The sequence below is a fragment of the Phyllobates terribilis genome, unplaced genomic scaffold (genome assembly GCF_046119375.1).
Source record: "Phyllobates terribilis strain yellow unplaced genomic scaffold, ASM4611937v1 Scaffold_247__1_contigs__length_2908721, whole genome shotgun sequence".
Classification (NCBI taxonomy): Eukaryota; Metazoa; Chordata; class Amphibia; order Anura; family Dendrobatidae; genus Phyllobates; species Phyllobates terribilis.
In genome coordinates, this window is record NW_027363007.1 from 1027743 (window position 1) to 1099831 (window position 72089).

Consider the following 72089-nt stretch of genomic DNA (forward strand, 5'->3'; position numbering starts at 1 on the left):
CAGCCCACGACACGAGGGGGCGCGGGAGCCTGACAGCCCACAGCACGAGGGGATGCGGGAGCCTGACAGCCCACGACACGAGGGGATGCGGGAGCCTGGCAGCCCACGACACGAGGGGGTGCGGGAGCCTGACAGCCCACGACACGAGGGGGTGCGGGAGCCTGACAGCCCACGACACGAGGGGGTGCGAGACCCTGACAATATTGGGAGTGGGATTCTGCACACCTACAGTTAGCTACTTATTGTCCTGAATGTAGTAATCACCTTGGCACATTCCCATCTTCTTACCTGTAGTACAGACGCCAAACACCACTACTCTGCCTGCAATCACCCAGCTACAGCGTCACCACGCCTCAGCAACAGGGGAGCGTCTAGATTGGAGTTGATTTCTTGAGGGGGAGGAGTGATTTCATGGAATCATGATGTCACCGGAAGGGACGGGGCCTTCTCAGTCCAGTGGACACTATTCCACCTGCTGCTGCAGCAGTGCGCACATTGTGCCGGGACAGGAGGACTGGTGATGAGGAGCTCGTGTTCTGCGTTGTGCTGTGAGGACTGAGGCGGGGAGAACACAATATTAATTATAATAATTTTTTTTAGGCTGTGTGCCCACTATGCGTTTTTTAAGCGTTTCCGCAGTGGCAATTCCGCTGCAGAAACGCTTAAAAACGCTTGATAGAAGGTCGGCCATGTTCCCCAATGATAATCCGCATGTGCTGTGCACATGCTGTGTAAATTTCCGCTGCGAATTATCATTGCGGAAAAATCCGCTGCACTACCAATTATTTTGCGGAAGCACGGCGCTTTCGCCGCCATTGACTTGCATTAGAACACATGGAATCCGCATCACTGCATCTGTACATGCAGAATCCATGCGCTTCAATGTGCGGATGGTACCCGGGTTTGGAGAAGAGGAGACTGTCCTCCGGACCCGGGTACCATAGAACCTGTAAAAAAAGAATAAAATAAAAAATAAATATTATACTTACCTTCTGATGGCCCCCGGTGTCTTTATCCGATGCGTCCTGGCTTGCCAGCAGCTCGCGATGGTCTGAAAAGGACCTGTCGTGACGTCATTTAGTCATGTGACGGGTCACGCGACCGCTGACGTCGGCAGGCCATCAGAAGGTAATTATATATTTATTTTTTACCATTCTTTTATGGTCACACTATATAAATCCATGCCGGTTGCATGTATTTATATAGTGTGACCAAGTTGTCAAGCACTTTCCAAGTGATGCTAAAATCGCTTGGAAAGCGCTTGTCAACCCGCATGCGGAAATGCAAGTGAAGAACGCTTCACATCAGCAAGTCCCAGGCAGGAAAAAAGCATGTACAATCCGCATGTACAATCCACATGCGTTTTTTCTGCCAGGGAGATGCGGAAACGCTCAAAAAAAATCCGGAGCATTTCTGCATCGTGGGCACATAGCCTTACATTAATTGTATGACTCAATATTGAGCACACGTAACCATCTATACACAGCTGGAGGCCGCACGTAGCCATCTATACACAGCAGGAGGCCGCACGTAGCCATCTATACACAGCGGGAGGCCGCACGTAGCCATCTATACACAGCGGGAGGCCGCACGTAGCCATCTATACACAGCGGGAGGCCGCACTAAGCCATCTATACACAGCGAGAGGCCGCACGTAGCCATCTATACACAGCGGGAGGCCGCACGTAGCCATCTATACACAGCGGGAGGCCACACGTAGCCATCTATACACAGCGGGAGGCCGCACGGCGCCATCTATACACAGCGGGAGGCCACACGGCGCCACCTATACACAGCGGGAGGCCCACAGCGCCCCCCCCAGAGAGAGCAGGAGGCCGCACGGCGCAATCTATACACAGCGGTTGGCCGCACAGCGCCCCCCTCACAGAGACAGCAGGAGGCCGCACGGCGCCATCTATACTCAGCAGGAGGCCGCACGGCGCACCCGACCCCAAAGACAGCGGGAGGCCGCACGGCGCCATCTATACTCAGCAGGAGGCCGCACGGCGTCACCTATACACAGCAGGAGGCCGCAAGGCGCCACCTATACACAGCGGGAGGCCGCAGGGTGCCACCTATACACAGCGGGAGGCCGCACGGCGCCACCTATACACAGCAGGAGGCAGCACGGCGCCACCTATACACAGCGGGAGGCCGCACGGCGCCACCTATACACAGCGGGAGGCGCCACCTATACACAGCGGGAGGCCGCACGGCGCCACCTATGCACAGCGGGCGGCGCCACCTATACACAGCGGGAGGCCGCACGGCGCCACCTATACACAGCGGGAGGCCCCACGGCGCCACCTATAAACAGCGGAAGGCCGCACGATGCCATCTATACACAGGGGGCCGCACAATGCCATCTATACACAGCGGGAGGCCGCACGGCGCAATCTATACACAGCGGGAGGCTGCACGGCGCCATATATACACAGCGGGAGGCTACACGGTGCCCCCCCCCAAGAGACAGCAGTAGGCCGCACGGCGCCATCTATACACAGCGGGAGGCCGCACGGCGCCCCCCCCCAGAGACAGCAGGAGGCCACACAGCGCCATCTATACACAGCGGGAGGCCGCACGGCGCCCCCCCAGAGACAGCAGGAGGCCGCACGGCGCCATCTATACTCAGCAGGAGGCCGCACGCAGTCACGCACACACAAACATATACAGACATATACATACACGCATAAACACATTTGAAACATAAAAATACATATAAACAGACATCACACAATGACATCTGCCTGCACACACACACACATACATACATATACATACACACACACACACTCACCATCCCCCGACTCGGCTCCAGCTCTTTTCCGGTGCAGCACTGCAGGCCGGGTGCGCACTGCGTGACGTCACAGCTAGGAGACACGGCCGCGCACAGGGCCGTGTCTCCTAGCAGTGACGCGGCCGGGCCAGCACAGGGAAGTTAACTGCTGCAGTGCTGGCCCGGCCGAAGAAGAAGCAGCGGCTGTGTGCCGCTGCTGGGGGAGCGATCCTGGGCCCCCCCCCCACTGTCTGCCGGTATGTGCCGTGGCGCCGCACATATAATGAGGACAATCTGGCTATAGACACCCCGGAGCCCCCTGGAGGTTCGGGGCCCCGGGCGGTAGCCCAGATCGTCCTCATTATAATCCGCCTATGCTTATATACATGTAACACTCACTACCCCCTATTCCTGTGTATTGCTGTAATATGTAACCTATACTCGTTATCCATCATTATAAATTAAGAAGATTTTCCACTTTATCCGATATATCCACACTCAATCAGTAGATTAGATGTCTGCTGAAGAGGCAATACACATGAACGTCTCCACATCATCCTCCCCGACTGTATCTATATGTGCCCCGTGACCCCCGATCAAGTGTCTCCATCACGTGCTCGCAGCATCACAGGTCACATAGTTTCCTCGTAGCGTTGGTGCGCGTTGTGTATCGCGCCACGCCTCCTCAGCACCCATTGGTTGGTGGAGACATACCTCCATCCTGATTGGCTATAGTTGGCCATTTAACTCTTAGCTCTTTCCGAATGATGCCACCCCCTGACGAAGACAAGAAGCCGAAACATACGTCGGGTGGACGCCATTCAGGAGTGGGATCTGCATCTGCTATAGCATGAGTACAATGCACATGTGGTCTCCTTTTTTAAAAACGCTTAAAGTGGATACAAATACATATCTGTCAACAGCACATATGCCCAAGTCAGTGCACTACTCTCTACAGGATTCACACTGACATCCAAATAATAAGGGACCAGCCCTTGTATATATACATATACAGGTGCATCTCACTAAATTAGAATATCATCAAAAAGTTACTTTATTTCAGTTCTTCAATGCAAAAAAGTGAAACTCGTATAGCCATAATCATCAGCATTAACAGAAATAAACAATAACTGTTTGATTATATTCTAATTTAGTGAGAAACACCTGTATTTTTTCACATATGAGATATATAATTTATGTAGATTTATTCTTTGGAGGCACTTGCACTTTATGTAAAGTTTATGATAATTAAACAATCATATGTACAGATATATCTAACTAATGATATGTATATATATTTTTATATACTGGATTAATTTGTGGCTTGATTCTCTGTATTATCCCTTTGCTGTTCTAATCATGATCCATTCCCACTGGTGTTAATTGTAATTCCTGTCTCGACGTCCCCTTGGCGTATAGTTTTTAATTCCCCCCTTTTTTTGCATTTCCTCCTCTTCCACCTGGTTATCAATATAATAATTATGTGCATCACCCACATGCCTGGACTCTTCTGGTCGATGTCTCCTTTCTGCTATACACTAGAGTGGTATACTATGTGCACAGATACATGGAGTGCCATATACTTCTCAGGAGGTGCGCAGCGTCCACCTCCTCACCGCACAGGCCCACAAGCTCCTCTCCGGCAGGAAGAAGATGCATTCAGGCGGCTCCTACCACTGCAGCAGACGGCAGTGCACAAGTATACAGGGTGCAGTGTGGATGTGTCTGCACCACTGGGATGTGGCCGACCTGCATGTATACATATGCCCCTCTGCAGGGGGGACTGGCCCACCGGAGGATCGGGAAAACCCCCGGGTACCGATGGCCCCGCCCCCTACACCCCTGAACAGAGGGGCCCCCCCCGATTCGCAGCACTGCCGATATGATTAGTGATGGGCCCTCTGCCTCCTCTGCGCAGCACGACACTGCCGGCGCGTGCGCAGGAGGTCAGTCTCAGGGTGATGACGTCATTGCCCTGGGACTGCTTCCTGTGCGCGCTGTGGAGTACGGACCCTGCGTCTCTCCAGGCAGCGGCTGCAGCTCATCTCGACGCGTCAGTATGAAACGGGGAGGGATAGGGGGGAGGGGTGACTGGGAGGACCCCTGGCCGGGGCTGGCAGTAAATACTACTGGGCAATGGGCATGGTTCTCATCAGGAAAATATGGTCGGCGGCTGGAGGCCAGCTGAGCGCTTCTCTGACAACTGTGCTCCAGTGTTATTCTGTGCCTGCTCATCTCTGATATTTGTCTGATGGCAAAGATGTAGCTGAGCTGGAGACAGAAGATCTGTGGATTACGTCAGAGCGAGGATTTTGTTTTTCATTAAAGATGGAGTCCCTACATGTGTTTTGTGTTTTATTTTTATTTAAAAAAAAATTCTGTGTTGTGTTTTTTCTGTTTACTAGAAATTCATGGTGGCCATGTGTAGTTTGGCGTGACTCCATGAATTTCAGGCTTAGTGCCAGCTGATAATACAAAGCTGGTATTAACCCCATTATTACCCAGCGTGCCACCCCCCACCAGGGCCGTTGGAAGAGCCGGATAAAGTGCCTGGAAATGGCGCTACGATGAATGCGCCAATTCCAGGGGTGGCTGCAGGCTGCCATTTTCAGCGTGGGGGGCCCAGAATGCTTGGGCCTTACCATGCTGAGAATCCCAGCCCCCAGCCCCCCCGATCAAAATATGGCGGGAGCCCACGCATTTTTTTTTTTTTTTATTATTTTTTTAAATAATTTAAAAAAAACATTGGGCTTTCCTGACTTTTGATCGCCAGTCAAGGTAAAACCAGGCAGATAAAGCAGACAGCTACGGGCTGCCACCTCTATCTGCGCTGAGAATCAAAATTTCTGCAGAGCGCTATGTCATTTTTGTTTTATTATTTATTTATTTTCACACTTCTATATGTGTGACAGTCCCAACAGCTAATCACAGACGCTGACACAGAGAATGGGCGTCTGTGACTGGCAGCTTGAGTAACCTGAAAGCAGCCCATACATAGTACCATACTAGAATGTATGGGCTGATTGTTCATTACTCAAACAGCCAATCACAGAAGCCCATCCTCTGACAGCATCTGCGATTGACTGTTGGGTCTGTCACATATAGAAGTGTGAAAAGAAATTTTTAAAAATGAATTTTTGATTCTCACCGCAGATAAAGCAGACAGCTACGTACTGCCACCCCCAGCTGCCTGGCTTTACCTTGGCTGGCGATCAAAAGACAGAAAAGTCGAATATTTGTTTTAAACTACTTAACTTTTTTTTTTCCCGCCATATGTTGATCGCCAGCCAGATAAAACCAGGCAGCTGGGGGCTGGGATTCGCAGCATGGTAAGGCCCAAGCGTTCTTGGCCCTCCACGCTGAAAATCGCAGCCCACAGCCACCCTTGAAAATGGCGCATTCATCATAGCACCATTTCCAGGTGCTTTACCCGGCTCTTCCAGCGGCCCTGGTGGTGAGTGGCACCCTGGGTAATAATAGGGTTAGTACCAGGCCAGCTTTGCCTTATCAGCCGGTACTAAGCCCGAAATTCATGGTTTCACGCCAAATTAGACATAGCCACCATCAATTTCTAGTAAACAGAAAAAAAAAAATACAGAATTTTTTTTTTTTTTATTAAAAATAAAACACATTTAGGGACTCCACCTTTAATAAAGAAAAATCCTCACTCCCAACGTAATCCATAAGTCTTCTGTCTTCATCTCTCTTAGATCTTTGCCATCAGACAAATATGTCTGCTGACAGATGAGCAGGCACAGAATGACACTGGAGCACTGTTACTGTGTAGTGCAGTGCTATGTTTCTTTTTTTGTCATTTCATGCAGTGTAGAAATCTTGGGAAAAGTGTGGATTGTGCTCTGGAAGTGATCAGTTATAGCTAACTATGTTATTTTCTGCAGAGATAAGTACTGTATAGAAGATGTGATATATCGGTCTGCAGTTAAAGAACTTCACCTAGAGACATCACTGGTGAGTATGTGTATTACCTATACACACACACACTGACACTATATACAGAGCTCCTGTGCATAATGACACTGGTGATCACTCTATTACCTGTACACTGACACTATATACAGAGCTCCTGTGTATAATGTCACTGGTGATCCCTGTGTTTCCTATACACACACACACACTGACACTATATACAGAGCTGTGCATAATGTCACTGGTGATCCCTGTATTACCTGTACACTGACACCATACACAGAGCTCCTGTGTATAATGTCACTGGTGATCACTATATTACCTGTACACTGACACTATATACAGAGCTCCTATGCATAATGTCACTGGTGATCACTATATTACCTGTACACTGACACTATATACAGAGCTCCTGTGTATAATGTCACTGGTGAACACTGTATTACCTGTACACTGACACCAAACACAGAGCTCCTGTGTATAATGTCACTGATGATCCCTGTATTACCTGTACACTGACACTATATACAGAGCTCCTATGCATAATGTCACTGGTGATCACTATATTACCTGTACACTGACACTATATACAGAGCTTCTGTGTATGTCACTGGTGATCACTGTATTACCTCTACACTGACACTATACACAGAGCTCCTGTGTATAATGTCACTGATAATCTCTACATTATCTGTACACTGACTCTATATACAGAGCTCCTGTGTATAATGTCACTGGTGATCACTATATTACCTGTACACTGACACTATATACAGAGCTCCTGTGTATACTGTCACTGATGATCACTGTATTACCTCTACACTGACACTATACACAGAGCTCCTGTGTATAATGTCACTGATAATCTTTACAGTATCTGTACACTGACTTTATATACAGAGTTTTTTTACATTTTCATTATCATTCACTATCTGGTGCCATTATGTGCCATGGTCATGGCGTGGCGGTATTTGTCCCTTGTATGTGTTATTATTCAGACAGTCACTATTTTGTGGTAATATGTGGTCTTCTCATGGTGTGGCAGTATATATACCTTGTACTTGGTAGTATTTGATCACTATGTGGTGGTATGTGTTCTGGTCATGGTGTGGCGGTATTTCTCTCTTCTATATGGTATTATTAGTCTAGGTATAGTGGATTGTTGTCAGTCATTTGTTTTTTCGGATATTAAGAATGGGAACATTCTTTATTTGCAATACATATTAAATACTTGGATGTTTAACCTCTCCCTGTGTTGTGACTACTACACAGCAGCAGAGATTTATTGGTTAATAAAGTTGATTCATTTTGAAAGAGTTTGTGGACTTATGTTATTCCTATATACGGTAACTGCATGGTGCTGGTGGGCCCCAAGATTGATTTTTTCCTGGTGGGCCCCAGGTACTCCAGTCCGGCGCTGGTCCCAGTTACCTCCTCATCTGTCCTGCTGTCGGCTGGGAGTCCTGTACAGCGCAGCATGTAGTGTGATGTGAATGCCACACTATGGAGATGCTGCTCCTACTACTGCCAAGTGAGGATCTCACCTCCCCAGTATGGTGCCCTCAGGAGCTCCCACAGGGCATCACAGGCCTTAGTATGAAGCAATACCACAAGTCTTCTAGTATTGCTTCATACTAAGGCCTGTGATGCCCTGTGGGAGCTCCCTGAGGGCACCATACTGTGGAGCTGAGAGCCTCACCTCATAGGGCCCCATGATCTCTATGTACACCGCTGACTGGGCCCCATGATCTCTATGTACACCGCTGACTGGGCCCCATGATCTCTATGTACACCGCTGACTGGGCCCCATGATCTCTATGTACGCCGCTGACTGGGCCCCATGATCTCTATGTAAGCCGCTGACTGGGCCCCATGATCTCTATGTACGCCGCTGACTGGGCCCCATGATCTCTATGTATGCCGCTGACTGGGTCCCATGATCTCTATGTACGCCGCTGACTGGGCCTCATGATCTCTATGTACACCCCTAACCTGATTGGCCCCATGATCTCTATGTACGCCGCTGACTGGGCCCCATGATCTCTATGTACGCCGCTGACTGGGCCCCATGATCTCTATGTACACCCCTAACCTGATTGGCCCCATGATTTCTATATACGCCCCTGACTGGGCCACATGATTTCTATGTACGATCCCTGACTGGGACCCATAATCTCTGATCTCTCATGATTTTTTTTTTTATTAAAGATGGAGTCCCTAAATGTATTTTGTGTTTTATTTTTACTGTGTAGTGCGGCACTATGTTGCATTTTGTCATTTCATGCAGTGTAGAAATCTTGGGAAAAGTGTGGCTTGTGCTCTGGAAGTGATCAGTTATAGCTAACTATGTTATTTTCTGCAGAGATAAGTCCTGCATAGAAGATGTGATATATCGGTCTGCAGATAAAGAACTTCACCTAGAGACATCACTGGTGAGTATGTGTATTACCTATACACACACACACTGACACTATATACAGAGCTCCTGTGTATAATGTCACTGGTGATCACTATATTACCTGTACACTGACACTATATACAGAGCTCCTGTGCATAATGTCACTGGTGATCACTGTATTACCTGTACACTGACACTATATACAGAGCTCCTGTGTATAATGTCACTGGTGAACACTGTATTACCTGTACACTATATACAGAGCTCCTGTGTATAATATCAATGGTGATCATTGCATTACCTGTACACTGACACTATATACAGAGCTTCTGTGTATAATGTCACTGGTGATGACTGTATAACCTGTACACTATATACAGAGCTCCTGTGCATAATGTCACTGGTGATCACTGTATAACCTGTACACTGACCCAATATACTGAGCTTTTTTACATTTTTATTATTTTAGCATTATTTGTCACTATGTGGTGGCATTATGTGCTTTGGTCATGACATGACGATATTTGTCCCTTGTATGTGGTATTATTCAGTCACTATGTGGTGGTAATATGTGGTCTCATGGTGTGTCAGTATTTATACCTTGTATCTGGTAGCATTTGATCACTATGTGGTGGTATTATGTGCTTTGGTCATGGTGTGGCAGTATTTGTGCCTTGTATGTGGTATTATTTGGGCACTATGTGGTGGTAATATGTGATCTGGTCACGGTGTGGTGGTATTTCTGCCTTCTATCTGGTAATATTGGTCTTGGTAGAGTGGATTGTGGTTGGTCATTTGTTTTATCTATCGGCAAACCAGGGGAGGAGTCCTGAGGAGATAATTTGCATATTCCCACTGCATTTTGGGGTAAGTGAAGAGTCTCCGCGAGCTCAAAGAACACTGGATTTTGGCTGTTGGAGCTGAAAAGAGGACATCGGCAAACCAGGGGAGGAGTCCTGAGGAGATAATTTGCATATTCCCACTGCATTTTGGGGTAAGTGAAGAGTCTCCGCGAGCTCAAAGAACACTGGATTTTGGCTGTTGGAGCTGAAAAGAGGACATCGGTAAACCGCGCTTTTTTTTTAAGCTTTTTTCACTGTTTTCAGAACATTAACAATAAGAACATGGAAGAGTCCAGGAGCCATTTGGTGAGCTGCATATCCTGCTACATGTTCACAGACTTGCCAGTGGAAAAGCCAAACTTCACATGCCAGAAATGCAAGCTTGTGTCCCTGTTGGAGGAAAAGTTGCGAAATCTAGAAGAGAGGTTAACTACCTTGAAAATCATTAAGGAAGGTGAAGAGTTCTTAGACAGAGCAGAATTATCTCTTCATGATTCAGAAAGAGAAGAAATTCTCTCTGCACCTGACGAAACAGAGGAATGGAAGCATGTGACCCACAGAAGCAGGAGGATCGAGAGGCAGTCAGCACCCATACTGCTCAGGAACCAGTACCAGGCTCTCACGCAGGAGAACCATGAAGAAATACAGCAAAATAAGACTTTGCCAGCAATGAATAACCTTGTAAGCCCTCAGAATCCTCCTGGATGGAGAAAGAAGAATGTTGTGAAGAAAAAACGGAGAGTGGTGGTCATGGGGGATTCCCTGTTAAGAGGAACAGAGGCCGCTATCTGCAGACCAGACATAACCTCAAGAGAAATGTGCTGTCTTCCAGGAGCAAAAATTAAAGATGTGTCTGACAGGATATCAAGATTCTTCAGACCTACAGATCACTACCCATTCCTGCTAATACATGTGGGGACAAATGACACCGCAAGAAAGGACCTGGAAACCATCTGCAGTGACTTTGAAGACTTAGGCAAGAAAGTGAAAGAATTGGGAGCGCAGGTGGTCTTCTCATCCATCCTCCCAGTGGATGGCCATGGAACAATGAGGTGGAATAAGATTCTACAGGTGAACAACTGGCTACGTCGATGGTGCCGTCAACAAGGATTTGGATTTCTGGATCACGGAATGAATTACCTATATGATGGACTACTTGCTAGAGATGGGGTGCACCTTACGAAGACTGGAAAACATGTATTTGGAAGTCGCCTTGCTACACTCATCAGAAGAGCTTTAAACTAGAACAATGTGGGAAGGGAAGCAAAAGGCCAGAAAAAGCCATACAGCTGACAAATACTATTGAGATCTCTGCTACTGGAAGTGGAAAGGAAGAACAAAGACAAAACAATTTAAATAATAAAAATATGGGAGGAAGAGAAACCAATCACAAACTAAAATGTTTTTATACAAATGCACAAAGCATGGGCAACAAACAAGGAGAATTGGAACTACTAATGCAGGAAAAGGAATATGATGTCATTGGAATCACTGAAACTTGGTGGGACGATACACATGATTGGAATAAAAGGCTAAAAGGATACAACTTATTTGCAAGAAACAGACTTGATAAACGAGGAGGAGGTGTTGCATTGTATGTTAGAAAAGCGTATATCTGCACAGAGATTGAAGCTTCAGAGACTGGGAGTTCTGTGGAAACTGTTTGGGTAAGAATACAAGGAGAGAACAACGGAAAGGACACCATTGTAGGCATTTACTACAGGCCACCTGGGCAAGCTGAAGATATGGATGAACTCTTTATGTATCAAATGACCAAGTTCTCCAAAAAATATGACGTAGTGGTCATGGGAGATTTCAACTATCCAGACATTTGTTGGGAATCTCTCTCAAGTAAAACTAACAGGTCAAGCAAATTCTTATCCTCTCTTGCTGACAACTTTATCTTCCAAAAGGTAGGGGAGAAAACAAGGGGATCTGCTACTTTGGATCTAATCCTTATAAACAGGGAGGAAATGGTTGAGGAGGTAAAGGTGGCTGGGACCCTAGGAGGCAGCGATCATGCTATTATAGAATTTTGGATAACTAGAGGAGGAAGACATGTGAAGACTCAAACTTCAAGGTTAGATTTTAGAAAGGCAGATTTTAAGAGACTCAGAAAGAGAATAGGAGGGATCCAATGGCTGGATGTCCTTAAGGACAAAAATGTCCAGGAAGGATGGGAAATTTTTAAAAATGAGATTCTCAAAGCACAATCGTTAACAATCCCGAAAAGTAGGAAGAATGGGAAGCATTTAAGGAAACCAGGATGGATGAACACAGAACTTAAACACATGCTAAAAAGAAAGAAAGAAATGTTTATTAAATGGAAAGAGGGAGGCATATCTAAAGAAGATTATAATGCAGTCTGCAGATCCTGCAGGGCACGTATCAGGTTAGCTAAAGCTGACAATGAATTAAGGCTTGCAAGAGATGTCAAAAGCAATAAAAAAGGATTTTGGGGGTATGTCAAAAGTAAAAGAAAAGTCAAAGATGCTATAGGATTTTTACAGGATGAAAATGGAGAAATGGTAAGAGAGGATGTTGAGAAGGCCGAACTTTTTAATTCCTATTTTGCATCTGTTTTCTCTCAGAAAGAAAATGTAACATCAACTGATCTTCACTGTCCTTTTAAAGGAATAGAGGAATCCAAGTTATCTGTAAACAGAAAGATTGTGAGGGAATATTTAGCTAACATAAATGAGTTCAAGTCTCCAGGTCCAGATGAATTACACCCCAGAGTACTGAAGGAGATCGTAGAAGAAATTTTAGAACCACTCTCCATAATCTTTGAAAATTCTTGGAGAACAGGAGAAGTCCCAGAAGACTGGAGAAGAGCAAATGTTGTTCCTATCTTCAAAAAGGGGAAGAAGGTGGACCCAGGGAACTATAGGCCGGTGAGTCTGACTTCTATACCAGGAAAGATCTTTGAACAAATTATTAAACAACATGTATGTAAGTACATGGATAAGAATGAAGTGATTAACCAGAGTCAGCATGGGTTTGTAACTAACAAGTCATGTCAGACTAACTTAATTTCCTTCTATGACAGAATCACTGACTGGGTGGATCAGGGAAATGCTGTAGATATAGTATATCTTGACTTCAGCAAAGCATTTGACAAAGTATCTCACACCATCCTTATTGAAAAAATGACCAAGTATGCAATGGACCAGGCAACTGTTAGGTGGATTCATAACTGGCTTAGTGATCGGACTCAAAGGGTGGTTGTAAATGGCTTCACATCCAGCTGGATGAATGTCTCAAGTGGGGTACCACAGGGCTCCGTCCTGGGACCTGTATTGTTCAACATCTTTATCAATGATTTAGATGAAGGAATTGAGGGTAAACTGATTAAATTTGCAGATGACACAAAGCTAGGAGGGATAGCTAATACTAGAGAAGAGAGAGAGAGGATTCAAAAAGACCTAAATAAACTGGAGCAGTGGGCAGCAACCAACAGAATGGTTTTTAACAGGGAAAAATGCAAAGTACTACATCTGGGCAATAAAAATGAAAAAAGCATATACAGAATGGGAGGAGTAGAGCTAAGCAACAGTACATGTGAAAAAGACTTAGGTATACTAATAGATCATAGACTGAACATGAGTCAACAGTGTGATGCAGCAGCAAAAAAGGCAAATACAATTCTGGGATGTATTAACAGAAGCATACAGTCTAGATCACGTGAAGTCATTATCGGTCTTTACTCCTCTTTGGTCAGACCTCATCTGGAATACTGTGTACAGTTTTGGGCACCACATTTTAAAAAAGACATAGACAAACTGGAGCAAGTTCAGAGAAGAGCGACCAGAATGGTGACTGGTCTGCAAACCATGTCCTATGAGGAACGGTTGCAGGATTTGGGAATGTTTAGCTTGCAAAAAAGAAGACTGAGAGGAGACTTAATAGCTGTCTACAAATATGTCAAGGGCTGTCACATTGTAGAAGGATCATCTTTATTCTCATTTGCACAAGGAAAGACTAGAAGCAATGGGATGAAACTAAATGGGAGGAGACACAGATTAGATATTAGAAAAAACTTTTTGACAGTTAGGGTGATTAATAAGTGGAACAGGCTGCCACGAGAGGTGGTGAGTTCCCCTTCAATGGACGTCTTCAAACAGAGGCTGGACAGACATCTGTCTGAGATGATCTAGTGAATCCTGCTTTGAGCAGGGGGTTGGACCAGATGACCCAGGAGGTCCCTTCCAACTCTACCATTCTATGATTCTATGATTCTATGAAACCTCTTTATTTCCAATAGATATTAAATACTTGGATGTTTAACCCGTCCCTGCCCTGTGACTATTACACAGCAGCAGAGATGCAGTTACAGAGGTTCACCAGAGAAAGCAAGTTGGCATTTGGTGAGATTTTCACCTCTGTATTTATAAGACAAAACCAGGAGTGGGTGAGAAATGCATAAAACATGACCTCGGATTGCTCCACTCCTGGTTTTGTCTTATAAATACAGAGGTAAAAATCTCACCAAATACTCAAGTGCCACAATCTTCTGACAGTGCGGATTCCATCAATAAATAAGTGATCACCTTCCCAACCTGTGCATCGCTGAGAACTTGTTTTCACCAATAAAAACCCTTTAATGCAAACTACAGTAATTGTACATCGCAGTTCTGGATCAGCGCACAGTGATGGGCAGGAGCCGCCAGTATAATGGGTATAACGGCTAACAGGTATTTGCTAATAGCTGAAGGGTGGGCCCGGGTGGGTGGGCCCCTGGAGTCAATGTCCCTGGTGGGCCCCAGACACCCCAGTCCGGCTCTGCCCCCGCCCCAGCCCGCCCCTGATTTGTCACGCACGGACCCGAAGCGACTGTGCACTGCGATACACACATCCTGTTGAAATTTCTGCTGGCGTTTACAAGCCCCAACCCCCCCTGGGCCCGGTCGCAGTGACTGTCACTGCGACCGCGGACATTACGCCCCTGGCTACATGAATCATATGTCCCATTTTGGTGCTCCTCACCATTTGCATGGCACAGTCATGCATGCTTCTCTATCACCATAGCATGCTGCAAACAATCAGGATGGCTTCTGCTTCATCTCTATATAAAAAGATAGTATATCTGTATTTCTATGATACGTAGAGTGGATGGAAATCATACATCTTGCTAATATTTATTATATTACATTCATCTGATGCTCTGTAGTAACAATGTAAATTAAATTGGCGACTTAGTGCAGTTCTATTACTATTAGTAAATGTGGCACCTTCTGTTCCACAGAATATCTGAATATTACCTGAATATTTAATCTCAGCTAATGTTCATTTATCTCTTAAATATCATTGGTCAGATGCTGATCACATGACCAGTGGTGGTGCATGCATGATGATTCCATATGAAGTGCACTGAGTGACAGTTGTAAGTGACAGTTGGAATTGACCAACAACAGTGGAGGAGATGTCGGCTAAATCTAAGCAAAGCAATAATATGGATATAAAAGAGGAGGAGATTGTGGTGAACAGAGAAAGAGTGAAGACACGAAGACCTTCCCATGACACATCTGATGATGAGAGGAAGTCTTCAGTCAACAGGACAAAACCACCAGTCCAGAAGAAAGAAGTAGAGGAGAACGTGGTGAGGAGAGAAGGAGCGAAAAGACTAAGACCTTCCCATGACACATCTGATGATGAGAGGAAGTCTTCAGTCAACAGGACAAAACAACCAGTCCAGAAGAAAGAAGAAGTGGAAGAAAAGGAGAAGGTAGAAAGTCAGAAGATGGGAGCCAAGAAGAGAGGAGCCATCTTCATCTCATCAGGGGACAAAAAGGAGAAGAAAAGAAGAAGGATTACATTAGGACAGAAACCCATGGATCTAAAGCAGAAGGCTGAAGAAGCTGCAGGAAGCAGCGGTGTTCGGCCAACCGGCTCCAAAAGCACAGTCTCTGATACCATCAAGAGGAGATTATTATTCCATCAAGTGCTTGGCCGGGGATGCTATGGAACGGTCCTGCTGGCGGAAGATTCATCTACCCGCAAACATTTTGCTGTTAAGATCATCGGCAAAAGAGCCCTGCTTGCTGACGGTGATGAGCGTGTGATGGTGGAGCGACGGGTTTTACAGCTGGCATCTGGGAGCCCCTTCCTTGTCCACGCAGACTTTGCATTCCAGACCAAGGTACAGTATTGATTGCTCGATATTAGGAAATGTCACACGTACCACACACTGCTCTGCCTCATGGACCCCACTGATATCATCTTACATTTCAATATAGCATGTCCCAAGGTAACCGCAGACAATAAGATGAATGTGATGACTATACACATGGGATATTGTGGCCCCTACTGTAATCAATAACATTTATGGCGGGGCTTGGTACATTGGGAATCATTTATTAAAACAGCCTTTTTACTTATCCCAGCCAATCACAGAACAGCTTTTACTTTTCCAGGTCCGTTAAAACAACCTTAGCTGAGCTCTAATTGGTTAGTATGGGTAACTAGTTTTCTAGTGAGCAGATTTATTAATGAGGCCCAATGTACCCCGCTCTATAAATGATTGAAAATATTAGATGTCATCATAGAGGTCAATAAACTGTAGAAAATCACTTGCCCGGACCTCATGTGTCTAATTGGGTGACTGGTAATATTTGTATCATTTGCAGCATTAGCTGGGCATTATCTTGTTCGTAGGCATCATCGCCATGTAGTAGTCTCTAGCTCATTTCTTTGACACTGTAGAATTTTACATATTATTATCTTGTATAGACATGGGATTTCAGAATAGATTAAATGTATTTGTTATTTTTTGTTATTTCCTGGATGACATTGTATTTTGTGTATACCATGTGGGGGACCCTGTGTACACTATATGTCAGGGCTATTGACTTTTGTGCACTTTATATACAATTTGAGAATGTGTTAATATTTTTGTATACAAGTATTATCTGTATCTTAAAGGGTTTTTTAATTAATGTTGGGACATTTTTATGCACGTGCATCTACTTGTTTTTCATTGCCATGTTTTCTATGTATAAATATACTGGAATAAAGTACAAAATCCACTGTCTTGGAGTGAAATTTCTTCTAACCTCACCAACTAATGAAAAAGATGGTATCATATTGACCAGGGGCGAGGTGGGCCAGAGGGGCACATGCCCTCCAGGCCGGTGGCCAAGCAGCTGCTTCTTTACAGACTGCAGGGCGGCCCTGTATCTTTCATTGTGTACATGTGCCAGCTGGGCATCTGCAGCCCAGAACAGCCGGCACAGGCCACGTTCTTATGCCTGCCGGAGAGAAGCTTCAGCCGCTGAGCAGTACGAGAGGGCAGACATCTTTGATTCTTGTAAGGCCACGACCCCACTATCAGTATTTGGTCAGTATTCGATCAGTATTTTTTCACAGGAGTGGGAGACAAAACCAGGAGTTGGTGATAAATACAGAATTGGTGACTTGTTTCTATTATACGTTTTCTCTGATTGTTACTGACCTGGTTTTGGCTCCCACTCCTGAGAAAATATACTGACCAAATACTGATAGTGGGGCCGTGGCCTTAGCCTGAGCTCCGGATAGTGGTCAGGACAGGAGATTTATGCTTTTTGTAGAGTGTGGAAGTGGCTGGATGCTGCTCACCTCCTGACAAGTCCAGGGCCAGATCCTGAATGTTATCTATGGTCGCTCTGCTGAGGATCAGAAAGATTTATTGTAGCACATGGACCCTTCAAGCAGGTTGGGGTCGTGCTGTCAGTGTGAGATCATCGGCTCTCGATCTGTATGAATGTTCAAATCACATCGGACCTGAGATCGAGACACTTCAGACCTTACTATACAGACCCCTGCCCCAGACTGATCCTGCACCAGCTACAGGGCCAGAGCCGGCATAACCACCCATTGCACCAGGGCAAGTGCCAGGGCCCTGGGCAAGAGGGGGGCCCCACTCACAGTTGGGGACACTGGAACGCTATTGGGCCTGTGAGTTGGGGGGGCCCGGTGTAACCCCCCCCCCCCCCCGTGCTTTACGGTGTTTGAAATATTCACCTCTCGTCATACCCTGCTGGCCGCAGGTCCAGTCTCCTCTGCGTCTTCTGACTCTGTCACGTCTGGGTGTGTTGAAGAGACAGGACCTGTAGCCAGCAGGGTATGAGGAGAGGTGAGTATTTTATTATTTATTTTTTATGTATGGAGCCCATTCTCTATGGGCTCCATACATAATATGGAGCATTATATGGGGCCCATTCTCTATGGAGCATTATATGGGGCCCATTCTCTATGGAGCATTATATGGGGCCCATTCTCTATGGTGCATTATATGGGGCCCATTCTCTATGGTGCATTATATGGGGCCCATTCTCTATGGAGCATTATATGGGGCCCATTCTCTATGGAGCATTATATGGGGCCCATTATTCTGTATGGCATATTACATGACACCCATTATTCTTCATGGAGTAATATATGGGGTCAATTATGGTGTAATGAGCATTATATGGGGTTCATTATTCTGTATAGAGCATTATATGGGGCCTATTATTCTGTATGGAACATTATATGGGGTCCATTATTCAGTATGGAGCCCATTCTGTATAGAGGACTATGTGGTGCCCATAATACTGTATGGAGTGCTATGTAGTGCCCATAATACTGTATGGAGGACTATGTGGTGTCCACAATACTGTATGGAGGACTATGTGGTGCTCATACTACTGTATGGAGGACTATAATGTACAGTCTAAAATGAAAACTTTTGAATCCCCCCATGACACGCCCCATGCACTGTGAGGATTCGCCGGTTTCTGAGCTATTATAGAATTTACAATAGATATCACTCATGTAATGTAAGAAGTACCGTATTTTTCGGACTATAAGATGCACCGGACCATAAGACGCACCTAGGTTTTAGAGGAGGAAAATAAAAATAAAAAAATTTAAGCCAAAAATGTGTTCCTGATGCACTTTTAAGGGGGAGGGGGTCTTCTGCTGACACTGGTATAGGGGTAATGTCCCCCAATTCTGACAATATCCCCCATCCTGGTATATATGCCCCCCCCCTTCCTTTTATACGTGGTCCCCATCCCCATCCTGGTATGCATGGCACCCCTCATCCCTATCCCGGTATGCATGGCACCCCTCATCCCTATCCCGGTATGCATGGCACCCCTCATCCCTGTCCCAGTATGCATGGCACCCCTCATCCCTGTCCCGGTATGCATGGCACCCCTCATCCCTGTCCCGGTATGCATGGCACCCCTCATCCCTGTCCCGGTATGCATGGCACCCCTCATCCCTGTCCCGGTATGCATGACACCCCTCATCCTTATCCTGGTATAGTGGTATGCATGGCACCCCTCATCCCTGTCCTGGTATAGTGGTATGCATGGCACCCCTCATCCCTGTCCTGGTATGTATGGCACCTCTAATCCCCATCATGCTGCACATGGCCCCCTCAGCGTTACCCTGGTATGTATGGCCTCCTCATCCCCCATCCTGGTATGCATGGCTCTCTCATCCCCAATCCTGGTATGCATGACTCTCTCATCCCCAATCCTGGTACATATGGCCTCCTCATCCCCCAATCCTGGTATGCATGGTTCCCTCATCACCCAATCCTGGTATGCATGGTTCCCTCATCCCCCAATCCTGGTATGCATGGTCCCCTCATCCCCCAATCCAGGTATGCATGGTCCCCTCATCCCCCAATCCAGGTATGCATGGTACCCCTCATCCCTATTCTGGTATGCATAGAACCCCACTTTCCTATCCTTGTATGCATGGTACCCCTCACCCCCCAATCCTGGTATGTATGGCACCACTCACCCCCCAATCCTGGTATGTATGGCACCCCTCACCCCCAATCCTGGTTTTCATGGTTCAGTCACCCCCCAAATCCTGGTATGTATGGCACCCCTCACCCCCCAATCCTGGTATGTATGGCATCCCTCACCCCCCAATCCTGGTTTTCATGGTTCAGTCAGCCCCCAAATCCTGGTATGCATTGTACCCCTCACACCCCTTTCCTGGTATGTATGGTACCCTTCACACCCCATTGCTGGTATGTATGGCACCCCTCATCCCTTTCACGGTGCACAGATACAAAAAAATAAACACATACTCACCTTTCTTCCCTGTGCTCCAGCGCTTCTGTATCCTGTTCTGCCGGGGAGCAGTGCGGCGCCAGAGTACGCGTGTGCCCATACCGTGCTGTTCAACGCCATTTTGCTGAAGACACACTGCAAATATGTCTTTAGTAAAATGGCGCCAGATAGAGTTATGCACATGTCCCGATTCCAACACCTTCACTCCTGCCCTGGTCTCCGGCGAGAAGAGAAGCACCGCTGCAACGCTCCTCCCGGTCAGGTAAGTATGGCGCCGGAGATCGCGGTATGTGTTCAGTGTCTACGCATACCGCAATCTCCGGCGCCATACACACTACTCTTACCTGTAACGTAATGGGTTCTTCTGTCTAGAGCCAGACTGCGCAGGCATGTAGCACTTGCCAAGTCTTTAAAGGCTTCAGACAGAGGGAGGCTTGTAGTGTTATATTATATATACAGTACAGACCAAAAGTTTATTTAAAGATTTTTCTGTATTTTCATGACTCTGAATATTGTACATTCACACTGAAGGCATCAAAACTATGAATTAACACATGTGGAATTATATACTTAACAAAAAAGTGTGAAACAACAGAAAATATGTCTTATATTCTAGGTTCTTCAAAGTAGCCACCTTTTGCTTTGATGACTGCTTTGCACACTCCTGGCATTCTCTTGATGAGCTTCAAGAGGTAGTCACCGGAAATGGTCTTCCAACAATCTTGAAGGAGTTCCCAGAGATGCTTAGCACTTGTTGGCCTTTTTGCCTTCACTCTGCGGTCCAGCTCACCCCAAACCATCTCGATTGGGTTCAGGTCTGGTGACTGTGGAGGCCAGGTCATCTGGCGTAGCACCCCATCACTCTCCTTCTTGGTCAAATAGCCCTTACACAGCCTGGAGGTGTGTTTGGGGTCATTGTCCTGTTGAAAAATAAATGATGGTCCAACTAAACGCAAACCGGATGGAATAGCATGCCGCTGCAAGATGCTGTGGTATCCATGCTGGTTCAGTATGCCTTAAATTTAGAATAAATCCCCAACAGTGTCACCAGCAAAGCACCCCCACACCATCACACCTCCTCCTCCATGCTTCACGGTGGGAACCAGGCATGTAGAGTCCATCCGTTCACCTTTTCTGTGTCGCACAAAGACACAGTGGTTGGAACCAAAGATCTCAAATTTGGACTTATCAGACCAAAGCACAGATTTCCACTGGTCTAATGTCCATTCCTTGTGTTCCTTATCCCAAACAAGTCTCTTCTGCTTGTTGCCTGTCCTTAGCAGTGGTTTCCTAGCAGCTATTTTACCATGAAGGCCTGCTGCACAAAGTCTCCTCTTAACAGTTGTTGTAGAGATGTGTCTGCTGCTAGAACTCTGTGTGGCATTGACCTGGTCTCTAATCTGAGCTGCTGTTAACCTGCGATTTCTGAGGCTGGTGACTCGGATAAACTTATCCTCAGAAGCAGAGGTGACTCTTGGTCTCCCTTTCCTGGGGCGGTCCTCATGTGAGCCAGTTTCTTTGTTTTCTTGATGGGTTTTGCAACTGCACTTGGGGATACATTCAAAGTTTTCCCAATTTTTCGGACTGACAGACCTTCATTTCTTAAAGTAATGATGGCCACTCGTTTTTCTTTACTTAGAATTTGTATTATGGTAAGAAAAAAGCAGCTAACAGTCTATTCAGTAGGACTATCAGCTGTGTATCCAGCTGATTTCTGCACAACACAACTGATGGTCCCAACCCCATTTATAAGGCAAGAAATCCCACTTATTAAACCTGACAGGGCACACCTGTGAAGTGAAAACCATTTCCGGTGACTACCACTTGAAGCTCATCAAGAGAATGCCAAGAGTGTGCAAAGCAGTCATCAAAGCAAAAGGTGGCTACTTTGAAGAACCTAGAATATAAGACATATTTTCAGTTGTTTCACACTTTTTTGTTAAGTATATAATTCCACATGTGTTAATTCATAGTTTTGATGCCTTCAGTGTGAATGTACAATTTTCATAGTTATGAAGATACAGAAAAAGCTTTAAATGAGAAGGTGTGTCCAAACTTTTGGTCTGTACTGTATATATATATGTATATATATATGTGACTACTATGTCTCTATAAATGTGATACTCATGTGTTTGTGATCCTCCATTGCTCTACTCTGTACGATTGTCTTTTAATTTTTGCAATATTTAATAGAGATTTATTTTAGCGGCAATAAGCGCCTATTGTTTCATTTTGGTGGTATCTATAGTTTTGGTGTTGCCTGTAGTGATAAAGTCTTGGATTACTCATGCTCCTTATGTTGGTAGTCATATATATGACAGTGTATCTACTGTAAAACATCTGATGTCTGTATCACAGTATTTGATATACCAGTCACATATTATTGGCTGGCAAATTTTAGCCTGGGGGGCAAGCACAATGCAGCGGCCCATGAGTGTCGCGGCCATCTTTAGGCTTGAGTTTCATGTAGCACCTGATGAGTATAGCATGTGTGCGACCAAGGTACATCTGCTAACAACCCATTTCATAAAGATCACAGCTTTTTTCAGCTGTACTGGTAGAAATTAATTACAAATGGTTCACTTATTGTTAATGGCTGCACAGTTTTTGCAAAAGCATGCGGCCATTACCAAGAAACAAGCAATTTGCACTTAATATCTAATCATATAGTGGAAAAACAGTAGTTAAATGATTGGCAGTGAGCTCCTGTGCTTGGTTTGCACAGTCATGCTGAAAGAGTCCTATTAAAAGCCTAACTGTAGCTTCCAAATTAGTTTTACATGTTGGATAAACCCTTTATTTGTCCTGCTTATTCTTTTCTTTTAAACATCTTTTTATTAAGGTTTTTTTTAAAGAAGGTTAACAATTGAACAAAGAAAAGTCACATTGTTAATGAAACAAATCAAAGATAACGATATCACATAGATTATAAGAGCAGAAATTGACCAGACTGCATAAATTTCAGCCAAACATTGACACGTTTCGGAAGAGAGAAAAAATATAAGAGAGAGGTTCAATTCTTTTGAACATGTCGTAGTACAAAATTGTGGTCACATAACATGTTATCATATTCAAGAAGGTTTATTGTGATATCCTGGAAATAAAAACTTCAGAAGAGAAAAAGAAAAAAAAAAACCTGGAGAAGGGGGGAAGGTTGAAAGGGAAGTGGGATGAACGGGGAGATGAGATGGAGGGGGGGGGACTACAAAGATATAGATGATGGGGGGGGGGGGGAGTTGGGATTAGAATGGGCTAGCAATCTGAGTATTTTAGGTTAGTATTGTGCGGTCTGTAATATATTTGTGCCAGGGACGCCATATCAACGAGAATTGTTTATGCCTTTTTTCATCCCAACTAGTCAATTCTTCTAGCCTGTATACTTGTTCAACCTTCATTTCCCAGAGTGAGATATTTGGGGTCTTCGCAGATTTCCATAAGGATGTCACAAGTAACTTAGCCGAGGCCAGGAGCTGTCTAAGAAGGGTTAATTTTATTTTAGGGAAGTTATCTAGGAACAGAAACAGAAGGCAGATCTCCGGCGAGGTCAAGAGTTGCAAGTTTAAAATTGTATTAATAGTTTGAATTATTTTTGTCCAGAAGGGCTTAATCAATGTACAGTTCCACCACATGTGGAGCATAGTGCCCACATCAGAAGAGCATCTCCAGCAGTTAGGATCAAGTCCTTTGTAACATTTCTGAAGTTTTGATGGAGTCATATACCACCTGGAGAGAACTTTATAGCCATTCTCTTGTACTCTAACACATCTAGAGGAGACTTTAGGTGCTAGTAGTCATCTTTTAATTTCAGATGGGGTGAAAGGCCTATTCAGATCCTGTTCCCACTTCATTACATATGGCAGTTTCTTAGGGGTTCTGGCTAGGCATAATTGTTTTTGTAGAGCTGATAACGTTCTTTTTTGGGGTTTTTTTGCAGCTATAAGTTTTTCAAAATCAGTCATTTCCCTACTATAATTTGGAGTTTTAAAGACTAGTTTTAAGTTAGACATAAATTTCTGGTACATAAAGGGGTGAAAAGAGATAGTATCTAGCATTTGATCGAGTTCTGCCAAGCAGGGCATGACCCCATTATCTGTAATTTTTTGGAGTGGTGTTATCAAGTTGCGAATTGAGTTGTGTATTGTGGCATTATGGGCTGGAGAAAGGAGAGAACTAGGTCTGTAACTTGTAGGAGAGGGGAGGGAAACGGGGAGCATATTTGTCTTATATGGGGATTGGACCAGATTTTAAAAGTAGTGGCGGTGAAAGGGTTTTTAATTGATGTATACCTAGTACTACTTGAGGGCGTGAGGATGAGCTGTCTAAGGGGGAATTTAAGGATTGTTTCTTCTACTTTAATCCATTGCTTCTGTGGTGGGAGCCTGATCCATCCACGACTCTTTGGAGATGAGTGGCTTGTTGAAGTATCTTTAGATCTGGCAGATCTATACCTCCTTCAGAGTGTGGGAGGGATAATATTTGTAAGGGAAGTCTGGGTTTTTGGTTGTGCCACAGAAAACGGCTGAGGAGTTTTCGTATGTCAATGAAAAAAGAATTAGGTAGGTGGATTGGAAGGGCTTGCACTAGATAAGTTATTTTTGGCCATATCATACATTTAAGGAGATTTTTCCTACCCAACCAGGAGATGTATGAGATATTCCAGTTGGGGGTAAGTTTCTGGATTTTCTGCAATAGCGGTGGGAAGTTTAACTTATAAAGTTCTTGTAGGTTTGGAGAAATCTCAACTCCCAAGAAACGTATTGATGGGGGGGACCAGGTAAAGGGGGACCCGATTGCCATTTGTGTTTTTTGTGGTTCTGGGATATTTATATTTAAGACTTGAGATTTGCTAAGATTCACCTTAAAATTTGATAGTGCACCGTATTCCTTGAGTAATGTCAGGATAACTGGGACAGATATTCTCGGGTTAGAGGTCATGATCAGTAGATCGTCTGCGTATGCTGCGATTTTATGTTCAGTACCAGCTGATTTGATGCCAACGATCCTCCCCTCCTCTCTGAGCTTTTGTAGTAAAGGTTCTAGTGTAAGAATAAAAAGGAGAGGGGAAAGCGGGCATCCCTGCCTGGTGCCGTTAGAAATATTAAAAGATGAAGACATAACATGAGAGGGGATTAGATACACTGCTCAGCAGACAGTATCACACAGGAGAGGATTAGATACATGGCTCAGCAGACAGTATCACACAGGAGAGGATTAGATACACAGCTCAGCAGACAGTATCACACCGGATAGGATTAGATACACTGCTCAGCAGACAGTATCACACCGGATAGGATTAGATACACAGCTCAGCAGACAGTATCACACAGGAGAGGATTAGATACACAGCTCAGCAGACATTATAACACAGGAGAGGATTAGATACACAGCTCAGCAGACAGTATCACACCGGAGAACATTAGATACACTGCTCAGCAGACAGTATCACACAGGAGAAGATTAGATACACAGCTCAGCAGACATTATAACACAGGAGAGGATTAGATACACAGCTCAGCAGACAGTATCACACCGGAGAACATTAGATACACTGCTCAGCAGACAGTATCACACCGGATAGGATTAGATACACAGCTCAGCAGACAGTATCACACCGGATAGGATTAGATACACAGCTCAGCAGACAGTATCACACCGGATAGGATTAGATACACAGCTCAGCAGACAGTATCACACAGGAGGGGATTAGATACACAGCTCAGCAGAGAGTATCACACAGGATAGGATTAGATACACAGCTCAGCAGACAGTATCACACCGGATAGGATTAGATACACAGCTCAGCAGACAGTATCACACCGGATAGGATTAGATACACAGCTCAGCAGACAGTATCACACAGGATAGGATTAGATACACAGCTCAGCAGACAGTATCACACAGGAGAGGATTAGATACACAGCTCAGCAGACAGTATCACACCGGATAGGATTAGATACACAGCTCAGCAGACAGTATCACACCGGATAGGATTAGATACACAGCTCAGCAGACAGTATCACACCGGATAGGATTAGATACACAGCTCAGCAGAAAGTATCACACCGGATAGGATTAGATACACAGCTCAGCAGACAGTATCACACCGAATAGGATTAGATACACAGCTCAGCAGACAGTATCACACCGAATAGGATTAGATACACAGCTCAGCAGACAGTATCACACAGGAGAAGATTAGATACACGGCTCAGCAGACAGTATCACACAGGAGAGGATTAGATACACAGCTCAGCAGACAGTATCACACAGGAGAGGATTAGATACACGGCTCAGCAGACAGTATGACACAGGAGAGGATTAGATACACGGCTCAGCAGACAGTATCATACAGGGTAGGATTAGATACACAGCTCAGCAGACAGTATCACACCGGATAGGATTAGATACACAGCTCAGCAGACAGTATCACACCGGATAGGATTAGATACACAGCTCAGCAGACAGTATCACACCGAATAGGATTAGATACACAGCTCAGCAGACAGTATCACACCGGATAGGATTAGATACACAGCTCAGCAGACAGTATCACACCGAATAGGATTAGATACACAGCTCAGCAGACAGTATCACACCGAATAGGATTAGATACACAGCTCAGCAGACAGTATCACACAGGAGAAGATTAGATACACAGCTCAGCAGACAGTATCACACAGGAGAAGATTAGATACACAGCTCAGCAGACAGTATCACACAGGATAGGATTAGATACACAGCTCAGCAGACAGTATCACACAGGAGAGGATTAGATACACGGCTCAGCACACAGTATCACACAGGAGAGGATTAGAAACACAGCTCAGCAGACAGTGTCACACAGGAGAGGATTAGATACACTGCTCAGCAGACAGTATTACACAGGAGAGGATTAGATGCACAGCTCAGCAGACAGTATCACACAGGAGAGGATTAGATACAATGCTCAGTAGACAGTATCACACAGGAGAGGATTAGAAACACAGCTCAGCAGACACTATCACACAGTATAGGATTAGATACACTGCTCAGCAGATAGTATCACACAGGAGAGGATTAGATACATAGCTCAGCAGACAGTATTACACAGGAGAGGATTAGATGCACAGCTCAGCAGACAGTATCACACAGGAGAGGATTAGATACAATGCTCAGTAGACAGTATCACACAGGAGAGGATTAGATACACGGCTCAGCAGACAGTATCACACAGGAGAGGATTAGATACACGGCTCAGCAGACAGTATCACACAGGAGAGGATTAGATACACGGCTCAGCAGACAGTATCACACAGGAGAGGATTAGATACACAGCTCAGCAGACAGTATCACACAGAGCGGGATAGGATTAGATACACAGCTCAGCAGACAGTATCACACAGAGCGGGATAGGATTAGATACACGGCTCAGCAGATGGTATCACACAGGAGAGGATTAGAGATACAGCTCAGCAGACAGTATCACACAGGAGAGGATTAGATACACAGCTCAGCAGACAGTATCACACCGGATAGGATTAGATACACAGCTCAGCAGACAGTATCACACCGGATAGGATTAGATACACAGCTCAGCAGACAGTATCACACCGAATAGGATTAGATACACAGCTCAGCAGACAGTATCACACAGGAGAAGATTAGATACACAGCTCAGCAGACAGTATCACACAGGAGATTAGATACACAGCTCAGCAGACAGTATCACACAGGAGAGGATTAGATACACGGCTCAGCACACAGTATCACACAGGAGAGGATTAGAAACACTGCTCAGCAGACAGTATCACACAGGAGAGGATTAGATACAATGCTCAGTAGACAGTATCACACAGGAGAGGATTATATACACGGCTCAGCAGACAGTATCACACAGGAGAGGATTAGATACACGGCTCAGCAGACAGTATCACACAGGAGAGGATTAGATACACGGCTCAGCAGACAGTATCACACAGGAGAGGATTAGATACACAGCTCAGCAGATGGTATCACACAGGAGAGGATTAGAGATACAGCTCAGCAGACAGTATCACACAGGAGAGGATTAGATACACGGCTCAGCAGACAGTATGACACAGGAGAGGATTAGATACACGGCTCAGCAGACAGTATCACACAGGAGAAGATTAGATACACGGCTCAGCAGACAGTATCACACAGGAGAGGATTAGATACACATCTCAGCAGACAGTATCACACAGGAGAGGATTAGATACACGGCTCAGCAGACAGTATGACACAGGAGAGGATTAGATACACGGCTCAGCAGACAGTATCATACAGGGTAGGATTAGATACACAGCTCAGCAGACAGTATCACACCGGATATGATTAGATACACAGCTCAGCAGACAGTATCACACCGAATAGGATTAGATACACAGCTCAGCAGACAGTATCACACCGAATAGGATTAGATACACAGCTCAGCAGACAGTATCACACAGGAGAAGATTAGATACACAGCTCAGCAGACAGTATCACACAGGAGAAGATTAGACACACAGCTCAGCAGACAGTATCACACAGGAGAGGATTAGATACACGGCTCAGCACACAGTATCACACAGGAGAGGATTAGAAACACTGCTCAGCAGACAGTATCACACAGGAGAGGATTAGATACACAGCTCAGCAGACAGTATCACACAGGAGAGGATTAGATACACGGCTCAGCAGACAGTATCACACAGGAGAGGATTAGATACACGGCTCAGCAGACAGTATCACACAGGAGAGGATTAGATACACGGCTCAGCAGACAGTATCACACAGGAGAGGATTAGATACACGGCTCAGCAGATGGTATCACACAGGAGAGGATTAGAGATACAGCTCAGCAGACAGTATCACACAGGAGAGGATTAGATACACGGCTCAGCAGACAGTATGACACAGGAGAGGATTAGATACACGGCTCAGCAGACAGTATCACACAGGAGAGGATTAGATACATAGCTCAGCAGACAGTATCACACAGGAGAGGATTAGATACACGGCTCAACAGACAGTATGACACAGGAGAGGATTAGATACACGGCTCAGCAGACAGTATCACACCGGATAGGATTAGATACACAGCTCAGCAGACAGTATCTCACCGGATAGGATTAGATACACAGCTCAGCAGACAGTATCACACCGGATAGGATTAGATACACAGCTCAGCAGACAGTATCACACCAAATAGGATCAGATACACAGCTCAGCAGACAGTATCACACCGGATAGGATTAGATACACAGCTCAGCAGACAGTATCACACAGGAGAAGATTAGATACACAGCTCAGCAGACAGTATCACACAGGAGAAGATTAGATACATGGCTCAGCAGACAGTATCACACAGGAGAGGATTAGATACACTGCTCAGCAGACAGTATCACACCGGATAGGATTAGATACACAGCTCAGCAGACAGTATCACACAGGAGAAGATTAGATACACAGCTCAGCAGACAGTATCACACAGGAGAGGATTAGATACACAGCTCAGCAGACAGTATCACACCGGATAGGATTAGATACACAGCTCAGCAGACAGTATCACACCGGATAGGATTAGATACACAGCTCAGCAGACAGTATCACACAGGAGAAGATTAGATACACAGCTCAGCAGACAGTATCACACAGGAGAAGATTAGATACACAGCTCAGCAGACAGTATCACACCGGATAGGATTAGATACACAGCTCAGCAGACAGTATCACACCGGATAGGATTAGATACACAGCTCAGCAGACAGTATCACACCGAATAGGATTAGATACACAGCTCAGCAGACAGTATCACACCGAATAGGATTAGATACACAGCTCAGCAGACAGTATCACACAGGAGAAGATTAGATACACAGCTCAGCAGACAGTATCACACAGGATAAGATTAGAAACACTGCTCAGCAGACAGTATCACACAGGAGAGGATTAGATACAATGCTCTGTAGACAGTATCACACAGGAGAGGATTAGATACACGGCTCAGCAGACAGTATCACAAAGGAGAGGATTAGATACACGGCTCAGCAGATGGTATCACACAGGAGAGGATTAGAGATACAGCTCAGCAGACAGTATGACACAGGAGAGGATTAGATACACGGCTCAGCAGACAGTATCAAACAGGGTAGGATTAGATACACAGCTCAGCAGACAGTATCACACCGGATAGGATTAGATACACAGCTCAGCAGACAGTATCACACAGGAGAGGATTAGAGATACAGCTCAGCAGACAGTATCACACAGGAGAGGATTAGATACACGGCTCAGCAGACAGTATCACACAGGAGAGGATTAGATACACAGCTCAGCAGACAGTATCACACAGGAGAGGATTAGATACACGGCTCAGCAGACAGTATGACACAGGAGAGGATTAGATACACGGCTCAACAGACAGTATGACACAGGAGAGGATTAGATACACCGCTCAGCAGACAGTATCATACAGGGTAGGATTAGATACACAGCTCAGCAGACAGTATCACACCGGATAGGATTAGATACACAGCTCAGCAGACAGTATCACACCGGATAGGATTAGATACACAGCTCAGCAGACAGTATCACACCGAATAGGATTAGATACACAGCTCAGCAGACAGTATCACACCGAATAGGATTAGATACACAGCTCAGCAGACAGTATCACACAGGAGAAGATTAGATACACGGCTCAGCAGACAGTATCACACAGGAGAGGATTAGATACACAGCTCAGCAGACAGTATCACACAGGAGAGGATTAGATACATGGCTCATCAGACAGTATGACACAGGAGAGGATTAGATACACGGCTCAGCAGACAGTATCATACAGGGTAGGATTAGATACACAGCTCAGCAGACAGTATCACACCGGATAGGATTAGATACACAGCTCAGCAGACAGTATCACACCGGATAGGATTAGATACACAGCTCAGCAGACAGTATCACACCGAATAGGATTAGATACACAGCTCAGCAGACAGTATCACACCGAATAGGATTAGATACACAGCTCAGCAGACAGTATCACACAGGAGAAGATTAGATACACAGCTCAGCAGACAGTATCACACAGGAGAAGATTAGATACACAGCTCAGCAGACAGTATCACACAGGAGAGGATTAGATACACGGCTCAGCACACAGTATCACACAGGAGAGGATTAGAAACACTGCTCAGCAGACAGTATCACACAGGAGAGGATTAGATACAATGCTCAGTAGACAGTATCACACAGGAGAGGATTAGATACACGGCTCAGCAGACAGTATCACACAGGAGAGGATTAGATACACGGCTCAGCAGACAGTATCACACAGGAGAGGATTAGATACACGGCTCAGCAGATGGTATCACACAGGAGAGGATTAGAGATACAGCTCAGCAGACAGTATCACACAGGAGAGGATTAGATACACGGCTCAGCAGACAGTATGACACAGGAGAGGATTAGATACACGGCTCAGCAGACAGTATCACACAGGAGAGGATTAGATACACAGCTCAGCAGACAGTATCACACAGGAGAGGATTAGATACACGGCTCAGCAGACAGTATGACACAGGAGAGGATTAGATACACGGCTCAGCAGACAGTATCATACAGGGTAGGATTAGATACACAGCTTAGCAGACAGTATCACACAGGAGAGGATTAGATACACGGCTCAGCAGATAGTATCACACTGGATAGGATTAGATACACAGCTCAGCAGAAGGTATCACACAGGACAGGATTAGATACACAGCTCAGCAGACATTATCACACAGGAGAGGATTAGATACACAGCTCAGCAGACATTATCACAGAGGAGGGGATTAGATACATACACAGCTCAGCAGACAGTATCACACAGGACAGGATTAGATACATAGCTCAGCAGACGGTATCACACAGGAGAGGATTAGATACACGGCTCAGCAGACAGTATCACACAGGAGGGGATTAGATACACAGCTCAGCAGACAGTACCACACAGTATAAGATTAGATACACTGCTCAGCAGACAGTATCACACAGGAGAGGATTAGATACACAGCTCAGCAGACACTAACAAACAGGAGGGGATTAGATACACAGCTCAGAAGACAGTATCACACAGTATAAGATTAGATACACTGCTCAGCAGATTATCACAGCATAGGATTAGATACACGGCTCAGCAGACAGTATCACACAGTATAAGATTAGATACACTGCTCAGCAGACAGTATCACACAGGAGAGGATTAGATACACGGCTCAGCAGACAGTATCACACAGGAGGGGATTAGATACACAGCTCAGCAGACAGTACCACACAGTATAAGATTAGATACACTGCTCAGCAGACAGTATCACACAGGAGAGGATTAGATACAAAGCTCAGCAGACGGTATCGCACAGGAGAGGATTAGATACACGGCTCCACAGACAGTATCACACAGGAGAGGATTAGATACACAGCTCAGCAGATGGTATCACACAGGAAAGGATTAGATACATAGCTCAGCAGATGGTATCACACAGGACAGGATTAGATGCACAGCTCAGCAGACAGTATCACACAGGAGAGGATTAGATACACAGCTCAGCTGACAGTATCACATAGGACAGGATTAGATACACAGTTCATCAGACAGTATCACACAGGAGTGGATTAGATACACGGATCAGCAGACAGTATCACGAAAGATAGGATTAGATACAGTTCATCAGACAGTATCACACAGGAGACGATTAGATACACAGCTCAGCAGACAGTATCACACATTACATGATTAGATACACAGCTCAGCAGACAGTATCACACAGGATGGGATTAGATACACGGCTCAGCAGACAGTATCACACAGGAGAGGATTAGATACACAGCTCAGCACACAGTATCACACAGGAGAGGATTAGATACACGGCTCAGCAGACAGTATCACACAGGAGAGGATTAGATACACAGCTCAGCAGACAGTATCACACAGGATAGGATTAGATACACTGCTCTGCAGATAGTATCACACAGGATAGGATTAGATACACGGCTTAGCAGACAGTATCACACAGGAGAGGATTAGATACACAGCTCAGCAGACATTATCACACAGGAGGGGATTAGATACACAGCTCAGGAGACAGTATCACACAGTATAAGATTAGATACACTGCTCAGCAGACAGTATCACACAGGAGAGGATTAGACACACAGCTCAGCAGACAGTATCGCACAGGAAAGGATTAGATACACTGCTCAGCAGACAGTATCGCACAGGAGAGGATTAGATACACGGCTCAGCAGACAGTATCGCACAGGAGAGGATTAGATACACAGCTCAACAGACAGTATCACACAGGAAAGGATTAGATACATAGCTCAGCAGACGGTATCACACAGGACAGGATTAGATGCACAGCTCAGCAGACAGTATCACACAGGAGAGGATTAGATACACAACTCAGCTGACAGTATCACATAGGACAGGATTAGATACACAGTTCATCAGACAGTATCACACAGGAGTGGATTAGATACACGGCTCAGCAGACAGTATCGCACAGGGCGGGATTAGATATATGACACAGCAGACAGTATCACACAGGAGAGGATTAGATACACAGCTCAGCAGACAGTAACGCACAGGAGAGGATTAGATACACAGCTCAGCACACAGTATCACACAGGAGAGGATTAGATACACGGCTCAGCAGACAGTATCACACAGGAGAGGATTAGATACACAGCTCAGCAGACAGTATCACACAGGAGAGGATTAGATACACAGCTCAGCAGATGGTATTACACAGGATAGGATTAGATACACAGCTCAGCTGACATCACACAGGATAGGATTAGATACACGGCTCAGCAGACATTATCACACAGGAGATGATTAGATACACAGCATAGGATTAGATACACAGCTCAGCAGACAGTATCACACAGGAGGGGATTAGATACACAGCTCAGCAGACAGTATCACAGGATAAGATTAGATACACTGCTCAGCAGACGGTATCACACAGGACAGGATTAGATGCATAGCTCAGCAGACGGTATCACACAGGACAAGATTAGATACACAGCTCAGCAGACAGTATCACAAAGGAGAGGATTAGATAAACAGCTCAGCAGACAGTATCACACAGGAGAGGATTAGATACACAGCTCAGCAGACAGTATCACACAGGAGAGGATTAGATACACAGCTCAGCAGACAGTATCACACAGGGCGGGATTAGATACACGACTCAGCAGATGGTATCACACAAGATAGGATTAGATACACAGTTCATCAGCCAGTATCACACAGGATAGGATAAGATACACGGCTCAGCAGACAGTATCACACAGGAGAGGATTAGATACACGGCTCAGCAGACAGAGTCACACAGAAGAGGATTAGATACACAGCTCATCAGACAGTATCACACAGGAGAGGATTAGATACACAGCTCAGCAGACAGTATCACACAGGAGAGGATTAGATACACAGCTCAGCAGACAGTATCACACAGGAGAGGATTAGATACACAGCTCAGCTGACAGTATCACACAGGAGAGGATTAGATACACAGCTCAGCAGACAGTATCACACAGGAGAGGATTAGATACACAGCTCAGCAGACAGTATCACAGGAGAGGATTAGATACTCAGCTCAGCAGACAGTATCACACAGGAGAGGATTAGAAACACAGTTCATCAGACAATATCACACAGGAGAGGATTAGATACACAGCTCAGCAGACAATATCACACAGCATAGGATTAGATACACAGCTCAGCAGACTGTATCACACGGGTGGATTAGATGCACGGCTCAGCAGACAGTATCGCACAGGGCGGGATTAGATACACGGCTCAGCAGACAGTATCACACAGGATAGGATTAGATACACAGTTCATCAGACAGTATCACACAGGAGAGGATTAGATACACAGCTCAGCAGACAGTATCACACAGGAGAGGATTAGATACACAGCTCATCAGACAGTATCACACAGAGGATTACATACACAGCTCAGCACACAGTATCACACAGGAAAGGATTAGATACACAGCTCAGCAGAGAGTATCGCACAGGAGAGGATTAGATACACAGCTCAGCAGCCGGTATCACACAGGAGAGGATTAGATACACTGCTCAGCAGACGGTATCACACAGGAGAGGATTAGATACACGGTTGAGCAGACAGTATCACACAGGGTAGGATTAGAGATACAGCTCAGCAGACAGTATCACACAGCATAGGATTAGATACACAGCTCAGCAGACAGTATCACACAGCATAGGATTAGATACACAGCACAGCAGTCAGTATCACACAGGAGAGGATTTCATACACAGCTCAGCAGACAGTATCACACAGGAGAGGATTAGATACACGGATCAGCAGATGGTATCAAACAGGATGGAATTAGATACACTGCTCAGCAGACAGTATCACACAGGACAGGATTATATACACAGCTCAACTGACAATATCACACAGGAGAGGATTATATACATGGCTCAGCAGACAGTATCACACAGGAGAGGATTAGATACACGGCTCAGCAGACAGTATCACACAGGAGAGGATTAGATACACAGCTCACCTGACAGTATCACACAGTAGAGGATTATATACATGGCTCAGCAGACAGTATCACACAGGATAGGCTTAGATACACAGCTCAGCAAACAGTATCACACAGGAGAGGATTAGATACATAGCTCAGCAGACAGTATCACACAGGAAAGGATTAGATACACAGCTCAGCAAACAGTATCACACAGGAGAGGATTAGATACATAGCTCAGCAGACAGTATCACACAGGAGAGGATTAGATACACGGCTCAGCAGACGGTATCACACAGGAGAGGATTAGATACACAGCTCAGCAGACAGTATCACACAGGAAAGGATTAGATACACAGCTCAGCAGATGGTATCACACAGGATAGGATTAGATACACAACTCAGCTGACAGTATCACACAGGAGAGGATTAGATACACGGCTCAGCAGACAGTATCGCACAGGAGAGGATTAGATACACAGCTCAGCAGACAGTATCACACAAGAGAGGATTAGATACACAGCTCAGCAGACAGTATCACACAGGAGTGGATTAGATACACAGCTCAGCAGACAGTATCACACAGGAGAGGATTAGATACAAAGCTCAGCAGATAGTATCACACAGGAGTGGATTAGATACACAGCTCAGCAGACAGTATCACACAGGATATGATTAGATACACAGCTCAGCAGACAGTATCGCACAGGGCGGGATTAGATACACGGCTCAGCAGACAGTATCACACAGGATAGGATTAGATACACAGTTCATCAGACAGTATCACACAGGAGTGGATTAGATACACGGCACAGCAGACAGTATCACACAGGGCGGGATTAGATACACAGCTCAGCAGACAGTATCACACAGGAGTGGATTAGATCCACGGCTCAGCAGACAGTATCGCACAGGGCGGGATTAGATACATGGCTCAGCAGACAGTATCACACAGGATAGGATTAGATACACTGCTCAGCAGATAGTATCACACAGGATAGGATTAGATGCACAGCTCAGCAGACAGTATCACACAGGAGAGGATTAGATACACAGCTCAGCAGACAATATCGCACAGGAGAGGATTAGATACATAGCTCAGCGGACTGTATCACACAGGACAGGATTAGATACACAGCTCAGCAGACAGTATCACACAGGAGAGGATTAGATACACGGCTCAGCAGACATTATCACACAGGAGAGGATTAGATACACAGCTCAGCAGATGGTATCACACAAGATAGGATTAGATACACTGCTCAGCAGATAGTATCACACAGTAGAGGATTAGATACACGGCTCAGCAGACAGTATCACAAAGGAGAGGATTAGATACACTGCTCAGCAGATAGTATCACAAAGGATAGGATTAGATACACAGCTCAGCAGACAGTATCACAAAGGATAGGATTAGATACACAGCTCAGCAGCTGGTATCACACAGGATAGGTTTAGATACACTGCTCAGCAGATGTTATCACACAGGATATGATTAGATACAGGGCTCAGCAGACAGTATCACACAGGAGAGGATTAGTTACACGGCTCAGCAGATGGTATCACACAGGATAGGATTAGATACACAGCTCAGCAGACAGTATCACACCGGATAGGATTAGATACACAGCTCAGCAGACAGTATCACACCGGATAGGATTAGATACACAGCTCAGCAGACAGTATCACACAGGATAGGATTAGATACACAGCTCAGCAGACAGTATCACACAGGAGAGGATTAGATACACAGCTCATCAGACAGTATCACACCGGATAGGATTAGATACATAGCTCAGCAGACAGTATCACACCGGATAGGATTAGATACACAGCTCAGCAGACAGTATCACACCGGATAGGATTAGATACACAGCTCAGCAGACAGTATGACACCGGATAGGATTAGATACACAGCTCAGCAGACAGTATCACACCGGATAGGATTAGATACACAGCTCAGCAGACAGTATCACACCGAATAGGATTAGATACACAGCTCAGCAGACAGTATCACACCGAATAGGATTAGATACACAGCTCAGCAGACAGTATCACACAGGAGAAGATTAGATACACGGCTCAGCAGACAGTATCACACAGGAGAGGATTAGATACACAGCTCAGGAGACAGTATCACACAGGAGAGGATTAGATACACGGCTCAGCAGACAGTATGACACAGGAGAGGATTAGATACACGGCTCAGCAGACAGTATCATACAGGGTAGGATTAGATACACAGCTCAGCAGACAGTATCACACCGGATAGGATTAGATACACAGCTCAGCAGACAGTATCACACCGGATAGGATTAGATACACAGCTCAGCAGACAGTATCACACCGAATAGGATTAGATACACAGCTCAGCAGACAGTATCACACCGGATAGGATTAGATACACAGCTCAGCAGACAGTATCACACCGAATAGGATTAGATACACAGCTCAGCAGACAGTATCACACCGAATAGTATTAGATACACAGCTCAGCAGACAGTATCACACAGGAGAAGATTAGATACACAGCTCAGCAGACAGTATCACACAGGAGAAGATTAGATACACAGCTCAGCAGACAGTATCACACAGGAGAGGATTAGATACACGGCTCAGCACACAGTATCACACAGGAGAGGATTAGAAACACAGCTCAGCAGACAGTGTCACACAGGAGAGGATTAGATACATAGCTCAGCAGACAGTATTACACAGGAGAGGATTAGATGCACAGCTCAGCAGACAGTATCACACAGGAGAGGATTAGATACAATGCTCAGTAGACAGTATCACACAGGAGAGGATTAGAAACACAGCTCAGCAGACACTATCACACAGTATAGGATTAGATACACTGCTCAGCAGATAGTATCACACAGGAGAGGATTAGATACATAGCTCAGCAGACAGTATTACACAGGAGAGGATTAGATGCACAGCTCAGCAGACAGTATCACACAGGAGAGGATTAGATACAATGCTCAGTAGACAGTATCACACTGGAGAGGATTAGATACACGGCTCAGCAGACAGTATCACACAGGAGAGGATTAGATACACGGCTCAGCAGACAGTATCACACAGGAGAGGATTAGATACACGGCTCAGCAGACAGTATCACACAGGAGAGGATTAGATACACAGCTCAGCAGACAGTATCACACAGAGCGGGATAGGATTAGATACACAGCTCAGCAGACAGTATCACACAGAGCGGGATAGGATTAGATTCACGGCTCAGCAGATGGTATCACACAGGAGAGGATTAGAGATACAGCTCAGCAGACAGTATCACACAGGAGAGGATTAGATACACAGCTCAACAGACAGTATCACACCGGATAGGATTAGATACACAGCTCAGCAAACAGTATCACACCGAATAGGATTAGATACACGGCTCAGCAGATGGTATCACACAGGAGAGGATTAGAGATACAGCTCAGCAGACAGTATCACACAGGAGAGGATTAGATACACAGCTCAGCAGACAGTATCACACCGGATAGGATTAGATACACAGCTCAGCAAACAGTATCACACCGAATAGGATTAGATACACAGCTCAGCAGACAGTATCACACCGAATAGGATTAGATACACAGCTCAGCAGACAGTATCACACCGAATAGGATTAGATACACAGCTCAGCAGACAGTATCACACCGAATAGGATTAGATACACAGCTCAGCAGACAGTATCACACAGGAGAAGATTAGATACACAGCTCAGCAGACAGTATCACACAGGAGAGGATTAGATACACGGCTCAGCACACAGTATCACACAGGAGAGGATTAGAAACACAGCTCAGCAGACAGTGTCACACAGGAGAGGATTAGATACATAGCTCAGCAGACAGTATCACACAGGAGAGGATTAGATACACAGCTCAGCAGACAGTATCACACAGGAGAGGATTAGATACAATGCTCAGTAGACAGTATCACACAGGAGAGGATTAGAAACACAGCTCAGCAGACACTATCACACAGTATAGGATTAGATACACTGCTCAGCAGATAGTATCACACAGGAGAGGATTAGATACATAGCTCAGCAGACAGTATTACACAGGAGAGGATTAGATGCACAGCTCAGCAGACAGTATCACACAGGAGAGGATTAGATACAATGCTCAGTAGACAGTATCACACAGGAGAGGATTAGATACACGGCTCAGCAGACAGTATCACACAGGAGAGGATTAGATACACGGCTCAGCAGACAGTATCACACAGGAGAGGATTAGATACACGGCTCAGCAGACAGTATCACACAGGAGAGGATTAGATACACAGCTCAGCAGACAGTATCACACAGAGCGGGATAGGATTAGATACACAGCTCAGCAGACAGTATCACACAGAGCGGGATAGGATTAGATACACGGCTCAGCAGATGGTATCACACAGGAGAGGATTAGAGATACAGCTCAGCAGACAGTATCACACAGGAGAGGATTAGATACACAGCTCAGCAGACAGTATCACACCGGATAGGATTAGATACACAGCTCAGCAGACAGTATCACACCGAATAGGATTAGATACACAGCTCAGCAGACAGTATCACACCGAATAGGATTAGATACACAGCTCAGCAGACAGTATCACACCGAATAGGATTAGATACACAGCTCAGCAGACAGTATCACACCGAATAGGATTAGATACACAGCTCAGCAGACAGTATCACACAGGAGAAGATTAGATACACAGCTCAGCAGACAGTATCACACAGGAGATTAGATACACAGCTCAGCAGACAGTATCACACAGAAGAGGATTAGATACACAGCTCAGCAGACAGTATCACACAGAGCGGGATAGGATTAGATACACAGCTCAGCAGACAGTATCACACAGAGCGGGATAGGATTAGATACACGGCTCAGCAGATGGTATCACACAGGAGAGGATTAGAGATACAGCTCAGCAGACAGTATCACACAGGAGAGGATTAGATACACAGCTCAGCAGACAGTATCACACCGGATAGGATTAGATACACAGCTCAGCAGACAGTATCACACCGAATAGGATTAGATACACAGCTCAGCAGACAGTATCACACCGAATAGGATTAGATACACAGCTCAGCAGACAGTATCACACCGAATAGGATTAGATACACAGCTCAGCAGACAGTATCACACCGAATAGGATTAGATACACAGCTCAGCAGACAGTATCACACAGGAGAAGATTAGATACACAGCTCAGCAGACAGTATCACACAGGAGATTAGATACACAGCTCAGCAGACAGTATCACACAGAAGAGGATTAGATACACGGCTCAGCACACAGTATCACACAGGAGAGGATTAGAAACACTGCTCAGCAGACAGTATCACACAGGAGAGGATTAGATACAATGCTCAGTAGACAGTATCACACAGGAGAGGATTAGATACACGGCTCAGCAGACAGTATCACACAGGAGAGGATTAGATACACGGCTCAGCAGACAGTATCACACAGGAGAGGATTAGATACACGGCTCAGCAGACAGTATCACACAGGAGAGGATTAGATACACAGCTCAGCAGACAGTATCACACAGAGCGGGATAGGATTAGATACACAGCTCAGCAGACAGTATCACACAGAGCGGGATAGGATTAGATACACGGCTCAGCAGATGGTATCACACAGGAGAGGATTAGAGATACAGCTCAGCAGACAGTATCACACAGGAGAGGATTAGATACACGGCTCAGCAGACAGTATGACACAGGAGAGGATTAGATACACGGCTCAGCAGACAGTATCACACAGGAGAAGATTAGATACACGGCTCAGCAGACAGTATCACACAGGAGAGGATTAGATACACATCTCAGCAGACAGTATCACACAGGAGAGGATTAGATACACGGCTCAGCAGACAGTATGACACAGGAGAGGATTAGATACACGGCTCAGCAGACAGTATCATACAGGGTAGGATTAGATACACAGCTCAGCAGACAGTATCACACCGGATAGGATTAGATACACAGCTCAGCAGACAGTATCACACCGGATAGGATTAGATACACAGCTCAGCAGACAGTATCATACCGAATAGGATTAGATACACAGCTCAGCAGACAGTATCACACCGAATAGGATTAGATACACAGCTCAGCAGACAGTATCACACAGGAGAAGATTAGATACACAGCTCAGCAGACAGTATCACACAGGAGAAGATTAGATACACAGCTCAGCAGACAGTATCACACAGGAGAGGATTAGATACACGGCTCAGCACACAGTATCACACAGGAGAGGATTAGAAACACTGCTCAGCAGACAGTATCACACAGGAGAGGATTAGATACAATGCTCAGTAGACAGTATCACACAGGAGAGGATTAGATACACGGCTCAGCAGACAGTATCACACAGGAGAGGATTAGATACACGGCTCAGCAGACAGTATCACACAGGAGAGGATTAGATACACGGCTCAGCAGACAGTATCACACAGGAGAGGATTAGATACACGGCTCAGCAGATGGTATCACACAGGAGAGGATTAGAGATACAGCTCAGCAGACAGTATCACACAGGAGAGGATTAGATACACGGCTCAGCAGACAGTATGACACAGGAAAGGATTAGATACACGGCTCAGCAGACAGTATCACACAGGAGAGGATTAGATACATAGCTCAGCAGACAGTATCACACAGGAGAGGATTAGATACACGGCTGAGCAGACAGTATGACACAGGAGAGGATTAGATACACGGCTCAGCAGACAGTATCACACCGGATAGGATTAGATACACAGCTCAGCAGACAGTATCACACCGGATAGGATTAGATACACAGCTCAGCAGACAGTATCACACCGGATAGGATTAGATACACAGCTCAGCAGACAGTATCACACCGAATAGGATTAGATACACAGCTCAGCAGACAGTATCACACCGGATAGGATTAGATACACAGCTCAGCAGACAGTATCACACAGGAGAAGATTAGATACACAGCTCAGCAGACAGTATCACACAGGAGAAGATTAGATACATGGCTCAGCAGACAGTATCACACAGGAGAGGATTAGATACACTGCTCAGCAGACAGTATCACACCGGATAGGATTAGATACACAGCTCAGCAGACAGTATCACACAGGAGAAGATTAGATACACAGCTCAGCAGACAGTATCACACAGGAGAGGATTAGAAACACTGCTCAGCAGACAGTATCACACAGGAGAGGATTAGATACAATGCTCAGTAGACAGTATCACACAGGAGAGGATTAGAAACACTGCTCAGCAGACAGTATCACACAGGAGAGGATTAGATACAATGCTCAGTAGACAGTATCACACAGGAGAGGATTAGATACACGGCTCAGCAGACAGTATCACACAGGAGAGGATTAGATACACGGCTCAGCAGACAGTATCACACAGGAGAGGATTAGATACACGGCTCAGCAGATGGTATCACACAGGAGAGGATTAGAGATACAGCTCAGCAGACAGTATGACACAGGAGAGGATTAGATACACGGCTCAGCAGACAGTATCATACAGGGTAGGATTAGATACACAGCTCAGCAGACAGTATCACACCGGATAGGATTAGATACACAGCTCAGCAGACAGTATCACACAGGAGAGGATTAGAGATACAGCTCAGCAGACAGTATCACACAGGAGAGGATTAGATACACGGCTCAGCAGACAGTATGACACAGGAGAGGATTAGATACACGGCTCAGCAGACAGTATCACACAGGAGAGGATTAGACACACGGCTCAGCAGACAGTATCACACAGGAGAGGATTAGATACACGGCTCAGCAGATGGTATCACACAGGAGAGGATTAGAGATACAGCTCAGCAGACAGTATGACACAGGAGAGGATTAGATACACGGCTCAGCAGACAGTATCATACAGGGTAGGATTAGATACACAGCTCAGCAGACAGTATCACACCGGATGGGATTAGATACACAGCTCAGCAGACAGTATCACACAGGAGAGGATTAGAGATACAGCTCAGCAGACAGTATCACACAGGAGAGGATTAGATACACGGCTCAGCAGACAGTATGACACAGGAGAGGATTAGATACACGGCTCAGCAGATAGTATCACACCGGATAGGATTAGATACACAGCTCAGCAGACAGTATCACACCGGATAGGATTAGATACACAGCTCAGCAGACAGTATCACACCGAATAGGATTAGATACACAGCTCAGCAGACAGTATCACACCGAATAGGATTAGATACACAGCTCAGCAGACAGTATCACACAGGAGAAGATTAGATACACGGCTCAGCAGACAGTATCACACAGGAGAGGATTAGATACACAGCTCAGCAGACAGTATCACACAGGAGAGGATTAGATACATGGCTCAGCAGACAGTATGACACAGGAGAGGATTAGATACACGGCTCAGCAGACAGTATCATACAGGGTAGGATTAGATACACAGCTCAGCAGACAGTATCACACCGGATAGGATTAGATACACAGCTCAGCAGACAGTATCACACCGGATAGGATTAGATACACAGCTCAGCAGACAGTATCACACCGAATAGGATTAGATACACAGCTCAGCAGACAGTATCACACCGAATAGGATTAGATACACAGCTCAGCAGACAGTATCACACAGGAGAAGATTAGATACACAGCTCAGCAGACAGTATCACACAGGAGAAGATTAGATACACAGCTCAGCAGACAGTATCACACAGGAGAGGATTAGATACACGGCTCAGCACACAGCATCACACAGGAGAGGATTAGATACAATGCTCAGTAGACAGTATCACACAGGAGAGGATTAGATACACGGCTCAGCAGACAGTATCACACAGGAGAGGATTAGATACACGGCTCAGCAGTCAGTATCACACAGGAGAGGAATAGATACACGGCTCAGCAGATGGTATCACACAGGAGAGGATTAGAGATACAGCTCAGCAGACAGTATCACACAGGAGAGGATTAGATACACGGCTCAGCAGACAGTATGACACAGGAGAGGATTAGATACACGGCTCAGCAGACAGTATCACACAGGAGAGGATTAGATACACAGCTCAGCAGACAGTATCACACAGGAGAGGATTAGATACACGGCTCAGCAGACAGTATGACACAGGAGAGGATTAGATACACGGCTCAGCAGACAGTATCATACAGGGTAGGATTAGATACACAGCTCAGCAGACAGTATCACACAGGAGAGGATTAGATACACGGCTCAGCAGATAGTATCACACAGGATAGGATTAGATACACAGCTCAGCAGACGGTATCACACAGGACAGGATTAGATACACAGCTCAGCAGACATTATCACACAGGAGGGGATTAGATACATACACAGCTCAGCAGACAGTATCACACAGGACAGGATTAGATACATAGCTCAGCAGACGGTATCACGCAGGAGAGGATTAGATACACGGCTCAGCAGACAGTATCACACAGGAGGGGATTAGATACACAGCTCAGCAGACAGTAGCACACAGTATAAGATTAGATACACTGCTCAGCAGACAGTATCACACAGGAGATGAATAGATACACAGCTCAGCAGACACTAACAAACAGGAGGGGATTAGATACACAGCTCAGAAGACAGTATCACACAGTATAAGATTAGATACACTGCTCAGCAGATTATCACAGCATAGGATTAGATACACGGCTCAGCAGACAGTATCACACAGGAGAGGATTAGATACACAGCTCAGCAGACAGTATCACACAGGAGAGGATTAGATCCACAGCTCAGCAGACAGTATCACACAGTATAAGATTAGATACACTGCTCAGCAGACAGTATCACACAGGAGAGGATTAGATACACGGCTCAGCAGACAGTATCACACAGGAGGGGATTAGATACACAGCTCAGCAGACAGTACCACACAGTATTAGATTAGATACACTGCTCAGCAGACAGTATCACACAGGAGAGGATTAGATACACAGCTCAGCAGACAGTATCAAACAGGAGGGGATTAGATACACAGCTCAGAAGACAGTATCACAGAGTATAAGATTAGATACACTGCTCAGCAGATTATCACAGCATAGGATTAGATACACGGCTCAGCAGACAGTATCACACAGGAGAGGATTAGATACACAGCTCAGCAGACAGTATCACACAGGAGAGGATTAGATACACAGCTCAGCAGACAGTATCACACAGTATAAGATTAGATACACTGCTCAGCAGACAGTATCACACAGGAGAGGATTAGATACACAGCTCAGCAGACAGTATCGCACAGGAGAGGATTAGATACAAAGCTCAGCAGACGGTATCGCACAGGAGAGGATTAGATACACGGCTCCACAGACAGTATCACACAGGAGATGATTAGATACACAGCTCAGCAGATGGTATCACACAGGAAAGGATTAGATACATAGCTCAGCAGACGGTATTAGACAGGACAGGATTAGATGCACAGCTCAGCAGACAGTATCACACAGGAGAGGATTAGATACACAGCTCAGCTGACAGCATCACATAGGACAGGATTAGATACACAGTTCATCAGACAGTATCACACAGGAGTGGATTAGATACACGGATCAGCAGACAGTATCACGAAAGATAGGATTAGATACAGTTCATCAGACAGTATCACACAGGAGACAATTAGATACACAGCTCAGCAGACAGTATCACACATTACATGATTAGATACACAGCTCAGCAGACAGTATCACACAGGATGGGATTAGATACACGGCTCAGCAGACAGTATCACACAGGAGAGGATTAGATACACAGCTCAGCAGACAGTAACGCACAGGAGAGGATTAGATACACAGCTCAGCACACAGTATTACACAGGAGAGGATTAGATACACGACTCAGCAGACAGTATCACACAGGAGAGGATTAGATACACAGCTCAGCAGACAGTATCACACAGGATAGGATTAGATACACTGCAGATAGTATCACACAGGATAGGATTAGATACACGGCTTAGCAGACAGTATCACACAGGAGAGGATTAGATACACAGCTCAGCAGACAGTATCACACCGGATAGGATTAGATACACAGCTCAGCAAACAGTATCACACCGAATAGGATTAGATACACAGCTCAGCAGACAGTATCACACCGAATAGGATTAGATACACAGCTCAGCAGACAGTATCACACAGAATAGGATTAGATACACAGCTCAGCAGACAGTATCACACCGAATAGGATTAGATACACAGCTCAGCAGACAGTATCACACAGGAGAGGATTAGATACACAGCTCAGCAGACAGTATCACACAGGAGAGGATTAGATACACGGCTCAGCAGACAGTATCACACAGGAGAAGATTAGATACACAGCTCAGCAGACAGTATCACACAGGAGAGGATTAGATACACGGCTCAGCACACAGTATCACACAGGAGAGGATTAGAAACACAGCTCAGCAGACAGTATCACACAGGAGAGGATTAGATACACAGCTCAGCAGACAGTATCACACAGGAGAGGATTAGATACACGGCTCAGCAGACAGTATCACACAGGAGAGGATTAGATACACAGCTCAGCAGAGAGTATCACACAGGAGAGGATTAGATACAATGCTCAGTAGACAGTATCACACAGGAGAGGATTAGATGCACAGCTCAGCAGACACTATCACACAGTATAGGATTAGATACACTGCTCAGCAGATAGTATCACACAGGAGAGGATTAGATGCACAGCTCAGCAGACAGTATCACACAGGAGAGGATTAGATGCACAGCTCAGCAGACAGTATCACACAGGAGAGGATTAGATACAATGCTCAGTAGACAGTATCACACAGGAGAGGATTAGAAACACAGCTCAGCAGACACTATCACACAGTATAGGATTAGATACACTGCTCAGCAGATAGTATCACACAGGAGAGGATTAGATACATAGCTCAGCAGACAGTATTACACAGGAGAGGATTAGATGCACAGCTCAGCAGACAGTATCACACAGGAGAGGATTAGATACAATGCTCAGTAGACAGTATCACACAGGAGAGGATTAGATACACGGCTCAGCAGACAGTATCACACAGGAGAGGATTAGATACACGGCTCAGCAGACAGTATCACACAGGAGAGGATTAGATACACAGCTCAGCAGACAGTATCACACAGAGCGGGATAGGATTAGATACACAGCTCAGCAGACAGTATCACACAGAGCGGGATAGGATTAGATACACGGCTCAGCAGATGGTATCACACAGGAGAGGATTAGAGATACAGCTCAGCAGACAGTATCACACAGGAGAGGATTAGATACACAGCTCAGCCGACAGTATCACACCGGATAGGATTAGATACACAGCTCAGCAGACAGTATCACACCGAATAGGATTAGATACACAGCTCAGCAGACAGTATCACACCGAATAGGATTAGATACACAGCTCAGCAGACAGTATCACACCGAATAGGATTAGATACACAGCTCAGCAGACAGTATCACACCGGATAGGATTAGATACACAGCTCAGCAGACAGTATCACACAGGAGAAGATTAGATACACAGCTCAGCAGACAGTATCACACAGGAGAAGATTAGATACATGGCTCAGCAGACAGTATCACACAGGAGAGGATTAGATACACTGCTCAGCAGACAGTATCACACCGGATAGGATTAGATACACAGCTCAGCAGACAGTATCACACAGGAGAAGATTAGATACACAGCTCAGCAGACAGTATCACACAGGAGAGGATTAGAAACACTGCTCAGCAGACAGTATCACACAGGAGAGGATTAGATACAATGCTCAGTAGACAGTATCACACAGGAGAGGATTAGAAACACTGCTCAGCAGACAGTATCACACAGGAGAGGATTAGATACAATGCTCAGTAGACAGTATCACACAGGAGAGGATTAGATACACGGCTCAGCAGACAGTATCACACAGGAGAGGATTAGATACACGGCTCAGCAGACAGTATCACACAGGAGAGGATTAGATACACGGCTCAGCAGATGGTATCACACAGGAGAGGATTAGAGATACAGCTCAGCAGACAGTATGACACAGGAGAGGATTAGATACACGGCTCAGCAGACAGTATCATACAGGGTAGGATTAGATACACAGCTCAGCAGACAGTATCACACCGGATAGGATTAGATACACAGCTCAGCAGACAGTATCACACAGGAGAGGATTAGAGATACAGCTCAGCAGACAGTATCACACAGGAGAGGATTAGATACACGGCTCAGCAGACAGTATGACACAGGAGAGGATTAGATACACGGCTCAGCAGACAGTATCACACAGGAGAGGATTAGACACACGGCTCAGCAGACAGTATCACACAGGAGAGGATTAGATACACGGCTCAGCAGATGGTATCACACAGGAGAGGATTAGAGATACAGCTCAGCAGACAGTATGACACAGGAGAGGATTAGATACACGGCTCAGCAGACAGTATCATACAGGGTAGGATTAGATACACAGCTCAGCAGACAGTATCACACCGGATGGGATTAGATACACAGCTCAGCAGACAGTATCACACAGGAGAGGATTAGAGATACAGCTCAGCAGACAGTATCACACAGGAGAGGATTAGATACACGGCTCAGCAGACAGTATGACACAGGAGAGGATTAGATACACGGCTCAGCAGACAGTATCACACCGGATAGGATTAGATACACAGCTCAGCAGACAGTATCACACCGGATAGGATTAGATACACAGCTCAGCAGACAGTATCACACCGAATAGGATTAGATACACAGCTCAGCAGACAGTATCACACCGAATAGGATTAGATACACAGCTCAGCAGACAGTATCACACAGGAGAAGATTAGATACACGGCTCAGCAGACAGTATCACACAGGAGAGGATTAGATACACAGCTCAGCAGACAGTATCACACAGGAGAGGATTAGATACATGGCTCAGCAGACAGTATGACACAGGAGAGGATTAGATACACGGCTCAGCAGACAGTATCATACAGGGTAGGATTAGATACACAGCTCAGCAGACAGTATCACACCGGATAGGATTAGATACACAGCTCAGCAGACAGTATCACACCGGATAGGATTAGATACACAGCTCAGCAGACAGTATCACACCGAATAGGATTAGATACACAGCTCAGCAGACAGTATCACACCGAATAGGATTAGATACACAGCTCAGCAGACAGTATCACACAGGAGAAGATTAGATACACAGCTCAGCAGACAGTATCACACAGGAGAAGATTAGATACACAGCTCAGCAGACAGTATCACACAGGAGAGGATTAGATACACGGCTCAGCACACAGCATCACACAGGAGAGGATTAGATACAATGCTCAGTAGACAGTATCACACAGGAGAGGATTAGATACACGGCTCAGCAGACAGTATCACACAGGAGAGGATTAGATACACGGCTCAGCAGTCAGTATCACACAGGAGAGGAATAGATACACGGCTCAGCAGATGGTATCACACAGGAGAGGATTAGAGATACAGCTCAGCAGACAGTATCACACAGGAGAGGATTAGATACACGGCTCAGCAGACAGTATGACACAGGAGAGGATTAGATACACGGCTCAGCAGACAGTATCACACAGGAGAGGATTAGATACACAGCTCAGCAGACAGTATCACACAGGAGAGGATTAGATACACGGCTCAGCAGACAGTATGACACAGGAGAGGATTAGATACACGGCTCAGCAGACAGTATCATACAGGGTAGGATTAGATACACAGCTCAGCAGACAGTATCACACAGGAGAGGATTAGATACACGGCTCAGCAGATAGTATCACACAGGATAGGATTAGATACACAGCTCAGCAGACGGTATCACACAGGACAGGATTAGATACACAGCTCAGCAGACATTATCACACAGGAGGGGATTAGATACATACACAGCTCAGCAGACAGTATCACACAGGACAGGATTAGATACATAGCTCAGCAGACGGTATCACGCAGGAGAGGATTAGATACACGGCTCAGCAGACAGTATCACACAGGAGGGGATTAGATACACAGCTCAGCAGACAGTAGCACACAGTATAAGATTAGATACACTGCTCAGCAGACAGTATCACACAGGAGATGAATAGATACACAGCTCAGCAGACACTAACAAACAGGAGGGGATTAGATACACAGCTCAGAAGACAGTATCACACAGTATAAGATTAGATACACTGCTCAGCAGATTATCACAGCATAGGATTAGATACACGGCTCAGCAGACAGTATCACACAGGAGAGGATTAGATACACAGCTCAGCAGACAGTATCACACAGGAGAGGATTAGATCCACAGCTCAGCAGACAGTATCACACAGTATAAGATTAGATACACTGCTCAGCAGACAGTATCACACAGGAGAGGATTAGATACACGGCTCAGCAGACAGTATCACACAGGAGGGGATTAGATACACAGCTCAGCAGACAGTACCACACAGTATAAGATTAGATACACTGCTCAGCAGACAGTATCACACAGGAGAGGATTAGATACACAGCTCAGCAGACAGTATCAAACAGGAGGGGATTAGATACACAGCTCAGAAGACAGTATCACAGAGTATAAGATTAGATACACTGCTCAGCAGATTATCACAGCATAGGATTAGATACACGGCTCAGCAGACAGTATCACACAGGAGAGGATTAGATACACAGCTCAGCAGACAGTATCACACAGGAGAGGATTAGATACACAGCTCAGCAGACAGTATCACACAGTATAAGATTAGATACACTGCTCAGCAGACAGTATCACACAGGAGAGGATTAGATACACAGCTCAGCAGACAGTATCGCACAGGAGAGGATTAGATACAAAGCTCAGCAGACGGTATCGCACAGGAGAGGATTAGATACACGGCTCCACAGACAGTATCACACAGGAGATGATTAGATACACAGCTCAGCAGATGGTATCACACAGGAAAGGATTAGATACATAGCTCAGCAGACGGTATTACACAGGACAGGATTAGATGCACAGCTCAGCAGACAGTATCACACAGGAGAGGATTAGATACACAGCTCAGCTGACAGTATCACATAGGACAGGATTAGATACACAGTTCATCAGACAGTATCACACAGGAGTGGATTAGATACACGGATCAGCAGACAGTATCACGAAAGATAGGATTAGATACAGTTCATCAGACAGTATCACACAGGAGACGATTAGATACACAGCTCAGCAGACAGTATCACATTACATGATTAGATACACAGCTCAGCAGACAGTATCACACAGGATGGGATTAGATACACGGCTCAGCAGACAGTATCACACAGGAGAGGATTAGATACACAGCTCAGCAGACAGTAACGCACAGGAGAGGATTAGATACACAGCTCAGCACACAGTATTACACAGGAGAGGATTAGATACACGACTCAGCAGACAGTATCACACAGGAGAGGATTAGATACACAGCTCAGCAGACAGTATCACACAGGATAGGATTAGATACACTGCAGATAGTATCACACAGGATAGGATTAGATACACGGCTTAGCAGACAGTATCACACAGGAGAGGATTAGATACACAGCTCAGCAGACAGTATCACACCGGATAGGATTAGATACACAGCTCAGCAAACAGTATCACACCGAATAGGATTAGATACACAGCTCAGCAGACAGTATCACACCGAATAGGATTAGATACACAGCTCAGCAGACAGTATCACACCGAATAGGATTAGATACACAGCTCAGCAGACAGTATCACACCGAATAGGATTAGATACACAGCTCAGCAGACAGTATCACACAGGAGAGGATTAGATACACAGCTCAGCAGACAGTATCACACAGGAGAGGATTAGATACACGGCTCAGCAGACAGTATCACACAGGAGAAGATTAGATACACAGCTCAGCAGACAGTATCACACAGGAGAGGATTAGATACACGGCTCAGCACACAGTATCACACAGGAGAGGATTAGAAACACAGCTCAGCAGACAGTATCACACAGGAGAGGATTAGATACACAGCTCAGCAGACAGTATCACACAGGAGAGGATTAGATACACGGCTCAGCAGACAGTATCACACAGGAGAGGATTAGATACACAGCTCAGCAGAGAGTATCACACAGGAGAGGATTAGATACAATGCTCAGTAGACAGTATCACACAGGAGAGGATTAGATGCACAGCTCAGCAGACACTATCACACAGTATAGGATTAGATACACTGCTCAGCAGATAGTATCACACAGGAGAGGATTAGATGCACAGCTCAGCAGACAGTATCACACAGGAGAGGATTAGATGCACAGCTCAGCAGACAGTATCACACAGGAGAGGATTAGATACAATGCTCAGTAGACAGTATCACACAGGAGAGGATTAGAGATACAGCTCAGCAGACAGTATCACACAGGAGAGGATTAGATACACGGCTCAGCAGACAGTATGACACAGGAAAGGATTAGATACACGGCTCAGCAGACAGTATCACACAGGAGAGGATTAGATACATAGCTCAGCAGACAGTATCACACAGGAGAGGATTAGATACACGGCTGAGCAGACAGTATGACACAGGAGAGGATTAGATACACGGCTCAGCAGACAGTATCACACCGGATAGGATTAGATACACAGCTCAGCAGACAGTATCACACCGGATAGGATTAGATACACAGCTCAGCAGACAGTATCACACCGGATAGGATTAGATACACAGCTCAGCAGACAGTATCACACCGAATAGGATTAGATACACAGCTCAGCAGACAGTATCACACCGGATAGGATTAGATACACAGCTCAGCAGACAGTATCACACAGGAGAAGATTAGATACACAGCTCAGCAGACAGTATCACACAGGAGAAGATTAGATACATGGCTCAGCAGACAGTATCACACAGGAGAGGATTAGATACACTGCTCAGCAGACAGTATCACACCGGATAGGATTAGATACACAGCTCAGCAGACAGTATCACACAGGAGAAGATTAGATACACAGCTCAGCAGACAGTATCACACAGGAGAGGATTAGATACACGGCTCAGCAGACAGTATCACACAGGAGAGGATTAGATACACGGCTCAGCAGACAGTATCACACAGGAGAGGATTAGATACACAGCTCAGCAGACAGTATCACACAGAGCGGGATAGGATTAGATACACAGCTCAGCAGACAGTATCACACAGAGCGGGATAGGATTAGATACACGGCTCAGCAGATGGTATCACACAGGAGAGGATTAGAGATACAGCTCAGCAGACAGTATCACACAGGAGAGGATTAGATACACAGCTCAGCCGACAGTATCACACCGGATAGGATTAGATACACAGCTCAGCAGACAGTATCACACCGAATAGGATTAGATACACAGCTCAGCAGACAGTATCACACCGAATAGGATTAGATACACAGCTCAGCAGACAGTATCACACCGAATAGGATTAGATACACAGCTCAGCAGACAGTATCACACCGAATAGGATTAGATACACAGCTCAGCAGACAGTATCACACCGAATAGGATTAGATACACAGCTCAGCAGACAGTATCACACAGGAGAAGATTAGATACACAGCTCAGCAGACAGTATCACACAGGAGATTAGATACACAGCTCAGCAGACAGTATCACACAGGAGAGGATTAGAAACACTGCTCAGCAGACAGTATCACACAGGAGAGGATTAGATACAATGCTCAGTAGACAGTATCACACAGGAGAGGATTAGATACACGGCTCAGCAGACAGTATCACACAGGAGAGGATTAGATACACAGCTCAGCAGACAGTATCACACAGAGCGGGATAGGATTAGATACACAGCTCAGCAGACAGTATCACACAGAGCGGGATAGGATTAGATACACGGCTCAGCAGATGGTATCACACAGGAGAGGATTAGAGATACAGCTCAGCAGACAGTATCACACAGGAGAGGATTAGATACACGGCTCAGCAGACAGTATGACACAGGAGAGAATTAGATACACGGCTCAGCACACAGTATCACACAGGAGAAGATTAGATACACGGCTCAGCAGACAGTATCACACAGGAGAGGATTAGATACACATCTCAGCAGACAGTATCACACAGGAGAGGATTAGATACACGGCTCAGCAGACAGTATGACACAGGAGAGGATTAGATACACGGCTCAGCAGACAGTATCATACAGGGTAGGATTAGATACACAGCTCAGCAGACAGTATCACACCGGATAGGATTAGATACACAGCTCAGCAGACAGTATCACACCGGATAGGATTAGATACACAGCTCAGCAGACAGTATCACACCGAATAGGATTAGATACACAGCTCAGCAGACAGTATCACACCGTATAGGATTAGATACACAGCTCAGCAGACAGTATCACACAGGAGAAGATTAGATACACAGCTCAGCAGACAGTATCACACAGGAGAAGATTAGATAAACAGCTCAGCAGACAGTATCACACAGGAGAGGATTAGATACACAGCTCAGCAGACAGTATCACACCGAATAGGATTAGATACACAGCTCAGCAGACAGTATCACACCGAATAGGATTAGATACACAGCTCAGCAGACAGTATCACACCGAATAGGATTAGATACACAGCTCAGCAGACAGTATCACACCGAATAGGATTAGATACACAGCTCAGCAGACAGTATCACACCGAATAGGATTAGATACACAGCTCAGCAGACAGTATCACACAGGAGAAGATTAGATACACAGCTCAGCAGACAGTATCACACAGGAGATTAGATACACAGCTCAGCAGACAGTATCACACAGGAGAGGATTAGATACACGGCTCAGCAGACAGTATCACACAGGAGAGGATTAGATACACGGCTCAGCAGACAGTATCACACAGGAGAGGATTAGATACACGGCTCAGCAGACAGTATCACACAGGAGAGGATTAGATACACAGCTCAGCAGACAGTATCACACAGAGCGGGATAGGATTAGATACACAGCTCAGCAGACAGTATCACACAGAGCGGGATAGGATTAGATACACGGCTCAGCAGATGGTATCACACAGGAGAGGATTAGAGATACAGCTCAGCAGACAGTATCACACAGGAGAGGATTAGATACACGGCTCAGCAGACAGTATGACACAGGAGAGAATTAGATACACGGCTCAGCACACAGTATCACACAGGAGAAGATTAGATACACGGCTCAGCAGACAGTATCACACAGGAGAGGATTAGATACACATCTCAGCAGACAGTATCACACAGGAGAGGATTAGATACACGGCTCAGCAGACAGTATGACACAGGAGAGGATTAGATACACGGCTCAGCAGACAGTATCATACAGGGTAGGATTAGATACACAGCTCAGCAGACAGTATCACACCGGATAGGATTAGATACACAGCTCAGCAGACAGTATCACACCGGATAGGATTAGATACACAGCTCAGCAGACAGTATCACACCGAATAGGATTAGATACACAGCTCAGCAGACAGTATCACACCGAATAGGATTAGATACACAGCTCAGCAGACAGTATCACACAGGAGAAGATTAGATACACAGCTCAGCAGACAGTATCACACAGGAGAAGATTAGATAAACAGCTCAGCAGACAGTATCACACAGGAGAGGATTAGATACACGGCTCAGCACACAGTATCACACAGGAGAGGATTAGAAACACTGCTCAGCAGACAGTATCACACAGGAGAGGATTAGATACAATGCTCAGTAGACAGTATCACACAGGAGAGGATTAGATACACGGCTCAGCAGACAGTATCACACAGGAGAGGATTAGATACACGGCTCAGCAGATGGTATCACACAGGAGAGGATTAGAGATACAGCTCAGCAGACAGTATCACACAGGAGAGGATTAGATACACGGCTCAGCAGACAGTATGACACAGGAGAGGATTAGATACACGGCTCAGCAGACAGTATCACACAGGAGAGGATTAGATACATAGCTCAGCAGACAGTATCACACAGGAGAGGATTAGATACACGGCTCAGCAGACAGTATGACACAGGAGAGGATTAGATACACGGCTCAGCAGACAGTATCACACCGGATAGGATTAGATACACAGCTCAGCAGACAGTATCACACCGGATAGGATTAGATACACAGCTCAGCAGACAGTATCACACCGGATAGGATTAGATACACAGCTCAGCAGACAGTATCACACCGAATAGGATTAGATACACAGCTCAGCAGACAGTATCACACAGGAGAAGATTAGATACACAGCTCAGCAGACAGTATCACAAAGGAGAAGATTAGATACACAGCTCAGCAGACAGTATCACACAGGAGAGGATTAGATACACGGCTCAGCACACAGTATCACACAGGAGAGGATTAGATACAATGCTCAGTAGACAGTATCACACAGGAGAGGATTAGATACACTGCTCAGCAGACAGTATCACACAGGAGAGGATTAGATACACGGCTCAGCAGTCAGTATCACACAGGAGAGGAATAGATACACGGCTCAGCAGATGGTATCACACAGGAGAGGATTAGAGATACAGCTCAGCAGACAGTATCACACAGGAGAGGATTAGATACACGGCTCAACAGACAGTATGACACAGGAGAGGATTAGATACACGGCTCAGCAGACAGTATCACACAGGAGAGGATTAGATACACAGCTCAGCAGACAGTATCACACAGGAGAGGATTAGATCCACGGCTCAGCAGACAGTATGACACAGGAGAGGATTAGATACACGGCTCAGCAGACAGTATCATACAGGGTAGGATTAGATACACAGCTCAGCAGACAGTATCACACAGGAGAGGATTAGATACACGGCTCAGCAGATAGTATCACACAGGATAGGATTAGATACACAGCTCAGCAGACGGTATCACACAGGACAGGATTAGATACACAGCTCAGCAGACATTATCACACAGGAGGGGATTAGATACATACACAGCTCAGCAGACAGTATCACACAGGACAGGATTAGATACATAGCTCAGCAGACGGTATCACGCAGGAGAGGATTAGATACACGGCTCAGCAGACAGTATCACACAGGAGGGGATTAGATACACAGCTCAGCAGACAGTAGCACACAGTATAAGATTAGATACACTGCTCAGCAGACAGTATCACACAGGAGATGAATAGATACACAGCTCAGCAGACACTAACAAACAGGAGGGGATTAGATACACAGCTCAGAAGACAGTATCACACAGTATAAGATTAGATACACTGCTCAGCAGATTATCACAGCATAGGATTAGATACACGGCTCAGCAGACAGTATCACACAGGAGAGGATTAGATACACAGCTCAGCAGACAGTATCACACAGGAGAGGATTAGATACACAGCTCAGCAGACAGTATCACACAGTATAAGATTAGATACACTGCTCAGCAGACAGTATCACACAGGAGAGGATTAGATACACGGCTCAGCAGACAGTATCACACAGGAGGGGATTAGATACACAGCTCAGCAGACAGTACCACACAGTATAAGATTAGATACACTGCTCAGCAGACAGTATCACACAGGAGAGGATTAGATACACAGCTCAGCAGACAGTATCAAACAGGAGGGGATTAGATACACAGCTCAGAAGACAGTATCACAGAGTATAAGATTAGATACACTGCTCAGCAGATTATCACAGCATAGGATTAGATACACGGCTCAGCAGACAGTATCACACAGGAGAGGATTAGATACACAGCTCAGCAGACAGTATCACACAGGAGAGGATTAGATACACAGCTCAGCAGACAGTATCACACAGTATAAGATTAGATACACTGCTCAGCAGACAGTATCACACAGGAGAGGATTAGATACACAGCTCAGCAGACAGTATCGCACAGGAGAGGATTAGATACAAAGCTCAGCAGACGGTATCGCGCAGGAGAGGATTAGATACACGGCTCCACAGACAGTATCACACAGGAGATGATTAGATACACAGCTCAGCAGATGGTATCACACAGGAAAGGATTAGATACATAGCTCAGCAGACGGTATTACACAGGACAGGATTAGATGCACAGCTCAGCAGACAGTATCACACAGGAGAGGATTAGATACACAGCTCAGCTGACAGTATCACATAGGACAGGATTAGATACACAGTTCATCAGACAGTATCACACAGGAGTGGATTAGATACACGGATCAGCAGACAGTATCACGAAAGATAGGATTAGATACAGTTCATCAGACAGTATCACACAGGAGACGATTAGATACACAGCTCAGCAGACAGTATCACACATTACATGATTAGATACACAGCTCAGCAGACAGTATCACACAGGATGGGATTAGATACACGGCTCAGCAGACAGTATCACACAGGAGAGGATTAGATACACAGCTCAGCAGACAGTAACGCACAGGAGAGGATTAGATACACAGCTCAGCACACAGTATTACACAGGAGAGGATTAGATACACGACTCAGCAGACAGTATCACACAGGAGAGGATTAGATACACAGCTCAGCAGACAGTATCACACAGGATAGGATTAGATACACTGCAGATAGTATCACACAGGATAGGATTAGATACACGGCTTAGCAGACAGTATCACACAGGAGAGGATTAGATACACAGCTCAGCAGACAGTATCACACCGGATAGGATTAGATACACAGCTCAGCAAACAGTATCACACCGAATAGGATTAGATACACAGCTCAGCAGACAGTATCACACCGAATAGGATTAGATACACAGCTCAGCAGACAGTATCACACCGAATAGGATTAGATACACAGCTCAGCAGACAGTATCACACCGAATAGGATTAGATACACAGCTCAGCAGACAGTATCACACAGGAGAGGATTAGATACACAGCTCAGCAGACAGTATCACACAGGAGAGGATTAGATACACGGCTCAGCAGACAGTATCACACAGGAGAAGATTAGATACACAGCTCAGCAGACAGTATCACACAGGAGAGGATTAGATACACGGCTCAGCACACAGTATCACACAGGAGAGGATTAGAAACACAGCTCAGCACACAGTATCACACAGGAGAGGATTAGATACACAGCTCAGCAGACAGTATCACACAGGAGAGGATTAGATACACGGCTCAGCAGACAGTATCACACAGGAGAGGATTAGATACACAGCTCAGCAGAGAGTATCACACAGGAGAGGATTAGATACAATGCTCAGTAGACAGTATCACACAGGAGAGGATTAGATGCACAGCTCAGCAGACACTATCACACAGTATAGGATTAGATACACTGCTCAGCAGATAGTATCACACAGGAGAGGATTAGATGCACAGCTCAGCAGACAGTATCACACAGGAGAGGATTAGATGCACAGCTCAGCAGACAGTATCACACAGGAGAGGATTAGATACAATGCTCAGTAGACAGTATCACACAGGAGAGGATTAGAAACACAGCTCAGCAGACACTATCACACAGTATAGGATTAGATACACTGCTCAGCAGATAGTATCACACAGGAGAGGATTAGATACATAGCTCAGCAGACAGTATTACACAGGAGAGGATTAGATGCACAGCTCAGCAGACAGTATCACACAGGAGAGGATTAGATACAATGCTCAGTAGACAGTATCACACAGGAGAGGATTAGATACACGGCTCAGCAGACAGTATCACACAGGAGAGGATTAGATACACGGCTCAGCAGACAGTATCACACAGGAGAGGATTAGATACACAGCTCAGCAGACAGTATCACACAGAGCGGGATAGGATTAGATACACAGCTCAGCAGACAGTATCACACAGAGCGGGATAGGATTAGATACACGGCTCAGCAGATGGTATCACACAGGAGAGGATTAGATACACAGCTCAGCCGACAGTATCACACCGGATAGGATTAGATACACAGCTCAGCAGACAGTATCACACCGAATAGGATTAGATACACAGCTCAGCAGACAGTATCACACCGAATAGGATTAGATACACAGCTCAGCAGACAGTATCACACCGAATAGGATTAGATACACAGCTCAGCAGACAGTATCACACCGAATAGGATTAGATACACAGCTCAGCAGACAGTATCACACCGAATAGGATTAGATACACAGCTCAGCAGACAGTATCACACAGGAGAAGATTAGATACACAGCTCAGCAGACAGTATCACACAGGAGATTAGATACACAGCTCAGCAGACAGTATCACACAGGAGAGGATTAGAAACACTGCTCAGCAGACAGTATCACACAGGAGAGGATTAGATACAATGCTCAGTAGACAGTATCACACAGGAGAGGATTAGATACACGGCTCAGCAGACAGTATCACACAGGAGAGGATTAGATACACGGCTCAGCAGACAGTATCACACAGGAGAGGATTAGATACACGGCTCAGCAGACAGTATCACACAGGAGAGGATTAGATACACAGCTCAGCAGACAGTATCACACAGAGCGGGATAGGATTAGATACACAGCTCAGCAGACAGTATCACACAGAGCGGGATAGTATTAGATACACGGCTCAGCAGATGGTATCACACAGGAGAGGATTAGAGATACAGCTCAGCAGACAGTATCACACAGGAGAGGATTAGATACACGGCTCAGCAGACAGTATGACACAGGAGAGGATTAGATACACGGCTCAGCAGACAGTATCACACAGGAGAAGATTAGATACACGGCTCAGCAGACAGTATCACACAGGAGAGGATTAGATACACATCTCAGCAGACAGTATCACACAGGAGAGGATTAGATACACGGCTCAGCAGACAGTATGACACAGGAGAGGATTAGATACACGGCTCAGCAGACAGTATCATACAGGGTAGGATTAGATACACAGCTCAGCAGACAGTATCACACCGGATAGGATTAGATACACAGCTCAGCAGACAGTATCACACCGGATAGGATTAGATACACAGCTCAGCAGACAGTATCACACCGAATAGGATTAGATACACAGCTCAGCAGACAGTATCACACCGAATAGGATTAGATACACAGCTCAGCAGACAGTATCACACAGGAGAAGATTAGATAAACAGCTCAGCAGACAGTATCACACAGGAGAGGATTAGATACACGGCTCAGCACACAGTATCACACAGGAGAGGATTAGAAACACTGCTCAGCAGACAGTATCACACAGGAGAGGATTAGATACAATGCTCAGTAGACAGTATCACACAGGAGAGGATTAGATACACGGCTCAGCAGACAGTATCACACAGGAGAGGATTAGATACACGGCTCAGCAGATGGTATCACACAGGAGAGGATTAGAGATACAGCTCAGCAGACAGTATCACACAGGAGAGGATTAGATACACGGCTCAGCAGACAGTATGACACAGGAGAGGATTAGATACACGGCTCAGCAGACAGTATCACACAGGAGAGGATTAGATACATAGCTCAGCAGACAGTATCACACAGGAGAGGATTAGATACACGGCTCAGCAGACAGTATGACACAGGAGAGGATTAGATACACGGCTCAGCAGACAGTATCACACCGGATAGGATTAGATACACAGCTCAGCAGACAGTATCACACCGGATAGGATTAGATACACAGCTCAGCAGACAGTATCACACCGGATAGGATTAGATACACAGCTCAGCAGACAGTATCACACCGAATAGGATTAGATACACAGCTCAGCAGACAGTATCACACCGGATAGGATTAGATACACAGCTCAGCAGACAGTATCACACAGGAGAAGATTAGATACACAGCTCAGCAGACAGTATCACACAGGAGGGGATTAGATACACTGCTCAGCAGACAGTATCACACCGGATAGGATTAGATACACAGCTCAGCAGACAGTATCACACAGGAGAAGATTAGATACACAGCTCAGCAGACAGTATCACACAGGAGAGGATTAGATACACAGCTCAGCAGACAGTATCACACCGGATAGGATTAGATACACAGCTCAGCAGACAGTATCACACCGGATAGGATTAGATACACAGCTCAGCAGACAGTATCACACAGGAGAGGATTAGAAACACTGCTCAGCAGACAGTATCACACAGGAGAGGATTAGATACACAGCTCAGCAGATGGTATCACACAGGATAGGATTAGATACACAGCTCAGCAGACAGTATCACACAGGAGAAGATTAGATACACAGCTCAGCAGACAGTATCACACAGGAGAAGATTAGATACACAGCTCAGCAGACAGTATCACACCGGATAGGATTAGATACACAGCTCAGCAGACAGTATCACACCGGATAGGATTAGATACACAGCTCAGCAGACAGTATCACACCGAATAGGATTAGATACACAGCTCAGCAGACAGTATCACACAGGAGAAGATTAGATACACAGCTCAGCAGACAGTATCACACAGGAGAAGATTAGAAACACTGCTCAGCAGACAGTATCACACAGGAGAGGATTAGATACAATGCTCAGTAGACAGTATCACACAGGAGAGGATTAGATACACGGCTCAGCAGACAGTATCACACAGGAGAGGATTAGATACACTGCTCAGCAGACAGTATCACACAGGAGAGGATTAGATACACGGCTCAGCAGATGGTATCACACAGGAGAGGATTAGAGATACAGCTCAGCAGACAGTATGACACAGGAGAGGATTAGATACACGGCTCAGCAGACAGTATCATACAGGGTAGGATTAGATACACAGCTCAGCAGACAGTATCACACCGGATAGGATTAGATACACAGCTCAGCAGACAGTATCACACAGGAGAGGATTAGAGATACAGCTCAGCAGACAGTATCACACAGGAGAGGATTAGATACACGGCTCAGCAGACAGTATGACACAGGAGAGGATTAGATACACGGCTCAGCAGACAGTATCACACAGGAGAGGATTAGATACACAGCTCAGCAGACAGTATCACACAGGAGAGGATTAGATACACGGCTCAGCAGACAGTATGACACAGGAGAGGATTAGATACACGGCTCAGCAGACAGTATGACACAGGAGAGGATTAGATACACGGCTCAGCAGACAGTATCATACAGGGTAGGATTAGATACACAGCTCAGCAGACAGTATCACACCGGATAGGATTAGATACACAGCTCAGCAGACAGTATCACACCGGATAGGATTAGATACACAGCTCAGCAGACAGTATCACACCGAATAGGATTAGATACACAGCTCAGCAGACAGTATCACACCGAATAGGATTAGATACACAGCTCAGCAGACAGTATCACACAGGAGAAGATTAGATACACGGCTCAGCAGACAGTATCACACAGGAGAGGATTAGATACACAGCTCAGCAGAGAGTATCACACAGGAGAGGATTAGATACAATGCTCAGTAGACAGTATCACACAGGAGAGGATTAGATGCACAGCTCAGCAGACACTATCACACAGTATAGGATTAGATACACTGCTCAGCAGATAGTATCACACAGGAGAGGATTAGATGCACAGCTCAGCAGACAGTATCACACAGGAGAGGATTAGATGCACAGCTCAGCAGACAGTATCACACAGGAGAGGATTAGATACAATGCTCAGTAGACAGTATCACACAGGAGAGGATTAGAAACACAGCTCAGCAGACACTATCACACAGTATAGGATTAGATACACTGCTCAGCAGATAGTATCATACAGGAGAGGATTAGATACATAGCTCAGCAGACAGTATTACACAGGAGAGGATTAGATGCACAGCTCAGCAGACAGTATCACACAGGAGAGGATTAGATACACAGCTCAGCAGACAGTATCACACAGGAGAGGATTAGATACACGGCTCAGCAGACAGTATCACACAGGAGAGGATTAGATACACAGCTCAGCAGACAGTATCACACAGAGCGGGATAGGATTAGATACACAGCTCAGCAGACAGTATCACACAGAGCGGGATAGGATTAGATACACGGCTCAGCAGATGGTATCACACAGGAGAGGATTAGAGATACAGCTCAGCAGACAGTATCACACAGGAGAGGATTAGATACACAGCTCAGCCGACAGTATCACACCGGATAGGATTAGATACACAGCTCAGCAGACAGTATCACACCGAATAGGATTAGATACACAGCTCAGCAGACAGTATCACACCGAATAGGATTAGATACACAGCTCAGCAGACAGTATCACACCGAATAGGATTAGATACACAGCTCAGCAGACAGTATCACACCGAATAGGATTAGATACACAGCTCAGCAGACAGTATCACACAGGAGAAGATTAGATACACAGCTCAGCAGACAGTATCACACAGGAGATTAGATACACAGCTCAGCAGACAGTATCACACAGGAGAGGATTAGAAACACTGCTCAGCAGACAGTATCACACAGGAGAGGATTAGATACAATGCTCAGTAGACAGTATCACACAGGAGAGGATTAGATACACGGCTCAGCAGACAGTATCACACAGGAGAGGATTAGATAGACGGCTCAGCAGACAGTATCACACAGGAGAGGATTAGATACACGGCTCAGCAGACAGTATCACACAGGAGAGGATTAGATACACAGCTCAGCAGACAGTATCACACAGAGCGGGATAGGATTAGATACACAGCTCAGCAGACAGTATCACACAGAGCGGGATAGGATTAGATACACGGCTCAGCAGATGGTATCACACAGGAGAGGATTAGAGATACAGCTCAGCAGACAGTATGACACAGGAGAGGATTAGATACACGGCTCAGCAGACAGTATGACACAGGAGAGGATTAGATACACGGCTCAGCAGACAGTATCACACAGGAGAAGATTAGATACACGGCTCAGCAGACAGTATCACACAGGAGAGGATTAGATACACATCTCAGCAGACAGTATCACACAGGAGAGGATTAGATACACGGCTCAGCAGACAGTATGACACAGGAGAGGATTAGATACACGGCTCAGCAGACAGTATCATACAGGGTAGGATTAGATACACAGCTCAGCAGACAGTATCACACCGGATAGGATTAGATACACAGCTCAGCAGACAGTATCACACCGGATAGGATTAGATACACAGCTCAGCAGACAGTATCACACCGAATAGGATTAGATACACAGCTCAGCAGACAGTATCACACCGAATAGGATTAGATACACAGCTCAGCAGACAGTATCACACAGGAGAAGATTAGATACACAGCTCAGCAGACAGTATCACACAGGAGAAGATTAGATACACAGCTCAGCAGACAGTATCACACAGGAGAGGATTAGATACACGGCTCAGCACACAGTATCACACAGGAGAGGATTAGAAACACTGCTCAGCAGACAGTATCACACAGGAGAGGATTAGATACAATGCTCAGTAGACAGTATCACACAGGAGAGGATTAGATACACGGCTCAGCAGACAGTATCACACAGGAGAGGATTAGATACACGGCTCAGCAGATGGTATCACACAGGAGAGGATTAGAGATACAGCTCAGCAGACAGTATCACACAGGAGAGGATTAGATACACGGCTCAGCAGACAGTATGACACAGGAGAGGATTAGATACACGGCTCAGCAGACAGTATCACACAGGAGAGGATTAGATACATAGCTCAGCAGACAGTATCACACAGGAGAGGATTAGATACACGGCTCAGCAGACAGTATGACACAGGAGAGGATTAGATACACGGCTCAGCAGACAGTATCACACCGGATAGGATTAGATACACAGCTCAGCAGACAGTATCACACCGGATAGGATTAGATACACAGCTCAGCAGACAGTATCACACCGGATAGGATTAGATACACAGCTCAGCAGACAGTATCACACCGAATAGGATTAGATACACAGCTCAGCAGACAGTATCACACCGGATAGGATTAGATACACAGCTCAGCAGACAGTATCACACAGGAGAAGATTAGATACACAGCTCAGCAGACAGTATCACACAGGAGAAGATTAGATACATGGCTCAGCAGACAGTATCACACAGGAGAGGATTAGATACACTGCTCAGCAGACAGTATCACACCGGATAGGATTAGATACACAGCTCAGCAGACAGTATCACACAGGAGAAGATTAGATACACAGCTCAGCAGACAGTATCACACAGGAGAGGATTAGATACACAGCTCAGCAGACAGTATCACACCGGATAGGATTAGATACACAGCTCAGCAGACAGTATCACACCGGATAGGATTAGATACACAGCTCAGCAGACAGTATCACACAGGAGAGGATTAGAAACACTGCTCAGCAGACAGTATCACACAGGAGAGGATTAGATACACAGCTCAGCAGATGGTATCACACAGGATAGGATTAGATGCACAGCTCAGCAGACAGTATCACACAGGAGAAGATTAGATACACAGCTCAGCAGACAGTATCACACAGGAGAAGATTAGATACACAGCTCAGCAGACAGTATCACACCGGATAGGATTAGATACACAGCTCAGCAGACAGTATCACACCGGATAGGATTAGATACACAGCTCAGCAGACAGTATCACACCGAATAGGATTAGATACACAGCTCAGCAGACAGTATCACACAGGAGAAGATTAGATACACAGCTCAGCAGACTGTATCACACAGGAGAAGATTAGAAACACTGCTCAGCAGACAGTATCACACAGGAGAGGATTAGATACAATGCTCAGTAGACAGTATCACACAGGAGAGGATTAGATACACGGCTCAGCAGACAGTATCACACAGGAGAGGATTAGATACACGGCTCAGCAGACAGTATCACACAGGAGAGGATTAGATACACGGCTCAGCAGATGGTATCACACAGGAGAGGATTAGAGATACAGCTCAGCAGACAGTATGACACAGGAGAGGATTAGATACACGGCTCAGCAGACAGTATCATACAGGGTAGGATTAGATACACAGCTCAGCAGACAGTATCACACCGGATAGGATTAGATACACAGCTCAGCAGACAGTATCACACAGGAGAGGATTAGAGATACAGCTCAGCAGACAGTATCACACAGGAGAGGATTAGATACACGGCTCAGCAGACAGTATGACACAGGAGAGGATTAGATACATGGCTCAGCAGACAGTATCACACAGGAGAGGATTAGATACACAGCTCAGCAGACAGTATCACACAGGAGAGGATTAGATACACGGCTCAGCAGACAGTATGACACAGGAGAGGATTAGATACACGGCTCAGCAGACAGTATGACACAGGAGAGGATTAGATACACGGCTCAGCAGACAGTATCATACAGGGTAGGATTAGATACACAGCTCAGCAGACAGTATCACACCGGATAGGATTAGATACACAGCTCAGCAGACAGTATCACACAGGATAGGATTAGATACACAGCTCAGCAGACAGTATCACACCGAATAGGATTAGATACACAGCTCAGCAGACAGTATCACACCGAATAGGATTAGATACACAGCTCAGCAGACAGTATCACACAGGAGAAGATTAGATACACGGCTCAGCAGACAGTATCACACAGGAGAGGATTAGATACACAGCTCAGCAGACAGTATCACACAGGAGAGGATTAGATACATGGCTCAGCAGACAGTATGACACAGGAAAGGATTAGATACACGGCTCAGCAGACAGTATCATACAGGGTAGGATTATATACACAGCTCAGCAGACAGTATCACACCGGATAGGATTAGATACACAGCTCAGCAGACAGTATCACACCGGATAGGATTAGATACACAGCTCAGCAGACAGTATCACACCGAATAGGATTAGATACACAGCTCAGCAGACAGTATCACACCGAATAGGATTAGATACACAGCTCAGCAGACAGTATCACACAGGAGAAGATTAGATACACAGCTCAGCAGACAGTATCACACAGGAGAAGATTAGATACACAGCTCAGCAGACAGTATCACACAGGAGAGGATTAGATACACGGCTCAGCACACAGTATCACACAGGAGAGGATTAGAAACACTGCTCAGCAGACAGTATCACACAGGAGAGGATTAGATACAATGCTCAGTAGACAGTATCACACAGGAGAGGATTAGATACACGGCTCAGCAGACAGTATCACACAGGAGAGGATTAGATACACGGCTCAGCAGTCAGTATCACACAGGAGAGGAATAGATACACGGCTCAGCAGATGGTATCACACAGGAGAGGATTAGAGATACAGCTCAGCAGACAGTATCACACAGGAGAGGATTAGATACACGGCTCAGCAGACAGTATGACACAGGAGAGGATTAGATACACGGCTCAGCAGACAGTATCACACAGGAGAGGATTAGATACACAGCTTAGCAGACAGTATCTCACAGGAGAGGATTAGATACACGGCTCAGCAGACAGTATGACACAGGAGAGGATTAGATACACGGCTCAGCAGACAGTATCATACAGGGTAGGATTAGATACACAGCTCAGCAGACAGTATCACACAGGAGAGGATTAGATACACGGCTCAGCAGATAGTATCACACAGGATAGGATTAGATACACAGCTCAGCAGACGGTATCACACAGGACAGGATTAGATACACAGCTCAGCAGACATTATCACACAGGAGAGGATTAGATACACAGCTCAGCAGACATTATCACACAGGAGGGGATTAGATACATACACAGCTCAGCAGACAGTATCACACAGGACAGGATTAGATACATAGCTCAGCAGACGGTATCACGCAGGAGAGGATTAGATACACGGCTCAGCAGACAGTATCACACAGGAGGGGATTAGATACACAGCTCAGCAGACAGTACCACACAGTATAAGATTAGATACACTGCTCAGCAGACAGTATCACACAGGAGATGATTAGATACACAGCTCAGCAGACACTAACAAACAGGAGGGGATTAGATGCACAGCTCAGAAGACAGTATTACACAGTATAAGATTAGATACACTGCTCAGCAGATTATCACAGCATAGGATTAGATACACGGCTCAGCAGACAGTATCACACAGGAGAGGATTAGATACACAGCTCAGCAGACAGTATCACACAGGAGAGGATTAGATACACAGCTCAGCAGACAGTATCACACAGTATAAGATTAGATACACTGCTCAGCAGACAGTATCACACAGGAGAGGATTAGATACACAGCTCAGCAGACAGTATCGCACAGGAGAGGATTAGATACAAAGCTCAGCAGACGGTATCGCACAGGAGAGGATTAGATACACGGCTCCACAGACAGTATCACACAGGAGAGGATTAGATACACAGCTCAGCAGATGGTATCACACAGGAAAGGATTAGATACATAGCTCAGCAGACGGTATCACACAGGACAGGATTAGATGCACAGCTCAGCAGACAGTATCACACAGGAGAGGATTAGATACACAGCTCAGCTGACAGTATCACATAGGACAGGATTAGATACACAGTTCATCAGACAGTATCACACAGGAGTGGATTAGATACACGGATCAGCAGACAGTATCACGAAAGATAGGATTAGATACAGTTCATCAGACAGTATCACACAGGAGACGATTAGATACACAGCTCAGCAGACAGTATCACACATTACATGATTAGATACACAGCTCAGCAGACAGTATCACACAGGATGGGATTAGATACACGGCTCAGCAGACAGTATCACACAGGAGAGGATTAGATACACAGCTCAGCAGACAGTAACGCACATGAGAGGATTAGATACACAGCTCAGCACACAGTATCACACAGGAGAGGATTAGATACACGACTCAGCAGACAGTATCACACAGGAGAGGATTAGATACACAGCTCAGCAGACAGTATCACACAGGATAGGATTAGATACACTGCAGATAGTATCACACAGGATAGGATTAGATACACGGCTTAGCAGACAGTATCACACAGGAGAGGATTAGATACACAGCTCAGCAGACAGTATCACACAGGAGGGGATTAGATACACAGCTCAGGAGACAGTATCACACAGTATAAGATTAGATACACTGCTCAGCAGACAGTATCACACAGGAGAGGATTAGACACACAGCTCAGCAGACAGTATCACACAGGAGAGGATTAGATACACTGCTCAGCAGACAGTATCACACAGGAGGGGATTAGATACACAGCTCAGGAGACAGTATCACACAGTATAAGATTAGATACACTGCTCAGCAGACAGTATCGCACAGGAAAGGATTAGACACACTGCTCAGCAGACGGTATCGCACAGGAGAGGATTAGATACACGGCTCAGCAGACAGTATCGCACAGGAGAGGATTAGATACACAGCTCAACAGACAGTATCACACAGGAAAGGATTAGATACATAGCTCAGCAGATAGTATCACACAGGAGAGGATTAGATACACAGCTCAGCTGACAGTATCACATAGGACAGGATTAGATACACAGTTCATCAGACAGTATCACACAGGAGTGGATTAGATACACGGCTCAGCAGACAGTATCGCACAGGGCGGGATTAGATATATGACACAGCAGACAGTATCACACAGGAGAGGATTAGATACACAGCTCAGCTGACAGTATCACATAGGACAGGATTAGATACACAGTTCATCAGACAGTATCACACAGGAGAGGATTAGATACACAGCTCAGCAGACAGTAACGCACAGGAGAGGATTAGATACACAGCTCAGCACACAGTATCACACAGGAGAGGATTAGATACACGGCTCAGCAGACAGTATCACACAGGAGAGGATTAGATACACAGCTCAGCAGACAGTATCACACAGGATAGGATTAGATACACTGCTCAGCAGATGGTATTACACAGGATAGGATTAGATACACAGCTCAGCTGACAGTATCACACAGGATAGGATTAGATACACGGCTCAGCAGACATTATCACACAAGAGATGATTAGATACACAGCATAGGATTAGATACACAGCTCAGCAGACAGTATCACACAGCATAGGATTAGATACACTTCTCAGCAGACAGAATCACACAGCAGGGGATTAGATACACAGCTCAGCAGACAGTATCACAGGATAAGATTAGATACACTGCTCAGCAGACGGTATCACACAGGACAGGATTAGATGCATAGCTCAGCAGACGGTATCACACAGGACAAGATTAGATACACAGCTCAGCAGACAGTATCACAAAGGAGAGGATTAGATAAACAGCTCAGCAGACAGTATCACACAGGAGAGGATTAGATACACAGCTCAGCAGACAGTATCACACAGGAGAGGATTAGATACACAGCTCAGCAGACAGTATCACACAGGAGAGGATTAGATACACAGTTCATCAGACAGTATCACACAGGAGTGGATTAGATACACGGCTCAGCAGACAGTATCGCACAGGGCGGGATTAGATACACGACTCAGCAGATGGTATCACACAAGATAGGATTAGATACACAGTTCATCAGCCAGTATCACACAGGATAGGATAAGATACACATCTCAGCACACAGTATCACACAGGAGAGGATTAGATACACGGCTCAGCAGACAGAGTCACACAGAAGAGGATTAGATACACAGC